Source organism: Zea mays, chromosome 10 (genome assembly GCF_902167145.1).
Source record: "Zea mays cultivar B73 chromosome 10, Zm-B73-REFERENCE-NAM-5.0, whole genome shotgun sequence".
Taxonomy (NCBI): domain Eukaryota; kingdom Viridiplantae; phylum Streptophyta; class Magnoliopsida; order Poales; family Poaceae; genus Zea; species Zea mays.
In genome coordinates this window covers 113,608,885-113,680,973 of record NC_050105.1, presented here as the reverse complement: position 1 = coordinate 113,680,973, position 72,089 = coordinate 113,608,885, and the positions used below count along the sequence as shown (strand labels likewise).

The window sequence follows — 72,089 nt, the reverse complement described above, 5'->3', positions numbered from 1 at the left end:
ATCTTCACAAACTTCTAAAGGGAGAACACATTTTAGGTCTAACAAATGTTCATTTTGAGAAAGACAGGATTTGTAGTGCATGCCAAGCAGGAAAGCAAGTTGGCGTCCATCATCCACACAAGAATATCATGATGACCGACAGGCCACTTGAGCTACTCCACATGGATGTATTCGGCCCGATCGCTTACATAAGCATTGGCGGGATTAAGTATTGTCTTGTAATTGTGGATGATTATTCTTGCTTCACTTGGGTGTTCTTTTTGCAGGAAAAATCACAGACCCAAGGATTCTTCAGACGGGCTCAAAATGAGTTCGGATTAAGGATCAAAAAGATAAGAAGCGATAATGGGACGGAGTTCAAGAATTCTCAAATTGAAGGTTTTCTTGAGGACGAGGGCATCAAGCATGAGTTCTCTTCTCTCTACACACCTCAACAAAATGGTGTAGTGGAGAGGAAGAATAGAACTCTACTGGACATGGCAAGGACTATGCTTGATGAGTACAAGACACTGGACCGGTTTTGGGCCGAGGCGATTAACACCGCCTGCTACTGAAAGGGAAATAGGGTCAAACCTTTTCCTAAATGATTTTGGTGGTTGAATTGCCCAACACAAACTATTGGACTAACTAGTTTGTTCTAGAATATATGTTCCACAGGTGCTAAAGGTTCACAACAAACCAATACAAATATAAAAAAGGTTCAAATCAAAGGAGCAAAGAAAACCGAAGGCTGCCCTGGTCTGGCGCACCGGACTATCCGGTCCAACTGCTAAGCTTCAGGTTTCTGAAAATGGCTCTCCGCTATAATTCACCGGACTGTCCGGTGTAGCACCGGACTGTCCGGTGTGCCAAGCGGAGCAACGACTACAGCGCCAACGGTCGACAGCAAAAGTGAACAGTGAACAGTGCGGACTGCGCGCGCAGAGTCAGAGCAGGTGCCAGAAGGCGCACCTGACAGTGAACAGTGACTGTCCGATGCACCACCAGACTGTCCGATGGCCCCACTTGTCAAAGCTCCAACGGTCGAACCCTAACGGTTGGGTGACGTGGCTGGCGCACCGGACTGTGCGGTGCGCCTTTCGATAGCAGCCCCTCCCAACGACAACTTTGGTGGTTGGGGCTATAAATACCCCAACCACCACACTTCATTGTATCCAAGTTTTCAGCCAAAACATTCAATACAAGAGCTAGTGCATTCAATACAAGACACAAATAGAGTGAATCAAAATCTCTCCAAGTCCTAATTCCACTCAAAGCAATAGTGACTAGAAGAGAGAGTTTTGTCGTGTTCTTTTGAGCTCTTGCGCTTGGATCGCTTTTTTTCTTCCCCATTTCTTGTTCTCAATTCATTTGTAATCAAAGCAAAAGTCACCAAATTGTGGTGGTCCTTGTAGTGGACTAAGTGTCCCGTTTGATTGAAGAGAAAAGCTCACTCGGTCTAGGTGACCGTTTGAGAGAGGGAAAGGGTTGAAAGAGACCCGTTCTTTGTGACCACCTCAACGGGGAGTAGGTTTACAAGAACCGAACCTCGGTAAAACAAATCACCGTGTCATCCGCCTTATTTGCTTATGATTTGTTTTTCGCCCTCTCTCTCGGACTCGATTATATTTCTAACGCTAACCCCGGCTTGTAGTTGTGCTTAAACTTTATAAATTTCAGATTTGCCTATTCACCCCCCTCTAGGCGACTTTCAATTGGTATCGGAGCCCGGTACTTCATTAGAGCCTAACCGCTCGAAGTGATGTCGGAAGATCACGCCAAGAAGGAGATGGTGACCGACGAGAAGCCCGCCACAAGCCACGGGAAGGCTCCATCGGGAGAGTCCGGCAACAAGTTGAAGGGATCCCCTTCACACAACAAGTCGCATCTAGGGATGGCAATGGGTCGGGTTCGGATCGGGTAGAGTAAATACCCGCCCGCGACCATACCCGCAGGGATTATCCATATCCGCCCATGACTCTACCCGCGGGTAAAATTTTGTACCCGTGCCCGTACCCATCGGGTATCGGGCGGATATCGGGTATCCGTCGGGTATAGCAGCTTGGTGCATTCTCCCTAAATGAAGTCTAGTGCAGTTCTGAGCGTCGCACATCGCCATGATCACCGAAGGCACATAATGTTATTGCACAGTGCATTCGTGTAGATGTAGCCCCGGACATGTGTTGCTAATGTTTTTTGTTAATAAACTTCCAACTCGTCAAAATCGGAGAGTAGCTAGCATAGTCGTCTGGTGTATTAGCACTGTCTTAGCTCAAGTACTTGTACTAGATAGCACTGGTACTACGTACTGGCACTTTATCAAACGTACTGGCACTAGTACTAGAACCAGATCGGAAGCATCAGCAGACGGGAAGGAATGGTAGTAGGATGAGCTGTCGAGGGTGGACGACTAGCTAGCGTACTAGTAGGTTGAAAATCTAAAATCACTATTTTCGGATATCCGTCGGGTACCCGTGGGTAAGAAATCAAATCCGTACCCGACCCGTAATAAAATCGGGTCGGGTACGGGTAAGACCCACGGGTCAAATTTCGTGCCCGAACCCGTACTCGACGGGTCGGATATCCGACGGATATCCGAACCCGCGGGTAAAATTGCCATCCCTAGTCGCATCGGAGCGGCGAGAAGAAAAAGAAAATGAAGAAGGTGGTCTACTACGAGACCGATTCTTCATCACCTTCTACATCCGGCTCCGACGCGCCGTCCGTCACTTCTAAGCGCCATGAGCGCAAGAAGTTTAGTAAGATCCCCTTACGCTTTCCTCGCATTTCCAAACGCACTCCTTTACTTTCCGTCCCACTAGGCAAACCACCGGTTTTTGATGGTGAAGATTATTGTATGTGGAGTGATAAAATGAGGCACCATCTAACCTCACTCCACGCTAGCATTTGGGACATTGTTGAATTTGGTGCGCAGGAACCATCCGTGGGGGATGAAGGCTATGACTCAGACGAGATAGCCCAAATTCGGCACTTCAACTCCCAAGCCACTACTATACTCCTCGTCTCTCTAAGTCGAGAGGAGTATAATAAGGTGCAAGGGTTGAAGAGTGCCAAAGAGATTTGGGACATGCTCAAGACCGCGCACGAAGGAGACGAGGTGACCAAGATCACCAAGAGAGAAACGATCGAGGGGGAGCTCAGTCGATTCATGCTTCACCAAGGGGAGGAGCCACAAGCCATGTACAACCGGCTCAAGACCTTGGTGAACCAAGTGCGCAACCTCGGGAGCACCAAATAGGATGACCATGAAATGGTCAAGGTTATTCTTAGATCACTCGTTTTTCTTAACCCTACTCAAGTTCAATTAATTTGTGGTGATCCTAGATATAAACTAATGTCTCCAGAGAAAGTGATAGGAAAGTTTGTGAGCTTTGAATTAATGATCAAAGGCTCCAAACAAATCATTGAGCGAGGCTCCACCTCCACACCCGAGGTGCAACCCGTTGCATTCAAAGCGACGGAAGAGAAGAAAGAAGAGTCTACATCAAGTAGGCTCTCCGTCGACGCCTCCAAGCTCCACAATGAGGAGATGGCTTTAATCATCAAAAGCTTTTGCCAAATCCTCAAGCAAAGAAAGAGGAAAGACTACAAGCCCCGTTCCAAGAAGGTTTGCTACAAGTGTGGTAAGCCCGATCACTTTATAGCAAAATGTCCTATTTCTAGTGACAGTGACAGGGGCGATGACAAGAGAGGGAAGAAGAAGGAGAAGAAGAAGTATTACAAGAAGAAGGGCGGCGATGCCCATGTTTATCGGGAGTGGGACTCCGATGAGAGCTCCATCGACTCCTCCTCCTCCGAGGATGCCGCAAACATCACCGTCAACAAGGGTATTCTCTTCCCCAACGTCGGCCACAAATGCCTCATGGCAAAGGATGGCAAAAAGAAGAAGCTAAAATCTAGAGCTTCCACTAAATATGCAACATCTAGTGATGAGGCTAGCTCTAGTGATGATGAGGATGATTTGCTCACCCTTTTTGCCAACTTAAACATGCAACAAAAAGAAAAAAATAAATGAATTGATTAGTGCTATTCATGAGAAGGATGAACTCTTGGATAGCCAAGAGGATTTCCTTATTAAAGAAAATAAGAAGCATGTTAAAGTTAAAAATGCTTATGCTCAGGAGATAGAAAAAATGTGAAAAATTAACTAGTGAGCTAAGCACTTGCCATGACACTATTTCCAACCTTAGATTTGAGAATGATAAATTGATTGCTAAGGTTGAGAAATTAAATGTTAGTGATGATTCTCTTGTCAATCTTAAAAATGATAATGCTAGTTTAATTACTAAAATTGACAAGTTGAATGAATCACTCTCTAGCCTTAAAATTGAGAATGAAAAATTAATTGCTAAGGTTAAAGAGTTAAATGTTTGCAATGTTTCTATTTCCAATCTTAAGAATGAAAATGCTATTTTACATGCTAAGATTGATGAATTAAATGCATGCAAACCCTCTACATCTAGTGTTGATCATGTTACTATTTGTACTAGATGTAGAGACATTAATGTTGATGCTATTCATGATCACCTAGCTTTAATTAAACAACAAAATGATCACATAGCTCAACTTAGTGCTAAAATTAATGAGCATGACTTAGAGAATGAGAAATTTAAATTTGCTAGAAGCATGCTCTATAATGGGAGACGCCCTGGGATTAAGGATGGCATTGGCTTCCAATAGGGAGACAATGTCAAGCTTAAAACCCCTAAAAGATTGTCTAATTTTGTTAAGGGTAAGGCTCCCATGGCTCAGGATAACGAGGGTTATATTTTATGTCCTGCTGGTTATCCCGAGCACAAGATTAGGAGGATTCATTCTAGGAAGTCTCACTCTAGCTCTCATCATGCTTTTATGTATAAGAATGAAGCATCTAGCTCTAGGCAATCAACCCATGTTAAATTGCCTAAAAAGAAATCTCCTATTGCATCAAATGAACCTAATATTTCATTTAAGACTTTTGATGCTTCCTATGTTTTAACTAACAAATCAGGCAAAGTAGTTGCCAAATATGTTGGGGCCAAACACAAGGGCTCAAAGACTTGTGTTTGGGTACCCAAGGTGCTTGTTTCTAATGTGAAAGGACCCAAGACCGTTTGGGTACCTAAGAACAAGGCCTAAACTTGTTTTGTAGGTTAATGCATCCGGGGGCTCAAGTTGGATCATTGATAGCGGGTGCACAAACCACATGACAGGGGAGAAAAGGATGTTCTCCTCCTATGAGAAAAACCATGATCCCAAAGAGCTATCACATTTGGGGATGGAAATCAAGGTTTGGTCAAAGGACTTGGTAAAATTGCTATATCACCTAACCATTCTATTTCCAATGTTTTTCTTGTAGATTCTTTAGATTACAACTTGCTTTCAGTTTCTCAATTATGTAAAATGGGCTACAATTGTCTTTTTACGGATATAGGTGTTACTGTCTTTATAAGAAGTGATGATTCAGTAGCATTTAAGGGAGTGTTAGAGGGTCAGCTATACTTAGTTGATTTTAATAGAGCTGAAGTCAACACTTGCTTAATTGCTAAGACTAACATGGGTTGGCTCTGGCATCGCCGACTAGCCCACGTTGGGATGAAGAATCTTCATAAGCTTCTAAAGGGAGATCACATTTTGGGACTAACAAATGTTCATTTTGAGAAAGACAGGATTTGTAGCGCATGTCAAGCAGGAAAGCAAGTTGGTGTTCATCATCCACACAAGAACATCATGACGACCGACAGGCCGCTTGAGCTACTCCACATGGATCTATTCGGCCCGATCGCTTACATAAGCATCGGCGGGAGTAAGTATTGTCTTGTTATTGTGGATGATAATTCTCGCTTCACTTAGGTGTTCTTTTTGTAGGATAAATCCCAAACCCAAGAGACGTTAAAGGGATTCTTGAGACGAGCTCAAAATGAGTTCGGATTGAGAATCAAGAAGATAAGAAGCGACAACGGGACGGAGTTCAAGAACTCTCAAATAGAAGGCTTTCTTGAGGACGAGGGCATCAAGCATGAGTTCTCTTCTCCCTACACGCCACAACAAAATGGTGTAGTGGAGAGGAAGAATAGAACTCTACTTGACATGGCGAGAACCATGCTTGATGAGTACAAGACTTCAGACCGGTTTTGGGCGGAAGCAATCGACACCGCTTGCTACGCCATCAACCGTCTCTACCTTCACCGAATCCTCAAGAAGACATCATATGAACTCCTCACCGGTAAAAAGCCCAATGTTTCATATTTTAGAGTCTTTGGTAGCAAATGCTTTATTCTTGTTAAAAGAGGTAGAAAATCTAAATTTGCTCCTAAGGCTGTAGAAGGCTTTTTACTTGGTTATGACTCAAACACAAGGGCATATAGGGTCTTTAACAAGTCCACTGGACTAGTTGAAGTCTCTTGTGACATTGTGTTTGATGAGACTAATGGCTCTCAAGTAGAGCAAGTTGATCTTGATGAGCTAGATGATGAAAAGGCTCCGTGCGTCGCATTAAGGAACATGTCCATTGGGAATGTGTGTCCTAAGGAACCCGAAGAGCCTCCACAAGCACAAGATCAACCATCATCTTCAAATCAAGCATCTCCACCAACCCAAGATGAGGATCAAGCTCAAGATGATGAAAATGAAGATCAAGAGGAGCCACCTCAAGAGGAGGACAATGATCAAGGGGGGAGATGCCAATAATCAAGACAAGGAAGATGATGAGGGTCCAAGACCGCCACACCCAAGAGTCCACCAAGCAATACAACGAGATCACCCCGTGAACACTATCATCGGTGATATTCAAAAGGGGGTAACTACTCGATCTCATGTTGCTCATTTTTATGAACATTACTCCTTTGTGTCTTCTATTGAGCCATACAGGGTGGAAGACACATTAAGGGATTCGGACTGGGTGTTGGCAATGCAAGAGGAACTCAACAATTTCACAAGGAATGAGGTATGGCATCTTGTTCCACGTCCTAACCAAAATGTTGTAGGAACCAAGTGGGTCTTCCGTAACAAGCAAGATGAGCATGGTGTGGTGACAAGGAACAAAGCCCGACTTGTGGCCAAGGGATATTCACAAGTCGAAGGTTTGGATTTTGGTGAAACCTATGCACCCGTAGCTAGGCTTGAGTCAATTCATATATTACTTGCCTATGCTACTTACCATGGCTTCAAGCTTTATCAAATGGACGTGAAGAGTGCCTTCCTTAATGGACCAATCAAGGAGGAGGTCTATGTTGAGCAACCTCCCGGCTTTGAAGATAGTGAGTACCCTAACCATGTCTATAAACTCTCTAAGGCGCTTTATGGGCTCAAGCAAGCCCCAAGAGCATGGTATGAATGCCTAAGAGATTTTCTTATCGCTAATGGCTTAAAAGTTGGTAAAGCCGATCCTACTCTCTTTACTAAAACAATTGCAAATGATTTGTTTGTATGCCAAATTTATGTTGATGATATCATATTTGGGTCTACTAACAAATCTTCTTGTGAAGAGTTTAGTAGGATCATGATTCAAAAATTCGAGATGTCAATGATGGGGGAGATGAAGTATTTTCTAGGATTTGAAGTCAAGCAACTCCAAGAGGGCACCTTCATTAGCCAAACGAAGTACACTCAAGACATACTCACCAAGTTTGGAATGAAGGATGCCAAGCCCATCAAGACACCCATGGGAATCAATGGGCATCTCGACCTCAATACGGGAGGTAAATCCGTAGATCAAAAGGTATACTGGTCAATGATAGGATCTTTACTCTATTTATATGCATCTCGACCGGGTATTATGCTTTCCGTATGCATGTGTGCAAGATTCCAAGCCGATCCTAAGGAAGTTCACCTTAGGGCCGTGTCGGTGTTTTGGACCCGCGGGGACCTTCAACCGACTAGTGAATTTTATGTTGCGTGTCTCTGCCCGAATGGGTTGATGCAAGATGAAACACAAGAGGGAGGATGAGGCTTATATTATCTTGCACTGGGGTGCTTGTAGTAGGGGTTACAAGCTTCGCGAGAGAGGGAACAGTTCCCAGGTCTCTCGAGAGGTCTAATGCTGTGGAGAGAGGGTTTTGCCTTGAAGTGAGCCGTCTGAGTTAGCCTTTTTAGCGTGTCGTGGGAAGGCCCTGGGCATCTCCTTTTATAGATACAAGGAGGTGATCCAGCTGTACATATGGGGGTGTAGCTATGTGCTAACGTGGCCGGCGGAGAAGTGCTTGAGCCCTGTAGAAGCGTAGCTGGCGGTGCGGCCCTAGGTCCTGCTGACGTTTCTTTGCCTTCGTAGAGAGATGAGGGCGGTCAACGTCATGGGTGCATGCCGGGAATCATCATTACCTGCTATTGGAGTAATTTGATGTGACACCGGTCTTGTTCCTTCGTAGCCTGAGGTGGCTAGCTAGGGGAAGGATAGTGTTGTTTTCCCAGTTCACGTAGTTGGCTCGAGGTCGTCTCGGGCGAGGCAGTGATCTCTCCCAAAGCCGAGGCCTAGGTCGGGCGAGGCAAAGATCTCCTCCCGAGGCCGAGGCCTAGGTTGGGCGAGGCGAAGACCTCCTCCCGAGGCCGAGGCTGAGGCCGGGGCCTGGGTCGGGCGTGGCGACGATTCCTTCCGAGCCCAAGGCCGAGGTCGGGCGAGGCGGAACTTCCTGCTGCGCTTGAGGCCGATCTCGGGAGAGGCGGTGACTTACTGTTGTCAGTCTTACCCCGGTGGTTGGCACAGTGGTCTAAACGGGGTGAATAGTGTCGTCATCCTGTCAGAACGATCAGTAAGAAGGGTGAAGTGACTGTGGTCATTTCGACCTTGCCAACTGAGGCGCGCGTGTCAGGATAAGGTGTCAGGTGATCCCCGCATTAAATGCGCACGTGATACGGTCGGTGGTAAGGCGATTTGGCCGAGGTCGCTGTACGACAAAGTTCGCCTGAGCTTTGCCTCGGGCGATCCGGGGGTGCGCTCACTGCCTGAGGGGACCCTTGGGCGAGCCGTGAGTCCGTTCGGGGCTACTGTTCTTGCCTGAGGCTGGGCTCGGGTGAGACGGGATCGCGTCCCTTGGTAGATGAGGCCTTAACTTTGAACCGTGCTTACCAGTCTTTATGGTTTATTTTTAGAAGATGTTCTCCAGCCACGCTTAGGAGTACTGGGGGTACCCCTAATTATGGTACCTGACAGTAGCCCCTGAGCCTCAAAGCGAGTTTAGGCACTCGCTTGGAGGTTCTACCGGATTTTTGCAAGGGGACTGGCCTTTTCAGTTATATTTTGTTCCGATGGGTGCGCGCGAGCGCACCCGTCAGGTGTAGCCCCCGAGGCCTCGGAGGAGTGGTTTGACTCCTCTGAGGTCTTTAACGCTCTTCTTGTTACTCCTCGGTCGGCCTTGTTGTTCTTTCATGCGGCCTGGCCACAGTCCGGGTGCATAGTCAGGCTCCAAGTTTTTAAGTTAGTTTGTCGACACGGTCAACAATTTGGCCGTAGCCTGGTGTGAGAGCAGCCCCCGAGCCTCTGCACGGAGCGAGAGGATGATCAAGGACCGCCTCGGCTTTTTATTGTACGCCCCTTCGTCGCCTTTCCGCAAGGAGGAAGGGGGGGACGCGCCATGTTACCATTGGTGGGCGCCGAGCACGGTGTTTCCAGTGAGTTGCTAACGGGTAATCCGAGCGGACGCCCGAGCCCCATTCGATAAGGGTCGGCTAGTGGCCCAGAGGCGCACTCCAAAAGTACCTGCAGGTGATTCGCTGGACCCGGACCCATTTGATAGGGTCCAAGGGCTCAGTGCCTCCCTTCGGTGGGATTCCATTACAAACCATTCCCGCTGGTCTCGGAAATGTCTTAGGGTACCTCAGGAGTGTAGCCCGAGCCTTGGCCATGTAACAGACGTACCCAGGGTCATCTCTGACTCTGCATGTTCTAGGGCGGCTGTCGGATCCCTCCGAGGGGCCAGCCTTCGAACCCCTGATCAGTAAAGGGCTCGGGGCCCGTTTCCTTTGCTGAGAAGGGCTCCTTCGGAATGTCTCCTTTCCCGATCCCTGCAGAGAGAGAGAGAGAGCGGGGGGAAAGGAAGAAATGAGATATTTTGAAACAGTGTGGCGCACCTTTTTTGAGACGGTCATCATGACGGAGGCAAAACGACGTCCGCCTGCCAGAGGAGACGTGTGTCCTGCCAGAGAGTTAATGTGACGGGATGGGTGACTCGCGGGGTATCTGTTGCGCGTGCGCGAGTCGTTCGAGGAACGGAAAACCGTTTTGCCTTCGAATTTAAAATTCACGAGGGGTTCGGGCGAAGTTTTGGGTGGCTTTCGCCCGGGCCTTTATATTCCTGGAAGTGGGGCCGGCAGTGGTTCTTTGCCCTGCCACTTGCGCTTGCCTTCCGCTTTTGCTTTCGCAACCTGAGAGAGTAGACAGAGAGAAGAGAAAACTGCGCACCTCGTCCCCTCCGCTTCCACCGGTTTCGCTTGGCGATGGCTGACAAGGCGACCGTCTTTCCGCCGCGCGACCCGTGGCCGTTCTCCACCGTCACTGTGGAGGATCTGCAGGCCCTCGTCGCCGAGGGTTTGCTCCGTCCTCTCTCCGGCGGGCCGTAGCCTGAGTGGTTGGCCCTTGGGAGCGTGGCCGACTCGACTCCGCCGCCGGGGTACGTGGTCAGCTTCACCCCTTTTCATGAGCGAGGGTTTGGGATGCTGGCGAGCAGGTTCATGCGGGCGCTCCCGCATTACTACGGGGTGGAACTTCACAACTTCAACCCCAACTCCATCGCGCAGGCGGCCATTTTCGTGGCGGTTTGCGAGGGGTTTTTGGGGATTGATCCCCACTGGGACCTATGGACCCATCTCTTCTCCGCGGAATTCTTCGCCGCGTCGACGGACGTGAAGAAGGTCCGTATGGTGGTGCGAGCGGGTGGCTGCACCCTCTAGCTGAGGTCGGGGCGCGCACAGTAGTACATCCCTGCCTCCCTTGCGTCTTTGAACAAGGGGTGGCAGAATCGGTGGTTTTATCTCCAGAATGATGATGGGGTGCTGCCGCCCTTTTCTCAACGAGTGGTGACCGCCGCCGGCGATAACTGGCGCTGGGGGGCCACACGCGAGAACCAGGAGAAGCTCCAGCCCATTCTCCATGCCCTGCAGAAGCTCCAAGCCAAAGGCCTTACCGTCGTGGGGGTCGTCGCCGCTATCCACCACCGGAGGGTGCTCCCATTTGCAGCGCGGTGGCTGCGGCTTTCTGAAATGAAGCCGGGGGTTGATTTGGAGGGTTCACGGATGTCCTCGACCCCTTTCTCCACCGACGACCTCCTCAGACGGATAGCGGGCACGGTAGGGAGGCTGGACGCTGGCATCCTTAACCAGCCCCCGATGCGTCCCGACCACGGATATGTGTCCCTGGTAAGTGTCCGACCCTTCTTCTATTTTGTGTCGTGTTCTTTACGTTTTTAGTCCTTACCCTTGAGATTTTTGTTTGTCCCCAGGGGTTGAGGACTTTTAAAATCTCCCGGCCACCGGTCTCGGAGGACGCGGCGGGCCGAATCGCGCGTAGGCTCGCCGTGGAGAAGGATAAGGAGAAGAAAGACGTGGAAAAGGCCCGAGCTCGCGAGAGGATGCGAGCTCGGAAAGCCTTGGAGAAGCGTCGTCGGAGGCAAGCAAGGGATGGGCTCCCGTTGGAGCCGTCGCCGGACACGCCCGACGACTACGACGATGATGATGATGATGATGACGACGACGAGGACAACGACATGGCGGCCTGGCTTGGCCTCAGTCCGGATCCGAGGCTGGGCCAGAGGTCGTCAAGCCAACCTCCAGGTGGGCCGGTGCCACCAGTGTTTGGGGTCGGGACGCCGGGGTCCCGATCCAAGGAGCGGAGGCGGACCGAGGGGGTACTTGACCCCTTGGCCGAGATAATTGGGGTGACTTCAGGGGGTCAGGTCGAACCGCACGCCCCCCAAGAGCAAGTGCCCGTGCCAGCTGTACGGGAAGTTGGTCCCTCGGCTGTCGTGATGTCGCCCGGGTAGTCCGCCCCCTCGGCGCCTCGAGTGTCCGAGGCGGAAGCGGCGTCGAAGCTGGCTGCGGGTCAACCCTCGGCAGCGTCTGTGGAGGCCGAGGCCCGAGAGGTCTCCCCGCAGGCACGATTGGCCTTGCCCCGGAGCGGGTAAGTATTTGAGGGTACCCCTGTTTCAGTCATTTCTATGTGTCTTGATTTTGCCCTTTCTTTCTTTCAGCAAGCGGAGGCAAGGCTCGGCTGGTCTGGCCCCCACGAAGGCCCTTAAGACGGGGTCGGCCTCTTCAGCCGGAGTTGCGGCACGCCATGCTGGTTGGTTGGCTTCCGCGCAAGGCGCCCTCCGATGGGAAGGCCAGGAGGCGCGGGCTGTCATGGGGCAAGCCTCCCAGGTCGACCCCCCTGTTGGAGCGGCCATCATGCCGAGGAGGCCATTGACGCGGCCGTGGCCTCAAGCCCGTCTGCCTTGTTGCCGGCGCCGACTTCGATTCCTGCCGGGGCCGTCGCTGATTCGCCCGTGGAGCCGCCCGTCGCCGCCGGTGTTGAGATGGCTGAGGTGCCCCCGCCCCCGGCTCCTTCGGCCCTGGTCATCCCCGGTTCCCCCATTTTCGACCATGAGGAGGGGGCGGCCGTTGTTGCCGAGGTCGGTGAGTGGAGGCTTGTCACCTTGGCCGAGGAGAGGCCCGATGCATCGACTGCAGAGGGACCCGATGCCTTGGTCGCGGGGCACGCAGAACCATAGCCCATCGTGGGGAGTAGCGGCCTTATCCCCACGCAGCTCAATCCCAATGAGTGGGGAGGGCAGCCGCTCGTGTTCTGGGGTCGCGATACCTCGGAGCCTCTCCTTGCCCTTAATGATGAGTTGGAGGAAACGTTGCGGGATAATTTCCATGAATATAGCGAGGCGGCGATGAGGTCTCTTCGAATGACCACAGAAATCCTTTCTAAAGACGTTCCCAGGGTCTTCCAGGTAAGGATTTAGACGTACACCTCGTGTGATCAGGGCATTCTTTGTGATATTCTATTTTCCTTTTCAGGAGCTCGCGGACATGAGCACCGCTAAGTCGCTGTTCCTCCGTCGCAAGAGCAGCGTTTGGAAATCGCTGTGGTCCCAGTGGGCTGCGCTTACCGAGGCCAATGAGCGCCTCGCCCAATAGAGCGCCGAGGCGGTGGACCTTTGGCTGCTCTATGAGGAGCTGAAATCGGAGGCAGCGGCGGCGCGGACAGAGGCGGCGTCGGCACGGACGGAGGCTTCGTCGGCTCGGGAGCAGGTGGCTTCCCAAGCCGAGGAGATGCAGCAGCGGCAGCTGGAGCTTGGCCAGGTCACCAGCGAGCGGGACCAATTCTGGAGCCAAGCTGTCGAGGCCGTGAGCCGGGCTGAGGCCCTTAGGGAACAGCTGGCTAAGGTTACGGAGCGGCTAGCCGAGGCGACCGCTCGGGCCGGGACCCTTTTGGAGGGCCTGGCCGTGGCCGTCGGGTCTGCCTGGTCCGCCCAAGCCATGGCTTCACAGCAGCGTGCCCGGGCCAAAGGTATGTTTTGCCTGCTTTGTGATTTTGCTTTAGCTTAACTCTTCACCTCGTGTCTGAAGAATATTGTCCAGCTGTCTTCAGGGTTCGAGACGGCTCTTAACGAGTCCGTCAAGAACTGCAAGGCGCTTGCTCAAGCGGCCGAGCAGAAGGAGGCTAACCGCACGGCCATGTCGAGGCCATCTCGGCCTTCTGCCGGACCTTTGGCCTTGACGACGTCCCCTCGGGCAGCTCCCTCTAGAGCCGCCTGCGGGTCTTGGGCGGCCACGTGCGCAGCAGACTCCGCTGGGCACTGCACCACGGTATTAGGCGGGCCTTCGCCGTCCTTGCTTCCCACTACGATGTGGATTTGGAGCGGGTCAGCGAGGGCTACTGCTTACCCGATGAAGAGGAGGCCGCCCTAGCCGAGGCCCAAAGGCTTGATGCGGCTGCCGAGGGTCCAGGCGTGGCGCTGGCTTCCTTTTTGAGGTGGAGATCCTTCCGCCTGTGTCGCCGTCCGAGGCCGGGCCACATTCTGTCGAGGGTGGAAATGACGCCGAGGGTGCTGCTCCTCCCCCTGCCGACACCTGAGCCTCTGGGGAACAATTATTTTAAGTATGTGTATGTTTCCTGCGGCCGCTGAGGCCTAAACATTTTGGGTGTCAGAGTATAAAGCTGCGTTTCTTTCCTCTTGTTTCGAGCGTTAGGACTTGTTCGGTAGCATAATCACTTATCCGAGCGCGAGTTACTTTTCGCGGAAGGTGATGAGTGAGGTATCCGTATCCCGGAGGCGTAGGAGTCCCTTGGCTCGGTCAGCCTTGCCGTTCAAGGACTCTCTCGCTCGTTTTTAGGATTCCGTTATCGATATAGTCGAAAGACACGAAAGTCGTTTTGATAGAAAACTTTTCCGAGGAAAATTTTGATGCAGAGGGGGTTCCCCCCTTCTAGCCCCCGAGGGAGGGTCGGTTTTTGCTGAGGCAAGGCCGATCCTCCCTTGACGGTTAGATTTTTTATTTATACATGTAAAGGGACTGAGGTACATGTACGACTTACGTAGCTGTTCGATGTTCCAAGCGTTGCTGTAGACCTCACCTTGATTGTTGGCCAGTTTGTATGTCCCGGGCTTCAATATTTTGGTGATGATGAATGGCCCTTCCTAGGGAGGAGTAAGCTTGTGGCGCCCTCGGGCGTCTTGTCGTAGCCGAAGCACCAAGTCTCCCACTTGGAAGCCTCGGGACCGAATCCTTCGGGCGTGATAGCGTCGCAGAGACTGCTGATACCGTGCTAAGTGTAGTAAGGCTACGTCCCGAGCCTCTTCTAGCTGGTCCAATGAATCCTCTCGGCTGGTCTGGTTGTTTTGGTCGTCGTATGCCTTTGTCCTCGGGGAACCGTATTCTAAGTCCGTGGGTAGGATGGCCTCGACCCCATAGACTAGAAAAAACGGCGAGAAACCCGTGGCTCGGCTCGGTGTTGTCCTCAGACTCCAAACCACCGAGGGTAGCTCTTTTATCCATCGCTTGTCAAACTTGTTGAGGTCGTTGTAGATCCTCGGTTTTAGTCCCTGCAAAATCATGCCATTGACGCGCTCCGTCTGCCCATTTGTCATTGGGTGAGCTACGGCGGCCCAGTCCACACGGATGTGGTGGCCTTCGCAGAAGTCTAGGAACTTTTTCCCAGTGAATTGTGTGCCATTGTCGGTGATGATGGAGTTTGGGATCCCAAAGCGGTGGATGGTATTTGTAAAGAACGCCACCGCTTGCTCGGACCCGATGCTGGTAAAGGGTCGAACTTCGATCCACTTGGAGAATTTGTCGATGGCGACCAGCAGGTGCGTGAAGCCCCCAGGTGCTTTCTGTAAGGGACCGATGAGGTCCAGACCCCACACAGCAAACGGCCAAGTGATAGGTATTGTCTATAGGTCCTGAGCATGTAGGTGTGTCCGTCTTGCGTAGAATTGACACCCTCGGCAGGAGCGTACAATCCTAGTAGCGTCGGCCACCGCGGTCGGCCAGTAGAAACCTTGTCGGAAAGTGTTTCCTACAAGGGTTCGAGGTGCTGCATGGTGACCGCATGCCCCCGAGTGTATTTCCTGTAACAACACCTGTCCTTGGGCGATGGATATGCATCGTTGGAGAACGCCTGAGGGGTTGCGGTGGTACAACTCTTTTTTATCACCCAGTAAAACGAACGACTTGGCGCGCCGAGCCAGTCGCCGAGCTTCGGCCTTGTCGAGGGGCAGCTCTCCTCGGAGGAGATATTCCAGGTACGGGGTCTGCCAGTTTAGGTTTGGTGTGACCCCATTTCGCTCTATCTCGACACGCTGGGCCTCACCCTCGGCGGTCAAGGGTACCTCGGGCTAGGCCGAGGTCCCTTCAGGTTCGGGTGCGGCGTTGAGATTGACGGATGGTTGATATATGTCCCTGGAGAAGACATTCGGGGGAACCGTCGTCCGTCCCGAGGCTATTTTAGCTAGCTCATCTGCAGTCTCGTTGTATCGTCGAGCAACATGGTTGAGTTCCAACCCATAGAACTTATCTTCCAAGCGCCGAACTTCGTCACAGTAGGCCTCCATTTTTTGATCGTGGCAGTGAGAGTTCTTCATGACTTGGTCAATAACGAGCTGCGAGTCGCCACGAGCGTCGAGGCGCCGAACCCCTAGCTCGATGGCGATGTGCAACCCATTCACCAAGGCCTCGTATTCGGCCATGTTGTTTGACGCTGGAAAATGGAGGCGTATTACATAGCGCACATGTTTTCCGAGGGGTGAGATGAAGAGCAAGCCAACACCTGCTCCGGTTTTCATAAGCGACCCATCGAAGTACATGGTCCAAAGTTCGGCCTGGATTGGAGCTGTTGGCAATTGGGTGTCGGTCCATTCAGCTAGGAAGTCTGCCAAGACTTGGGATTTTATGGCCTTCCAAGGGGCAAATGAAAGTGTTCCCCCATGAGTTCCACTGCCCATTTTGCTATCTTACCCGAGGCATCTTGGCACTGGATGATCTCTCCCAGGGGGAAGGATGACACCACAATCACTGGATGAGACTCGAAGTAGTGTCGCAGCTTTCGCCATGTTAGAATCACTATGTACAGTAGCTTCTGGATTTGCGGGTAGTGGATTTTGGTCTTGGATAGCACCTCGCTGACGAAGTAGACTGGCCTCTGGATGAGCTGCGCATGCCCTTCTTCTCGTCTCTCGGCTACGATCGCAGCGCTGACCACCTGAGTGGTTGCGGGTACGTAAATCAAGATGGCTTCTCCCGCAGCGGGGGGCACCAAGATGGGCGCATTAGTAAGGAGTGCTTTAAGGTTTCCGAGGGCTTCTTCGGCCTCGGGAGTCCAAGTGAAGCGTTCGGTCTTCCTTAAGAGGTGGTACAAGGGTAATCCTTTTTCGCCAAGGCGCGAGATGAAGCGGCTCAGAGCCGCAAGGCATCCCATGACCCTTTGTACTCCTTTTAAATCTTTGATGGGTCCCATGTTGATGATGGCTGCGATTTTCTCCGGGTTGGCCTCGATGCCTCGTTCGAAGACGATGAATCCTAGGAGCATGCCTCGGGGGACTCCAAAGACACACTTCTCGGGATTGAGTTTTACGCCCTTTTTTCCTAGGCACCTAAATGTTACTTCAAGGTCGGAGAGGAGGTCGGAGGCTTTCCTTGTTTTGACAACGATGTCATCGACATAAGCTTCGATAGTTCTGCCAATGTGCTCCCCGAACACATGGTTCATGCACCTTTGGTATGTTGCACCTGCATTCCTCAAGCCAAATGGCATAGTAGTATAACAATACATGCCGAAAGGTGTGATAAAAGAAGTCGCGAGCTGGTCGGATTCTTTCATCTTGATTTGGTGATAGCCTGAATAGACATCAAGGAAAGATATGATTTCACACCCAGCAGTGGAGTCCACAATTTGATCGATGCGAGGCAGAGGGTAGGAAACTTTTGGACATGCTTTATTCAACCCAGTGTAATCTACACACATCCTCCATTTCCCCCCTTTTTTCTTTACAAGTACAGGGTTAGCTAACCATTCTGGATGGAATACCTCTTTGATGAACCCTGTTGCCATTAGCTTGTGGACCTCCTCGCCTATGGCCCTGCACTTTTCTTCATCAAAACGACGCAGGTGCTGTTTCACGGGTCGGGCACCGGCTCGGATGTCCAGTGAGTGCTCAGCGACATCCCTCGGTATGCCTGGCATGTCCGAGGGACTCCACGCAAAAATCTCGGTGTTTGCGCAGAGAAAGTCGACGAGCACTGCTTCCTATTTGGGGTCGAGCTCGGAGCCGATCCTGACTTTCTTGCCGGCGTCGTTGCTGGGGTCGAGAGAGACTAAGAGACAGACTTAACTGCCTCGGCTGGCTCGAAGTTGCCGGCATGCCGCTTCAGGTCGGGCGCCTCTTTGGAGAGGCAATCCAGGTCGGCGATGAGGGCTTCGGACTCGGCGATGGCTTCGACGTACTCCACGCAATCCACGTTGCACTCGTAAGCGTGGCGGTATGTGGATCCGACGGTGATGATTCCCTTGGGGCCTGACATCTTGAGTTTGAGGTACATGTAGTTGGGGACGACCATGAACTTGGCGTAGCACGGTCTTCCCAACACCGCGTGATAGGTTCCTCGGAACCCGACTACCTCGAAAGTGAGGGTTTCCTTTCGGAAGTTGGAGGGAGTTCCGAAGCAGACGGGCAAATCAAGTTGCCCAAGGGGCAGGACACGCTTGCCGGGGACAATCCCGTGAAAAGGTGCTGCACCGGCCCGGATCGTGGACCGATCGACCCCCAAGAGCCCTAGGGTCTCGGCGTAGATGATGTTGAGGCTGCTGCCTCCGTCCATGAGGACCTTGGAGAGCCTAGCGTTGTCGATGACAGGGTCGACGACGAGCGGGTACCTTCCTGGGCTTGGTACGTAGTCAGGGTGGTTGTCTTGGTCGAAGGTAATGGGCTTGTCGGACCAGTCTAGGTAGACTGGCATTGCTACCTTCGCCGAGCAGACCTCCCGGCGCTCTTGCTTGTGGTGTCGAGCCGAGGCATTCGCCACTTGCCCACCGTAGATCATGAAGCAGTTGTGGACCTCTGGGAACTCTTCTTCCTTGTCGCCCTCCTTATTGTTGTTGCCTTGGTCCTTGCCATCTTCCGCCGAGGGCCCAGCCTTATTGAAGTATCGCCGGAGCATGTCGCACTCTTCGAGGGTGTGCTTGACAGGGCCCCTGTGATAGGGGCACGACTCCTTGAGCATCTTGTCGAACACGTTGGCCCCTCCGGGAGGTCTCCGAGGATTCCTGCGCTCGACAACAGCGATGAGATCTGCGTCAACGACGTTGCGTTTTGCTTGCGCCTTCTTCTTGGTCTTCTTCTTCGTGCCACGCTGGACGGACGCCTCGGGGACATCTTCCTTCTGCCTTCCCTGAGGCTGCTTGTCTTTCCGGAAGATGGCTTCGACCGCCTCCTGACCAGAGGCGAACTTGGTGGCTATGTCCATCAATTCGCTTGCCTTGGTGGGAGTCTTGCGTCCCAGTTTGCTTACCAGGTCCCGGCAAGTGGTGCCAGCGAGGAATGCTCCGATGACGTCCGAGTCGGTGATGTTAGGCAACTCGGTGCACTGCTTTGAAAACCGTCGGATGTACTCTCGTAGGGATTCCCCTGGCTGCTGGCGGCAGCTTTGGAGATCCCACGAGTTCCCAGGGCGCACATACGTACCTTGGAAATTTCCAGCGAAGGCATTGACTAGGTCGTCCCAGTCGAAGATCTACGCAGGAGGCAGATGCTCCAGCCAGGCTCGGGCAGCGTCAGAGAGGATGAGGGGGAGGTTGCGGATGATGAGGTTGTCGTCGTCCGTCCCTCCCAACTGGCACGTCATCCGGTAATCTGCGAGCCATAACTCCGGCCTCGTCTCCCATGAGTACTTGGTGATGGTAGTCGGGGCTCGAAACCGGGCCGGGAACGGCGCCCGTCGTATGGCCCGGCTGAAGACTCGTAGGCTTGGTGGTTCGGGTGAGGGGCTCCGATCCTCCTCACTGTCGTAGCGTCCTCCACGTCTAGGGTGGTAGCCTCGGCGCACCCTTTCCTCGAGGCGGGCTCGACGGTCGCGGCGGTGTTGCTTGTTGCCGAGGCGGTCCAGGGCCGCAGGGGTCCTGTCTCCTGTGTGCTCAGTATGGACCGAGGCTTCCCGTGTGTGTCAGGAGGACGCGGCGTGATGCTCCGAGGGGCATCCTCGCCTTCAGGAGGCAGAGCTCTCGGCTTGCCGGACTGTGGCATTTTCCAGGAGGTCCTTGAGTTTGCCCTGGACACGTCGCCCCTCGGTGGTGGATGGCTCCAGCATTGTTCGGAGTAATATCGCCGCTGCAGCTAGGTTCTGGTTGGCCCCGTCGAAGGTCGGGGGCAGCCCTGCCCTGGCGTCGTCAATAATACAGCGCTGGACGTCCCGGGCTCGATGACGCGCTCCTCCGGCGAGTGCTCGGCCTACCCACTCTCGCTCGAGGTTTTGTCGGAGCTGCATAAGTCGCCCCGTTTCTTCGTCGAGCTTGGTCTGCATCTCGCGGAGTTGCTCAAGCTGTGTGCCCTGACCCCCCGTAGGGGCCCGGGCCTCAGCTAGCTCCCGCAGGATCTCAACGCGAGACGCAGGCGCAGGGGCGTCATCGTTTCTTGGCATGTTGAGGTGGTTGTCTTCGTCGTGATCCCCCTGATCGATGTGGAAGCACTCGCGAGTTGGGTCGTAACCCTCGTCGTCAAGGCTGTGGCCATCGTCAGAGTCGCCGAAAGTGGTCACATGCGGACACGAAGTCTCGCATGGCACTAGGATCACGGAGTTTGGAGAAATCCCAACTGAAGTCAGGGTCATCCTCTTCCTCAGAATTCGCGGGTCCAGAGGTAGAGGCGACTGTCAGTAGGTCCCAAGTTGACCACATATGGTACCCCGGAAGGTCAGAATATGCCCTTGCGAAAGCGCTTGTCGAAGTGGGGTCGCTTGGTGGATCGAAGCTGAATCTAAAGGGAACAGGATGGAAAACTGATGGTACCTCCTGGTTGGTGGATGGTGGTGAAGTTGCATCGGAGATGGAATGTGTCGCTATCTCAAGCGCGAGACTAATGCCCGACAAGTCCCTCGCAAGGGTGCTGGCGTCATCAGTTCGCCTGGGGTTGGCACGTTGCTGGGAAGCGACACCCGTCGTTGTCCCAGGTGCGAGGATAACACCCGACATGTCCCCCGTAGGGGTGCCAGCGCCATCGACTCACTCTGGTCCGACAGCCGACGAGGTGCTGCCTCCTGCCTGGCCATGGTTGCTCCGTTCTCCCCCTCCTCCGGCGAGGAGGGTGGCGGGGCAAACCCGGGTGTTCCTGTTCCGCCCCGGGGAGATGTCGTCGTCGGGTTCGCCTCCGTCGGGCGAGCCGACGACCGTCGTTGCCGTCATGCTGCGGGGGGAGGAGTATCATGTTGTAGCTGCCGTCAGGGGACATGAACTCGAGACTCCCAAAGCGGAGCACCGTCCCGGGCTGAAGAGGTTGCTGAAGATTGTCCATCTGGAACTTAACGGGAAAGTATTGTCAACACACAGCTGAGCCCTTACCTGGCGCGCCAACTGTTGGTGTTTTGGACCCGCGGAGACCCTCAACCGACTAGTGAATTTTATGTTGCGTGTCCCTGCCCGGATGGGTTGATGCAAGATGAAACATTAGAGGGAGGATGAGGCTTATATTATCTTGCATCGGGGTGCTTGTAGTAGGGGTTACAAGCTTCGCGAGAGAGGGAATGGTTCCCAGGTCTCTCGAGAGGTCTAATGCTGTGGAGAGAGGGTTTTGCCTTGAAGTGAGCCGTCTGAGTTAGCATTTTTAGCATGCCGTGGGAAGGCCCTGGGCATCTCCTTTTATAGATACAAGGAGGTGATCCAGTTGTACATATGGGGGTGTAGCTATGTGCTAACGTGGCCAGCGGAGAAGTGCTTGAGCCCTATAGAAGCGTAGCTGGCGGTGCGGCCCCAGGTCCTGCTGACGTTTCTTTGCCTTCGTAGAGAGCTGAGGGCGGTCAACGTCATGGGTGCATGCCGGGAATCATCATTACCTGCTATTGGAGTAATTTGATGTGACACTGGTCTTGTTCCTTCGTAGCCTGAGGTGGCTAGCTAGGGGATAGTGTTGTTTTCCCGGTTCGCGTAGCTGGGTGCATGCCGGGAAGGATAGTGTTGTTTTCCCGGTTCGCGTAGTTGGCTCGAGGTCATCTCAGGCGAGGCGGTGATCTCTCCCAAAGTCGAGGCCTAGGTCGGGCGAGGCGAAGATCTCCTCCCGAGGCCGAGGCCTAGGTCGGGCGAGGCAAAGACCTCCTCCCGAGGCCGAGGCTGAGGCCGGGGCCTGGATCGGGCGTGGCGACGATTCCTTCCGAGCCTGAGGCTAGGGTCAGGCGAGGCGGAACTTCCTGCTGCGCTTGAGGCCGATCTCGGGAGAGGCGGTGACTTACTGTTGTCAGTCTTACCCCGGTGGTTGGCACAGTGGTCTAAACGGGGTGAATAGTGTCGTCATCCTGTCAGAACGATCAATAAGAAGGGTGAAGTGACTGCGGTCATTTTGACCTTGCCAACTGAGGCGCGCGTGTCAGGATAAGGTGTCAGGTGATCCCCGCATTAAATGCGCACGTGATACGGTCGGTGGTAAGGCGATTTGGTCGAGGTCGCTGTACGACAAAGTTCGCCCGAGCTTTGCCTCGGGCGAGCCGAGGGTGCGCTCACTGCCTGAGGGGACCCTCGGGCGAGCCGTGAGTCCGTTCGGGACTACTGTTCTTGCCTGAGGCTAGGCTCGGGTGAGACGGGATCGCGTCCCCTGGTAGATGAGGCCTTAACTTTGAACCGTGCTTACTAGTCTTTATGGTTTATTTTTAGAAGATGTTCTCCAGCCACGCTTAGGAGTACTGGGGGTACCCCTAATTATGGTACCCGACAGGCCGTAAAACGAATCTTGAGATATTTAGTTCATACTCCTAAGTTTGGCCTTTGCTACCCCAAGGGATCCACTTTTGATTTAATAGGTTATTCAGATGTTGATTGGGCAGGGTGTAAAATTGATAGAAAGAGCACATCAGGGACTTGTCAGTTCTTGGGAAGATCCCTGGTGTCTTGGACTTCAAAGAAACAAAACTCAGTAGCTCTTTCAACCACCGAAGCAAGTACATTGCCACAGGCCATTGTTGCGCGCAATTGCTTTGGATGAGGCAAACCCTTAGAGATTATGGTTACAAATTAACCAAAGTTCCTCTCCTATGTGATAATGAGAGTGCAATCCGCATGGCGGATAATCCCGTTGAGCACAGCCGCACTAAGCACATAGCCATTCGGTATCACTTTTTGAGGGATCACCAACAAAGGGGGATATCGAGATTGCTTATGTTAGCACCAAAGAACAATTAGCTGATATCTTTACCAAACCACTAGATGAGAAAACCTTTACCAAACTTAGGCATGAGCTAAACATTCTTGATTCTAGGAATTTTGATTGATATTTTGCACACATAGCTCTTTTATGTACCTTTGATCATCTTTCTTTCATTTGCTATGACTAATGTGTTTTCAAGTGTATTTCATGCTAAGTCATAGATTGAAAGGGAAATGGAGTCTTCGGCAAAGAAAAGGCTTCCACTCCACTCCATCGTAATATTTACCCTTCGCCAACACTCCGCACCGTTCTCCAATTTGGTATAATCTTCACTCATATATTGTTTGCCAAAGGGGGAGAGAAAGTAAAAGGGCTTATATTTCACTCACAAGTATCTGTTTTTGGCAATTCATGCCAAAGGGGAAGAAAGTATTAGCCCAAAGCAAAAGGACCGCACCACCACCAATTTCAAAAAATGTAGTATTTCAATTTGTATTAAAGAAGTTTTTCAATTGGTATCTTATTTTTGATACAATTTCAAATTGGTATGACCTCTTTCAAAATTAATATCTAAAACCCTCTTGAACAATAAAAGGAGAATTTCATTGAGGGGGAGTTTTGTTTAGTCAAAGGAAAAGCATTTGAAACAAGGGGAGAAAATTTCAAATCTTGAAAATGCTTCTCAAAATCTTATTCATATACCTTTGACTATTTGCAAAAGACTTTGAAAAATAATTTCCAAAACATTTGCAAAAACAAAACAAGTGGTGCAAGCGTGGTCCAAAATGTTAAAATAAATAAAGCAATCCATGCATATCCTATGAATGTATAAATTTGTTTTAATTCCAAGCAACCTTTGCACTTACATTATGCAAACTAATTCAATTTTGCACTTATATATTTGCTTTGGTTTGTGTTGGCATCAATCACCAAAAAGGGGGAGATTGAAAGGGAAATAGGGTCAAACCTTTTCCTAAATGATTTTGGTGGTTGAATTGCCCAACACAAATTATTAGACTAACTAGTTTGTTCTAGAATATATGTTCCACAGGTGCCAAAGGTTCACAACAAACCAATACAAATATAAAAGAAAGGGTTCAAATCAAAGGAGCAAAGAAAACCGAAGGCTGCCCTGGTCTGGCGCACCAGACTGTCCGGTGCACCAGGGAGAATCCCCTCCAACTGCTAAGCTTCGGGTTTCTGAAAATGGCTCTCCGCTATAATTCACCGGACTGTCCGGTGTAGCACCGGACTATCCAGTGTGCCAAGCGGAGCAACAGCTACAACACCAACGGTCGACTACAAAAGTGAACAGTGAACAGTGCGGACTGCGCGCGTAGAGTCAAACCAGGTGCCAGAAGGCGCACCTGACAATGAACAGTGACTGTCTGATGCACCACCAGACTGTCCGGTGGCCCCACTTGTCAGAGCTCCAACGGTCGAACCCCAACGGTTGGGTGACGTGGCTGGCGCACCGGACTGTCCGGTGTGCCCTTCGACAACAGCCCCTCCCAACGGCAACTTTGGTGGCTGGGGCTATAAATACCCCCCAACCACCACACTTCATTGTATTTAAGTTTTCAGCCAAAACATTCAATACAAGAGCTAGTGCATTCAATACAAGACACAAATAGAGTGAATCAAAATCTCTCCAAGTCCCAATTCCACTCAAAGCAATAGTGACTAGAAGAGAGAGTTTTGCCGTGTTCTTTTGAGCTCTTGCGCTTGGATCGCTTTTTTTCTTCCCCATTTCTTGTTCTCAACTCACTTGTAATTAAAGCAAGAGACACCAAATTGTGGTGGTCCTTGTAGTGGACTAAGTGTCCCATTTGATTGAAGAGAAAAGCTCACTTGGTCTAGGTGACCGTTTGAGAGAGGGAAAGGGTTGAAAGAGACCCAGTCTTTGTGACCACCTCAACGGGGACTAGGTTTGCAAGAACCGAACCTCGGTAAAACAAATCACGGTGTCATCCGCCTTATTTGCTTGTGATTTGTTTTTCGCCCTCTCTCTCAGACTCGATTATATTTCTAACGCTAACCCCTGCTTGTAGTTGTGCTTAAACTTTATAAATTTCAGATTTGCCTATTCACCCCCCCTCTAGGCGACTTTTAGCTACTCCATCAACCGGTTATATCTTCACCGAATCCTCAATAAAACATCATATGAACTCCTCACCGGTAAAAAGCCCAATGTTTCATATTTTAGAGTCTTTGGAAGCAAATGTTTTATTCTTATCAAAAGAGGTAGAAAATCTAAATTTGCTCCTAAGGTTGTAGAAGGCTTTTTACTAGGATATGACTCAAACACAAGGGCATATAGAGTCTTCAACAAATCCACTGGATTAGTTGAGGTTTCTTGTGACATTGTGTTTGATGAGACTAATGGCTCCCAAATGGAGCAAGTTGATCTTGATGAATTAGATGATGAAGAGGCTCTGTGTGTCGCGCTAAGGAACATGTCCATTGGGGATGTGTGTCCTAAGGAATCTGAAGAGCCCACACAAGCACGAGATCAACCATCATCTTCCATGCAAGCATCTTCGCCCACCCAAGATGAGGATCAAGGTCAAAATGATGAAGATGAACATCAAGAGGATGAGCCACCTCAAGAGGAGGACAATGATCAAGCGGGAGATGATAATGATAAAGACAAGGGAGATGAGCAAGAAATTCAGGGTCAAAGACCACCACACCCAAGAGTCCACCAAGCAATTCAACGAGATCACCCCGTCAACACCATCCTTGGTGACATCCATAAGGGGGTAACCACTAGATCTCGAGTTGCACATTTTTGTGAGCATTACTCTTTTGTTTCCTCTATTGAGCCATACAGGATAGAGGATGCATACGAGATCTGGATTGGGTGCTGGCAATGCAAGAGGAGCTCAACAACTTCACGAGGAATGAGGTATGGCATTTAGGTCCACGTTCTAACCAAAATGTTGTAGGTAACAAATGGGTATTCCGCAACAAGCAAGATCAGCATGGTGTGGTGACAAGGAACAAAGACCGACTTGTGGCCAAAGGTTATTCACAAGTAGAAGGTTTGGACTTTGATGAAACTTATGCACCCATAGCTAGGCTTGAGTCAATTCGCATATTACTTGCCTATGCTACTTACCATGGCTTTAAGCTCTATCAAATGGATGTGAAAAGTGCCTTCCTCAATGGACCAATCAAGGAAGAGGTCTATGTTGAGCAACCTCCCGACTTTGAAGATAGTGAGTACTCTAACTATGTCTACAAACTCTCAAATGCGCTTTATAGGCTCAAGCAAGCCCCAAGAGCATGGTATGAATGCCTGCGAGATTTTCTTATCACTAATGGCTTCAAAGTCGGAAAAACCGATCCTACACTCTTTACTAAAACAATTGCAAAAGATTTGTTTGTATGCCAAATTTATGTTGATGATATTATATTTGGGTCTACTAACAAATCAACTTGTGAAGAGTTTAGTAGGATCATGATTCAAAAATTCGAGATGTCAATGATAGGGGAGTTGAAGTATTTCCTAGGATTTCAAATCAAGCAACTCCAAGATGACACCTTCATCAGTCAAACAAAGTACATTCAAGACATTCTTAAGAAGATTGGGATGAAGGATGGCAAACCCATCAAGACACCCATGGGAACCAATGGGCATCTCGACCTCGACATGGGAGGTAAATTCGTAGATCAAAAGGTATATTGGTCGATGATAGGATCTTTACTCTACTTATGTGCATCTCGACCGGATATTATGCTTTTCGTATGCATGTGTGCAAGGTTCGAAGCCGATCCTAAGGAAGTTCACCTTAGGGCCGTGAAGAGAATCATGAGGTATTTAGTTTACACTCCTAAGTTTGGGCTTTGGTACCCCAAGGGATCCACTTTTGACTTAATAGGATATTCCGATGTCGATGGGGCAGGGTGTAAAATAGATAGGAAGAGCACATCAGGGACTTGTTAGTTTCTGGGGACATCCCTGGTGTCATGGGCGTCAAAGAAACAAAACTCAGTAGCTCTTTCCACTGCCAAAGCTGAGTATATTGTCGCAGGCCATTGTTGTGCGCAATTACTTTGGATGAGGCAAACCCTCAGGGACTATGGATACAAATTGAGCAAAGTCCCTCTCCTATGTGACAATGAGAGTGCAATCCACATGGCGGATAATCCCGTTGAACACAGCCGCACTAAGCACAAAGACATTCGATATCACTTTCTGAGGGATCACCAATAAAGGGGGGATATCGAGATAGCTTATGTAAATACCAAGAACCAATTAGCTGATATCTTTACCAAGCCATTAGATGAGAAAAAATTTAGCAAACTTAGGAATGAGCTAAATATTCTTGATTCTCGGAACTTTGATTGAAACATTGCACACATAGCTCATTTGTATACCTTTGATCATATCTCTTTCATTTGGTACAAATGCATATTTCTTAAGTACCAAGGCTATGACTAATGTGTTTTCAAGTGTATTTCCATACTAAGTCGTAGATTGAAAGGGAAAATGGAGTATGTGAAAGTCGCTTAGAGGGGGGGGGGTGGATAGGCGGAAACTGAAATTTGCAACTTTAAACACACTACAAGTCGGGGTTAGCATTAGAATGAATATTAAGTCTGGGAGAGAGGGGAAAACAAATCAACCAAGAAATAAAGCGGATGAACACGGTGATTTGTTTTACCGAGGTTCGGTTCTAAAGAACCTAGTCCCCGTTGAGGTGGTCACCAAGACTGGGTCTCTTTCAACCCTTTCCCTCTCTCAAACGGTCACTTAGACCGAGTGAGGCTTCTTCCTTAATCTCACGGGTCACTTAGACCCCGCAAGGATCACCACACAATTGGTGTCTCTTGCCTCGCTTACAAAGCACTTGAGAGTAAGAAGTGATAAAGATAAGAAAGCCAAGCCAAGCAAACAAGAGCAACAAGAAACACAAGTGATCCTCTCACAAGTCCTAATGCACTAGAATTGAATTGAAGACTTTGATCGGATCGGTGGCTTTGATTTGTGTCTTGGAGTGTTGCAATTTGCTCTTGTATTGAATGGAGAGTGATGAATGCTTGGATGGTTGGAATGGAGGTGGTTGGGGGTATTTATAGCCCTCAACCACCAAAACAACCGTTGGGGGTGGCTGCTCCACGTCACCCAACCGTTAGGGTTCAGGCGCAGACGACCGTTGGAGCTATGTCTTCTGGTGGCACCGGACAGTCTGGTGCCGCACCAGGCAGACACTGTTCACTGCCCGGTGCACCTCTGACGGCTGCTCTGACTTCTGCGCGCACTGTGCGAGCACTGTAGCGTTGCAGGCGTCCGTTGCAGTCGACCGTTGCGCTGTATAGTCGTTGCTCCGCTTGGCGCACTGGACAGTTTGGTGGCACACCGGACAGTCCAGTGAATTATAACGAAGCGACGCTGGAGAAACCCGAAGGTGAAGAGTTCAGAGTTGTATGGTCCTGGTGCACCAGACACTGTCTGGTGGCACACCGGACAGTCCTGTGCGCTAGACCAGGGCACACTTGGGTTTCTTTGCTCCTTTCTTTTTTGAACCCTTTCTTTAATCTCTTTATTGGTTTGTGTTGAACCTTTTTGCACCTGTAGAATATATAATCTAGAGCAAACTAGTTAGTCCAATTATTTGTGTTGGGCATTTAACCACCAAAATTATTTATAGGAAAAGGTTAAATCCTATTTCCCTTTCAGTATGTGACGACGACAAGGCTTCCACTCCACTCTAACGGTATCATTTATCCTTCGTCGCTACTCCGCTCACTCCAAATTGGTATAATCCTTCACTCTTATTTACTTGTACCAATGAGAGAGAAAATAAAGGGCTCCAACGTTCTCTATTTTTGGCGATTAATGCTAAAGGGAGATAAAATATTAAGCCCAAAGCAAAAGGACTGCACCATCACCATTTCAAAATTTGGTATTTTTCAAATCGGTATTCCTCAATTGGTATCTATATTTCAAATTGATATATATCTCAAAACCCTCTTGAAAGCTAAGAGGAGAATTTCATTCAGGGGGAGTTTTGTTTAGTCAAAGGAAAAACATTTGAAACAGGGGGAGAAATTTCAAATCCTGAAAATGCTTTTTGCAATCTTATTTATATGCCTTTGACTATTTGCAAAAAGACTTGAAAAGATTTTCCAAAAGTTTTGCAAAAACAAAACAAGTAGTGCAATCGTGGTCCAAAATGTTAATAAAAGAAAGCAATCCATTCATATCTAGTAAGATTATCAAATTGGTTTAATTCCAAGTAACCTATGCACTTACCTTATGCAAACTAGTTCATTTCCGCACTTTATATATTTTCTTTGGTTTGAGTTGGCATCAATCACCAAAAAAGGGGAGATTGAAAGGGAAATAGGGTTAACCTTTTCCCACAATTAATTTTGGTGGTTGAATATCCAACACAAATATATGGACTAACTAGTTTGCTCTAGAATATATGTTCTATAGGTACAAAAAGGTTCAACACAAACCAATAAAAATATTCAAGTTAGGGATCAAATTCAAAGGAGCAAAAAGAAACCAAGTGTGCTCTGGTCTCGCGCACCGGACTGTCCGGTGTGCCACCGGACAATGTCCGGTGCACCAGGCCCGTACGGGGTTGAACCAGCCACTATTGGGTTTCAGCAGGCGCGCTCCGCTATATTTCACCGGACTGTTCTGTGCGCCACAGGACTGTCCGGTGTGCCAGTGGAGCAATGACTAATTCGCGTAACGGTCGACTGCAAAAGCCGCTGACAGATGAACAGTGAAGAACAGTGCGCGCAGAGTCAGAGGCGCATCAGGTAGTGAACAGGACCTGTCCGGTGCCACAAGAAGACAACGGCGTCAACGGTCAACTGCTCCCGAACCCTAATGATTGGGTGACGTGGCGGCGCACCGGACAGCCTACAGTGCCTGTCCGGTGGTGCACCAGACTGTCCGGTGCGCCCATCGCCATCAGCCTTCCCCAACGGCGATTTGATGGTTGAGGGCTATAAATACCCCCAACCACCACAACTCAAGGCATCCAAGTTTTCTGAAGTTCTCATTCAATACAAGAGTTAGTGCATTCACTCCTAGACATAATTCAAAAGATCAAAACCTCTCCAAGTCCCAAATTCATTCCAACCACCTAGTGACTTGAGAGAGTGTGTTCGTGTTCATTTGCGCTCTTGTTGCTTGGATCGCTTTCTCCCTTCCTCATTCTTGTTCCAAAGTGACTTGTAATCAAAGCAAGAGACACCTAAGTGTGTGATGGTCCTTGCGGGGTCTAAGTGACCCGTTTGATTAAGGAGAAAGCTCATTCGGTCTAAGTGACTATTTGAGAGAGGGGAAGGGTTGAAAGAGACCCGGTCTTTGTGACCACCTCAATGAGGACTAGGTTCTTTAGAACCGAACCTCGGTAAAACAAATCACCGTGTTAATTTGCTTATTTCCATTTGATTTGTTTTCCCCTCTCTCCCGGACTTGATTTAAGTTCTAACGCTAACCTCGGCTTGTAGTGTGTGTTTAAAGTTGTGAATTTCAAATTACGCCTATTCACCCCCCTCTAGGCGACTTTCACCGTCACCAAGAAGATCGAGGCCAGGAACCCCATCTCCACTGGGAGGTGCACGCTGAAGACAATGTAAGTCCTCGATACGGTGCGTTGCACCGACCAAGACGCAGGAGCCACCTTGTCGCTCACTGCCAGGTCCCCCAAAGTGTCAACAAAATATGAGATACCCTCAAAGTTGCTCACGAGGGTATCAAGTCTATAAGGAGGCGAGAATATGGCTTCTTAAAGGTGAACTTGTAGGATCTATGATGTTGGATGATGAATCACCTCAAGAGATTACATAAGATTGAAGAAGATCATTAACAAGATTAGAAGCTATGGAAGCAAGATGTGGATCAAACATGAAATAGTGAAGAGGATGCTACAGACTTTCTCAGTAAAAAAACATGACACTACCTACCTTGATAAGAGAAAGTCCTTACTACAAGAGGATGACACTGAAAGAAGTACTTGGCAAGATTATCAACCATAAGATGATGGAAGAAGAAACCAAGTATGTCAAGTGTTTGTCCAAAGGTGTCGCTACTTTAAAGAATCAAGATGTTGCACTCAAGGGACCAAGAAGAAAAAAAGGCAAGCTAGTTGTTGAAGAATCATCAAGTGAAGATTGCTTAAGTATTGATATGACACTCTTCATTTGAAGCTTAAAGAGACGAAGAACCATAACTATAAGAGCAACAAAAGAAATGATAATTCAAAGTCAAGATCAAGGAAAAACCACTATAACTGTGGCAAGAATGGGCATTTTATTTCAAGTTGCCCTTATGAGAAGACGAAAGACAAAGAAGAAAAGAACGAAGAGAAGAAGAGCTATGTCAAGAATAAAAGTTATTCAAGAAGAGGCATAGCGGTGAAGCTCATATTGGGAAGGAATATGACTCAAATGATGAGAGTTCAGACTCTTCTAAAGAGAAAAGCATTGCAACATTGTCCTTCAACAAGTCATCACTCTTACCCAAGCTCAAGCATACTTGCCTCATGACAAGAGAGGGTTAAAAAGGTAAAAATCCATACCAAGCCACTCTCCTAAATATACATCTTGTAGTGATGATGACGAGTATGCATCTAGTAGTAGCTCTAGTGATGATGATGATGAAACAACTAACAAATCAGCCATGGTATTGAAATGAGATGCAATTCCATTTCTATTGTTTGGATGTCACTGTATTGGAGTTTGGAACTGGGTGATCTAATTCAACGCAATACAGAGGGGTGACACTCTTAATTGGGAGAGAGAGAGTTTCTAGTTATAGTTCAATACCATGGAATTGGCTCTCTGATTCTAAAACTCAATTCCATGTGCAACCAAACAACATAATTCATAAAAGCTTATTCCAATTCCCAATTCTGTGCACCAACATCGACATCCAAACAAGGTATAAAACTTATTTGATTTCGTGCAATGTAGAAGCATATTTGGTAGTGGCTGTAATGGATAGTTTAGGGCTAGTTTGACAACTTTATTTTTTTCATGAGAATCCCATTTTCTCAAGGGAAAATAAACTAATTTCTATGAGAAAATGAAAATCTCTTAGAAAGATGAGGTTACCAAACTAGCCCTTACAAACTCAAAACATCTCTAGAATTAGGGGAGATTGAAAAAAGTGAACTCATTCTACACTAATTTCGGAGGAAATTTGAGTAGCGTACAGCCGACTAAAACCCAAATCTTACGTACCAAAGAGTAATTCGGACTTCGTGAATAGCTGCGGGGGTTAAAATGACTTTCGCAAAATTTCGCTTAGCCAGCCAGCAAACCAGGCCGCTGAAATATAAAGGTGTTCCGCTGCACAAACTAGGGACGTATATGGGCTAAGTGGGCTGTACACGCGGGCAAACGAGATAGAGAAAAAGCCCGTGTTGGGATGGGGTGACGTACGACCCACTCCACCAAAGCACAAGCTCTCGTCGCTTCCTTTCCTTATCTTCTGACTTCTCCATTCCCAATTCCCACTACCGCGGCAGGCAGCTACCCCCTCCCTCTCGTCTCCTCCGCCACCTCTTCTCGCGTCTAGGGTGCGCCCGCCTCGCTGGCGTAGGGTCGGGACGGTTCTGCCGGTGCGAGCTCCACGACCCCTCTGCGGGAGACGAAACAAAGGCGTGGTAATCTCCCCGTTCCCAATTCCCCGTCTCAATATGTGAAGGGTGTCTGTCGGCGCGTCGTGGTTGGGGATTAGGAGTTGCTGGATGGAATTGGTCCCGCCGGCTCATCTCTTGGCTGCCCTGCATGGCGCATCTGCGGGTGCTTTCCTAGTGGGTAGCGCGGATGGCTCTGGCGGGGTCGCTTTTGTTGTGCGTCGCCTAGGCTAAATGTTGCCCACTTGAGAGTTGAGATTCTGCTGATACGATTTAGAGGGCGTCTTGTTGTCTCAACCAGCAACCATATCTCTTGGCTCTGTTTCGTTGAACGGTGGCTGGCGCCTGGCTGGGTGGGTGGGGTTGGGTGTTAATTCGATGTGGGATTCTAAAGCGTGTGCGCCTGGGTCGGCACAGAAAGGATGCATAATCGATTCGAGGAAATATAATATATTCGAGACCTGCAATCGTTTCAGTATGGTAGTTGCTATTGTATTTGATAGTTCCGTGAATCCTTGCCACCTTCAGATTTAGTTGCAAACTCTTTTCTTCCATCTGAATTGCCACCTTCAGATTTAGTTGCAAACTCTTTTCTTCCATTTGACTTGCCACCTTCAGATTTAGTTGCAAGCTCTTTTCTTCCATTTTAATTAGTTTGGTTTGCCGCATCTGCATAGCATTTTGTGATATTTACAGTTTTACTTAGTTCCTTCTGCAAATTTTCAGGGCTTGGTAGATACAGGTCTGGGATTGCCTTTTCCTAGTTCAACATGGAGGGCGCTCTTGTTCAGTCTGCTATTGTTCCAGCCGTTTACAGAAGCAGCTCAGGTCGGTTCCGTGTGCGTGCAAGGGCCAGAACAAATGCTACAATGGTGCGGAATACGCCAACAAGGACTCTTACTCTTGGTGGCTTCCAAGGGCTGCGTCAGACAAACTTTTTGGATACGAGGTCTGTAATTAAGCGTGACTTTGGATCAATCGTGGCAAGCCAGATTGCAAGGCCACGCGGGTCAGCCTCAAGAGGGGTGGTCCGTGCCATGTTTGAGCGCTTCACTGAGAAAGCAATCAAGGTGATTATGCTTGCACAGGAAGAGGCAAGGCGCCTGGGACACAACTTCGTTGGGACAGAACAGATTTTGCTGGGGCTTATTGGTGAGGGCACAGGAATTGCAGCGAAGGTTATGAAGTCTATGGGAATCAATCTTAAGGATGCCCGAGTGGAAGTCGAAAAGATAATTGGACGTGGCAGTGGGTTTGTGGCTGTTGAAATCCCATTCACACCTCGAGCAAAACGTGTATTGGAATTGTCCCTTGAAGAAGCTCGTCAGCTTGGTATTATCTTCACCTATCTACACAGTTAGCTCATTTTGTGTTATTAGGTTTGGTTGGTTAATGTCCACCTATAATTTTATCGGACTACTTTCTTTGGACTTTGTTCACACACCTTGAAAATTTTAATCAAAGCTAGTATTTATGGTTCCTGGTAAGACATTGTATTCTTCCTCCCCTTTTTTTACTGGGAATGCAAAATGCTAGTTTATGTTTGTTTACTGATTTCTCGTTAAGAAATATAAGTGAAAAGGGCAGCTGTTGTATGTGATTTGAGTAGAAAGAAAGCACTAACATAATAGTTCATTATAACACACACTGATGTTCTTTCATATAGCATGGCACTATAAGTTGTGAAGAAGCGTGGAATGTTAACTATTGTACTTTTTTGAAGATGTTGCTGATTTAAATTTGTTTTACTTCAGTTGAAACCAAGTGATATCAAATGGGCTTGTCTCGTCCTTAAACAACGGTTGCTACTTGTCTATTGTTCATTTTTTACTCTATGAGACTAGGGTGTTTATCGTAAGAAACACACATGCATTTTGTGGGGACTTTGTTGACACCTCTAAGTTTTTAATCTGGACAGTGTAAATTAAACTCTTGTTTTTCTGTTCATGGTATGTTACCCTATTTTGACTTTCTTATACTAGACATGCAAAACACTTGGTGCATATTAGTTGACACTTCTTAAGGATACATTGTAGATTGATCACTGACATGTGCAGATATGCTTGAACCCCTGACTAGTTATTGATCTAGAATTATGCCAAATTATTATGGGAACCATTAAATCATGTGGGGTTTGAGTAGAAATCAGGCATTATCACAGTGTCATTCTAATTATTGATACATACCGTAATGATCTTTTGGTATAATGTATTTAGATAAGGTGCACAAGCTGCCAAGCATGAAACGGTAACTGTTATATTATTCTCGAAGATTATGGTGAAATTTTAGCTCTTCTTGAGCTCAAGTGATACTTTATGATATCACTGTCAGATTATTAAAAAAACTCGGCCGTGGAGAGAAAGACTGCCGTCCTGGTATTATATTACGCGACTGAAAAATGGTACCGGTCGAGAAAATCCCCGAACCCTGGCCCCCATCACTAGCGGGCCATCACTGCCCACTCCCCAACGGCCCAGCCGAAGGGTGGCGCGCAGGACTTAACCCGGGAGCGGGCGGGGCACAACGAGGGGATTTTTTTAACCAAGCCAGAAATTCGCCCCCGAGGGGGATCGAACCCTAACCTAGAGGTGCTACTCGGAAGTTTTAATCATTACGCTAGAGGCCCTTTCACATCACTGTCAGATTATTGTGTCATACTTGCCTGAAATGATTAAAACAAGCATTGTGGGTTGGCTAGCTATTTACCATTTTTGAGCTTGAACTTCGCCACCGAGAGAGATTATGTTTGTTGTAAAACAATATGTGCATAATTGTCTTACTTATGTTCTTCTATGTTGGTTTATCAGGGCATAATTATATAGGATCTGAACACTTACTCCTTGGGCTACTTCGTGAGGGTGAAGGTGTTGCTGCTCGTGTGCTTGAAAGCCTTGGTGCTGATCCAAACAACATCCGTACCCAGGCAATTCTCTTCTATTGATGCTTTTGTTATCCAATTTCTTAACCAGAATTGCCAGGGACTGATGTTTGACATGATGTTCAGGTCATAAGAATGGTTGGGGAAAGCACAGAAGCTGTTGGGGCTGGAGTTGGTGGAGGAAGCAGTGGCCAGAAGATGCCCACACTTGAAGAATACGGTACTAATTTGACGAAATTAGCGGAAGAGGTATTTCCTCTTTCCCCAGTTTACTCGTTTTTTGCGTAAGGAATTAGTGAACACAAATAATGATCAGTGTCTTCTGCAGGGCAAATTGGACCCAGTTGTTGGTAGACAGGATCAGATTGAGCGCGTTACCCAGATTTTAGGCAGGAGGACAAAGAACAACCCCTGCTTAATTGGAGAGCCTGGTGTTGGAAAGACTGCTATTGCTGAGGGGCTTGCTCAACGTATTTCCAATGGTGATGTTCCCGAAACAATTGAAGGAAAGAAGGTTGGTTTGGACCATCTGTGGTGTTTCAAATGTTTTTCGTCTATTCTTATAAAAAGATTACCTCTGCTTGGTACTACAGATGTGACATGCCCAAATTGTTTTGTGAATTTACTTTGCTGGGTTGACTGCCATTAGTGGGATTTCTTGGATCTATATTGATTTCTGATATCAGATGTTGGTGAAAAGAGAATAGAATTTTTTTGCAACTTATAATCAGGTGTTCCTGTTCACCTTTTTATTGTTTTGAGGACTCATCAGTATATATCTTTTTCTCTTGTTAGGTTATTACTCTTGACATGGGCCTCCTTGTTGCTGGAACCAAATACCGTGGAGAGTTTGAAGAGAGATTAAAGAAACTTATGGAGGAAATTAAGCAAAATGAAGATATTATTCTCTTTATTGATGAAGTGCACACACTGATTGGAGCAGGTGCAGCAGAAGGTGCGATTGATGCTGCTAATATTTTGAAGCCAGCTCTTGCAAGAGGTGAACTGCAGGTATAGTTCCTGACTCGGGCTTCTAGCATTATGGTTCTTATTAGCTCATATCTGTGGTTTATTATGGATAAGGATAAGGTCCCAAAGCTCTCATCTAGACTGACTCCAGAGTTTTGTAATTTTCTCAAATTAACCACATTCCTGATGATTTTATCTGTGTAGTGCATTGGTGCCACAACACTGGATGAGTATAGGAAGCATATAGAGAAAGATCCTGCCTTGGAAAGAAGGTTTCAACCAGTTAAGGTTCCTGAGCCTACTGTTGATGAAACAATACAGATCTTAAGAGGGCTCCGTGAGAGATATGAACTCCATCACAAACTGCGATACACAGATGATGCTTTAATTGCTGCTGCACAGCTGTCTTATCAGTATATCAGGTTTGCAAATCACAAAATTTTTAAGAAGTGTGTTATATATCCACTTGAATTCTGTTTCTAAGAAGTCACATGGACTTGGCAATGGTGGTGCTATATATTTTGACTTGATAATTTGTTACCAAAATGAGTTTTGGGTTTTGAACAACTTATATTTGCCACCATCAAGGATTCATATAAATTTTTGGGGCCAGCCAAACATTATGATTATAGCTGAACAAAAACAGAGGGATGGAAGGATCTGCAGGGTAGTTTAGTTTTTGTGTGGAAATAATGTATCTTTCCAGTGAACGACATTTATTTTTTATATCAAGCAGGTCAATCATTTGATTGTGATTTAAATGGAAGTTAATAAGTTATATTGTTTTTTTATTTCTTTCAGTGATCGTTTCCTGCCTGACAAGGCCATTGACTTGATTGATGAAGCTGGATCCCGTGTTAGGCTGAGGCATGCCCAGGTATTTAACACTGAATTTTCAGAATGCAATCAATGTTCGCTGCATTGTTCTTGCTGATTGTGAGCTTTGGTGTTGCAGCTCCCTGATGAAGCCAAAGAGCTGGACAAAGAGCTGCGACAGATAACCAAGCAGAAAAACGAGGCTGTACGCGGCCAGGATTTTGAGAAGGTATACTATTGTTTGACTATGGATTTTGTGCCCATGGGTTCCAGCATCCCCATTAGCAAACTTTTTTTTTTCGAAAAACGCAGGAGAGCTGCGCATCCTTATATTAAAAAGAAGGGAAATTAAGGTCCAAGAGGACCAGTACAAAAACCCACCCTATGGTGGCCAGCAACAAGCATAAATAAAACTGTCCATAGGACTAAGATACAAAAAGACGACCAATGGAAAAATTAAGTCGAGCCTGCTGCAATGTTACAAAAATTCATAAAAAACTATGTTGTACACATACACAAAGATAAGTACACTTGGAAATTTAATTTCAAATTAGCTCAAGTTGTCAATAAACAAAATGGACAAACAGTCAATCTGGCATTGTTTGTCCTGTGTTAACAGTACACCTTGTATTTTTTTTCAATCTTGATTTTGCAGAAGAATTTGAATTTGATTTTTTTACAGGTTCACTTAAATTTAACAGCACACATGATTTTTTTTTACAAAAATTCTGAAACATCGTGTGATGTCGGGTTATAAGTTTTTTTTTGCTAAAAGTGACATTGGATCCCATGATCACAAACCAATTGCCCTTAATTGCTTGCTTAAACAAATCTTACTATTTTTTCACTTTGCAATGAAAAATGCTGAGTTCTATAGAAAGGTTTATAAGGCAAACATGCAGTTTGACTGAACTGTGAACCAATTCTAGCATCTGCAAATATTCATGCTATCTTACCATTACTGTTTCTGTGAGTTGAAGTTATCATTTTGACTATGCATAGGCCACGGGGGAAAATAGCTCTGAATGCTGCACAAAGGCTATAGTGCAACTGTAATCTTAGTGAATCATTGTCTTATCTTATCATGATTATTTCTTGATAGGCTGGTGAATTAAGGGACCGAGAAATGGAACTGAAGGCTCAAATTACGGCCATTATTGACAAGAGCAAGGAAATGATTAAAGCAGAGACTGAATCTGGTGATGTCGGTCCTCTTGTTACTGAGGCAGATATTCAACATATTGTCTCCTCTTGGACTGGAATTCCTGTGGAGAAAGTGTCGTCTGATGAGTCTGACCGTCTCCTAAAGATGGAAGAGACACTGCATACACGTATCATTGGCCAGGACGAGGCTGTCAAAGCTATTAGCCGTGCTATCCGCCGTGCTCGTGTTGGCCTGAAGAATCCAAATAGGCCAATTGCCAGCTTCATATTCTCTGGACCAACTGGAGTTGGCAAATCAGAGCTAGCAAAGGCTCTGGCAGCCTACTACTTTGGCTCAGAGGAGGCTATGATTAGGCTTGACATGAGTGAGTTCATGGAGAGACATACTGTCTCCAAGCTTATTGGATCACCTCCAGGTTATGTTGGGTACACTGAGGGAGGCCAACTAACTGAAGCAGTCCGTCGCCGCCCATACACAGTTGTTCTCTTTGATGAGATTGAGAAGGCACATCCTGATGTTTTCAACATGATGCTTCAGATATTAGAAGATGGGCGATTAACTGATAGCAAGGGGCGCACAGTTGACTTCAAAAACACACTATTGATCATGACATCTAATGTGGGAAGCAGTGTCATTGAGAAAGGAGGCCGCAAGATCGGGTTTGACCTTGACTATGATGAGAAAGACACCAGCTATAACAGGATCAAGAGCCTGGTGACCGAGGAGTTGAAGCAGTATTTCCGGCCAGAGTTCTTGAACAGATTGGATGAGATGATTGTATTCCGGCAGCTGACTAAATTGGAGGTGAAGGAGATTGCTGACATTATGCTGAAAGAAGTGTTTGACAGGCTGAAGGCCAAGGAGATTAATCTCCAGGTCACGGAGAAGTTCCGAGATAGAGTTGTTGACGAAGGTTATAACCCGAGCTATGGTGCCAGACCTTTGCGGCGTGCTATCATGAGGCTTCTGGAGGATAGTCTGGCAGAGAAGATGCTGGCTGGTGAGGTGAAAGAAGGTGACTCTGCCATCGTTGATGTGGATTCAGATGGCAAGGTGATAGTCCTGAATGGTGGTAGCGGTGTTGCTGAGCCACTGGAACCTGCTCTCAGTACCTAACCGAGGTCAAAATCATCATTGGTCCGAAATATGGCCTTCTTTACAAGTCAGCTGGGTTTCTCGTGATGGTAAAAACTAGACTGACATTACTTGGCCGCCCATTAGTTGCTTTATCTTTCGTTTATTTTCTTTTTTGTTGGAAGTGAGGCAGTAGGGTTGCTATGGAAATGAATAGATGGAGAAGCATTTAGCAGACATATAATATATGCTAGACTTTTGAGTTGCCTTGTTTTGGGAAGAAACTTGGAATTTTCAGTTTGATGCACTTGTATTATTATTAGGCCTTGGTAGCAACAAGATACGGATGTCGTCTCTACGTTTGCTGTTGTACTTCAGTGTAACTTGCCTCCCGAATGTATGAGTATTATTTATCAAGTCCCAAATAACAGTGACGGATTGCTACATTCTGTTTTTTTTGTTTGTGGATCTGAAAATTGGAATTCTTAGCTTATCTCCAGCAGCTTATCCATCCACATACACATATTCAAGCTTTACTTTGCGAACAGTGCTGTCTACCATGCAGAACAGTGTAAAACAGTGCTTTAGGTAAAATTTGGATAGACTGCCGCAGACGGTCTTAGGGCATGTTGTTTTGACAACAATGTTCCTCAACTATGATTTTACATTACTAGTCAATTGTTATGATAATATTATAGTTTTAGTTTTGGTCAGCTCTAAGAATACCATGGTTTTAAAAAACATTATTTGAATATAATGTTATAAACTATGGTATTTAGTCAATAGCTAACCATATCACGAAAACTGAATAGCTCATGTCATGAAAACTCAATAGCTAACCATGTCTAATAATCGCCATGATATAACCATTGTTTTTTTACAGTAGTCAACCGAACACCTGTTTGGTTTGTCACCAAGTTTCATTCAAAAGCTGTTAGCTGGCGATCATACAAGTTAAATAGGTCGCAATAGTTCACTGAAAAAGCGCGTGACAGGGGTCGCTTTGTGCGCACGGCGAAAAGTTTGGTCATTCGCCAAAAAATGATGTGGTATTGCCATAATTCCTTGTAATCCTCTCCGACCTCCTTAGATGGAAATAACCAAATAAGGCTTTAGACTAGTTGCTTTGCATACATTTTGAGTTTGGATTTGCATTTGGATGTTCGTTATCATGTGATCTAATTAAATTGAAAAATCTACTGATGACTAACTTGAAGTTTGGTATCCATTATGAAAGGATCACGATGCCCAAGAGGGGGATGAATTGGACTTTTCTAAAAATCAATACTAATTAAAACCTAAGCAAGAGCTAAGCAAGAGCCCAACTTCACCCCAACAACTAGCACTAAGAATATAATACTAGAAATGCAACAATGCTAAGACAATACTTCAAATACTTGCTAAACAAATACACAATGTAAAGTGCTTGAATTAAGTGCGGAATGTAAAGCAAGGTTTAGAAGACTCCTCCAATTTTTCCCGAGGTATCGAAGAGTCGACACTCTCCACTAGTCCTCGTTGGAGCACCCGCGCAAGGGTATCGCTCCACCTTGGTCCTCGCAAGAACCAAGTGCTCACTACGAGATGATCCTTTGGCACTCCGGCGCGGTGGATCCCTCGAGACCGCTTACAAACTTGAGTCGGGTCACCAACAAGATCTTCACGGTGATCACCGAGCTCCCAATGCCACCAAGCCGTCTAGGTGATGCCGATCACCAAGAGTAACAAGCCGTAGACTTTCGCTTGACCAAGAGAAGCCTAATGCAAGTGGTGTGTGCTCTAGGTGGCTCTCACTAGCGCTAATGAGGAACAAAACGCGGATTAAGATTATCTAATCTCCTCACTAGGCTTTTGGTGCTTGCAATGCTCTAGCAATGTGCTGGAATAAATGTGGAGTGCAAGACATTGAATATGGTGGGTGGAAGGGGTATAAATAGCCCTCACCCACCAACTAGCCGTTACAGGCAACTTTCTGCGCACTGGCGCACCGGACAGTCCGGTGCGCCACCGGTGCGCCAACGGTCGTTTCCAACGGCTAGTTCTGACAGCTAGCCGTTGGACTCATGGCACACCGGACAGTGAACAGTCACTGTCCGGTGCACACCGGACAGTCCGGTGCGCCACTAAAATTCAACTCCGAAACAGGCGCTCTCGGGTTTCTGCGGAGGGAATGCCTCTCCACTGGACCAGCCTGGCCCCACCTGACAGAGGGTGCACCGGACAGTCCGGTGCACACCGGACAGTCCGGTGCCCCAGGGCCAGAAACCCTAACTCTTGATTTTCAACTGATTTTCAAATCGGTTTTCGTTCTAACTTGTGTGTGAGTTCTAGAGTGACACCTAGCATTGTATGTGAGTGTGATTGTGCACCAACACTACACTAGAACTCTCTTGGTCAAACTACTGATCGACAACCCCTCTTTATAGTACGGCTAAAAGAGAATAAAAGACCTAACTAAATCGCGAGTGTTCACATCTCCTTGACACTCGTACTCCGTAGACCTTTGCCTTTTGTTTCGTCGTTTTAGCCGTCGCTTCGAGTTCTTATCTCCGGGATTGTTTTCACCGTTGTAGTACTTATACCTGTCATGCGACCTAACTTACCATTTGTCTCTGCAAAACACACGTTAGTCACATATAATATTACGTTGTCATTAATCACTAAAACCAACCAGGGGCCTAGATGCTTTCACATTAGACCTTATGCGTTTGCTTTCTAGTTAGTTGAGTGAGTTTAGAAAAACCTACAAAACCTCTAAGCTCTTACGTAAGCCATTGTAATATTGTACTAAGTGGGGTGAAAGTCTTGCGAGACCGTGTCAACCGTGTTTGTGACATGGCCGCCACCATGTACCGGAGGGAATGAGACCCACAAAGTTTCGGTCGAAAGCTCGATAGTGGAGACACGAGGAGCGTCTGAGATGAGCTAGAAGCGGAGCACCACTTGCGCGTGGAGAAGGCCGTGTCTCTGTACAGAGTTACTCGACCGTGGTGCTTGGTCCTCGCGTGGGCAACCCTTTGCGTAGGGGCACTAATAAGGATTAGTTGGGACCTTGCGTGGTCTCGGATACCTCGATAAAAATACCGTTGTCATCCATGAGAATTTTTTCTCTCTACTAGCTCTTTAATCTTCCATATTTACTCTCTGCTCTACTTAAGTTGCAATATGTACTATTCTTAGTGTAGATTATATAAGAATGAACTTAGGTTGCATAACTTATTTTACGGTAGAGATGCCAAAACATAGACAAAATCTAGTTCACACAATCTAGTAAGTTATTTGTCTAGGTTTTGTTCTACGGATTTATTTGTGGCCTAATTTAGAGATAGTTTTTAGAAGTCATAATTCACCCCCTCTTAGAAGTTATCATTTCCTACACTCATAACATGAAAGCTGTAGGTCTCCTTTTCTCTTTCTTTTAGATATATGGATCACCTATTTTGTGTAAACCGAGTGGGAGATATTGACCCCGAAATATAGTTTGGTCCGAAATTTTAGGATCACAAACAAATTTACTTTCAATACCAAGATTTCCTTGATACTTACGTTTTTTGTAAATATCGTAAAAATGAAAGCTATAGATAATTTTCTAAGCTTTACAAAATGTACAAGAACACTAAATTACGAGTTTGTATGCGAGATTTATGATCAAAATACCGAACTAGGCAGAAACTAATCCGATAATGACAAGATGATGAGATGAAAAATGATGGGATCTGTTTTAGAGATTGAATTTGTGGGATCGCAGTAGATGAAAAAGATTAAACTGAACCAAAACAAATCTAAACCAACAACAAGACTCTGACCTAGGACACAAACTCAATACGACGGAATCTGAAACCAAATTGTGCAAGGGCTAAGGCGAAGTCTGCAGGCCAGGATACAATAATGGTTTTTTTAAAGATATGACATAATGTTATGACTCTTTTCTGTTTGGTTTTTTGTGGATTATAGGACGGCCAAAACAAATCTAAAGGTAAGATTATACCTCACAGGCAACCTGAAGCTTTGATACCACTTGTTAGAGGGCAAGGTCCGATCTTTCGTGAGGTAGGATAACTTGATTGGGTGGAGATGTCAACGTTGATGATCCAAGGCTGTGAGTGAAGGGATCCTCACAATCCCTATACCACTGCTCCATTAGTTATCACCCGTGACACACAAATGACTTCTACAAGCGCAATCAAGAACACAAACAAGAACATGAAGAACACAATAAAAACTATATTGATCATGAAGTGGGGTCTCACAAACCGATGAACAGCGACACTGTTCGATGACAGATATGATATAAGCAAAACCCAAACCCTAATGTGGTGTCAGCTGCTGAAAAATTGAGGTTAGATGCGTATGTGATCCCTGGTCGCACCCCTAATGGGCTCCAACACGATACATGGCCCAACAGCCCAACAGACGGTGTCGCTGCACCAAAACAGAATCTAAACGCTGACTTGTTTTGATGATTCCTGTTGACTCTAGACGAATTTTAAGGTGGTTCCAGTTGGGTTGGAAAGTTTATATCCTTAGCTTTCGATCCATATAAAGCCCAACCTAATCGGAGATCGGATGCATCCTAGGAGTCCATTTTAGTGTAGACTAGTCCTAGACTCCGAGGTGGAGACGAAGTTGAGTCAAACTTGGCTTTCTCTTGTTGTTGAGAGCACCTAGAGGGGGTGAATAGGTGATCCTATAAAATTAACTCTAAACAATACAAACTTGGTTTATAATATATGTTAGTGAAAACTAAAACCAAGTTAGGATGAGAAGAGAGAAGGGAGAACTCTTCACTTGATTGCACTTTTAAGATGAGTATTAAACTTAGGAGCAATAATGCAAGTGAGTAGAGAACTCAAGAAGACAATAATTGCAATAAGTAAAATGGACAAGAGACACAACAATTTTTACCATGATTCGACCAATGCCTACTCCACGTTGTGGTGACCTCATTTGCTCAAGGGTTGCACTCAACCCCTCTCAAGTGATCCAAAGATCAAACTTGAGTGCCACAGTTGTCTTCCTTATATCAATATCCCATTGTGAGTAATCTCCACAAATTAGAGTCTCTCACGCTGAAGCGTCCCGATCCTTTGGGACTCAAATGTGATACAGTTACTAGTCTCAGGAGGCTAGTAAACACATTTATACATCAGATGATTACAGATATGCTTAAACGAGACAAACCTATAAAGGTGGCGATCAACTTTAAGAGTTGGTCCACAACTCGGGACATATCATCAGAGTGAGGCTGAAGCAGCCCGATATACGCAGCGAAGCAAATCAGCGGTCCAACAGCCACAGGCAAGGTTGGGAACAGTCGTAACTCTTACCCGATCTCCTTTTCTGAAAAACAACAAATAAGCAAGGGTGAGTACAAACGTACTCAGCAGCCCACCTTCACCCGCGGAATGAGGAAATCAGATATAATGCATGGAATATGTGGAGCTCAGGATATTTTACAGAAACAACAATATTTTATGCAGGGTTGTTTTGAAAAAGATTTTGTATTTTGCAAAGCGCATCCTCTCCCAAAGGAGCAGAAAGTTTTTCAATATTAGAACAAAATCCCCTGGACTAAACCATCCAGGTATCTCAGCAGTTTCCCATTGGTTTTCATTTTCAAAAACAGCTACTGGACTTCCCGTCCACCATAGCTCACGGCTCAACCGCCGGACCTTTTAAAAACCACTTTTCTCAAACGCACCTTTTTTGGAAACAAAATACTAATTGCCATACCACACCAGACTCGTCCATTCCTATGGACACAGACTATTCGAATAGGTTTGAACTCTGCGCAGAGGGGTACACTTTACCCACTAGTCCGGTTTCTGCGATCTCACCGTCGTGAGACCCGAATGTCGAATCTCTTTCTTTCCTCGCACATCCTTACCTTAATGGTTATACCGGAAGGAGTCAGGCCACCGCCATGTCCAAACCGGACAAAACATTCCCCCTCCTTATCCTCCCGGTGCTCCCCAGCCTTCATAACCCTGGGGTTTGGACCGTACGAGTTCAGATTGAGTGACTGCACATACAGTCTCGAGTGGTTGTACTTATCATGAGTACAGGTAGTGAAGGATGACAAACTGGTCCTTATATGAGGGTACAATCCTTCTGCTCACACCTAAACCAGCTGAGCCATCACCTTAGGCCCTCCCCTAAACCAGGGAGTCCCTGATCATCCCTACTCAAAGGTGATAAGGGTGAAAACCCTTCATCATACACATTTTGAAAAACATTTTCTTTTGAAAACTCACACCTTTTCTCAAATCATTTGTAACAAATATATCAAGGATTGATTGCGGCAAGCGGCTGTGTGGCCATAATAACTTGTCTCAAAATCATATCATGCATAAAACAACAGGCCTCTGGTTGTGGTTGAAAAATCATAGGTAATTTATGCATCAAAGGGATCCAGTGAGCTTGCCATGCTTATCCGGCGAAGGGGAAGGGAAGCTTGTGGAACTGACTTATGGCTCCACCGCCTGGCGTAGACTTGCAGATCTGGCCTCCACTAGATGGCACGAACGCTCCGAGAACTATGCAACATGAACAAGCAAATATACAAACCAACAAGTATATCGACAGATATTTAGTATAGTGGTCAGAATAGCGATATATGGATGGGTAGAGTCCTGAGTAGAGTCTGTGTCATGTGGTGTTGAGATACTACTGGTGGTGGAGTGGAGGTGCTTACCAGGAGGGTGGGATAGAGGCGAAGCGACACTATGCGTGTAGCCGGCAGAGCGGAGTAACTGAGTGGGTGGGATGTTTGCCTTGGCTGAGGGTGTTGAGTGTGTGTGGAGAGGGAGAGGGTAGCTGGGTGTATTTATAGCTGGGTGTATGTGGTGTAGCACAGTGAAGTTCACTATTGGTGAGAATAGTGACGAATGAATCGACTAACTTAGTATGAACAAGAGAGTTATAGGCAGAATATGGGACAAGAGTATTTTGGGAGTTTTCTGGAACATGAACCATGCTTAAGGGATGACATGGTTGGATAGGGCATAGTTCGATAAGAATTTAGAAACAAGAATTATTGGAATCGGAGTTTAGGAGCCTGGTTCGAAGGAATCTCAAAGTTAAGCGTGCTCAACTTGGAGGAACCTGGGATGGGTGACCAGATGGGAAGTTCCCTACTGGAAGGAAAATCATAGTCACCGGAGTTCGTATGACTGGAATATGGGTCTGGCTGGTCTTAGGTGACTGGACAACATGACAGATGCGTAGTTGAAATTTGGGGTGATCAGATGATCGATGAATAGTAACGACGAAAACGTTACTATAGGTATCATCGATGAATAGTAACGATGATGAATAGTATCGGTGAATAGTAACGATGAGTAGTAACGACGATGAATAACGTCAATGAATAGTAACAATGACAAATAGTAACTGTGAATAGTAACGATGGCCAATAATGGTGAATAGTCGTATGGACGAACGATGAACGATGAATAGTGACGATGAACGAATGATGAATGATGAATAGGAACTATGAACGAACGGTCGAACGATCGAATGATCGGACGAACGAACGATTGGAATTTCGGCAGCATAATAGCAGGACAAAGATTATCTGGAAGAACGATCAATAGGGACTATGAACGAACGATGAATGATGAATAGGGACTATGAACGAATGATGAACGATGAATAGGAACTATGAACGAACGGACGAACGATCGAATGATCAAACGAACGAACGATCGGAATTTCGACTGCATAACGGCAGGGAAAAGATTATCTGGACGAACGAACGATCGAACGATCGGACGAACGGACAAACGAACCATGAACGATCGAACAAACGATCGAACGATCGGACGCACGAACGAACAAACTAAGAACAGGGGGACGAACGATCGAAGAACGACCGAACGATCCTTGTGCTAGTGTGTGCTTGTGTGGGAGGTGGAGTGGGCGTGTGTGGGGGGGGGGAGTGGAGAGAGTTGCCATGAAATGGCTTGGAGTGGGATGAGAGTAGGCCCTTGCCCCTCTATTTATAGCCATGGTGGGGGGATTAGGGGGAGGGATGAGAGGATTAGTGGGAGGATGAGAGGATTAGTGGGAGATTAACATGGATTTGTCTTATATGAATGTAATTAGCTTGTAGAGCTCAACGTATGACACCGGAGGCATACATATACGTGTGAGCATGAGGAAAGTTATGAAGAAAATATTTGTGGGGACTTGAAAAATGATTCTGAAGGTATTTCTCAGAAGGAAAATACTTGGAGATATATCGGTGGAATATCTGGGCAATATTTCTGGAAAGAACTTGAAGGGGATCACTAGGGAAATATCTTGGCAGTATTTCTGGAAAGAATTTGAGGGAGATCACAGGGGAAATATTTGAAGGATATTTTGAGGAGGATTTTGGAGAGAATATAGACCACTATAATTTATTTGCTGATATCAACTCGCAAACAAACATTTTGAAATGAAACTTGAAATTCATTTTGAATTTAGAGCGAGTTTGAGAAAATTTTAAGATTTGAATTTCTGGGATGCTACAAATCTACCCCAGTTAAAATGAATCTCGTCCTCGAGATTCAGCTTGGAAGGGTTATGGGTATAGCTTTACTTCAGTTACATGTCTTCACTTTGCAGACTCTTCGAGGAGATAGAGCTTCAACAAAATCTGGCCTTAAGGAGCATCCTGTTGCCAATTGCAAACACTGATTCTGGCTACTCAAAGTTCATCTTCAGGCTTCTAGCTTTCGCTTGGCAGCTGGCTTATTGAGGAAGCATCGATGCCAACACGCAAACCTTTCTCTTGCAAACTCCCACATGGATTCCTTCCTTGATTGGTCTTCTAGTGCTTCATCAACAAAACTTGGGTGACCACTTCTCATCCAGAAACTTATAAGCTTCGATGATCTGGTCCTTCCACAAGGTTGCTACAGGCCTTCTTCTTTTTCTCCATAACAGGAACCTTGCTGGAACACTACAACACTACCCCACTTAAAATGAATGAGGGTAGAACTCTTGAATCTTGGGGTTTTGAACTCCTTGAAGTACCTCATAACAAGGGTGTTATGGGGCCTTCTTCTGTTGTTGTTACTTGAACGGGCTGCGAAGAGATGACTGACACATGGTTGATTTTGGGAGAACCTTTTTCTTATCTTCTCTTCACTATCTTCTTTTCACTGACCCTTTCTTTCTCTTTGCTCTTCCCACTGGAGGATTCTATCAAAGGGTATTACCATCATACATTGGTGGAAACCAAAGACTATGAACCATGTACAACATTCTTCAACCCAAGAATCACCAAGCATTGTGATCTCAGGGGCGAGGGAGTGGGAAAATGGGGTTGCTTGCGATTCGACAGAGGGGATTTTATCAGGTGTGTGCTTTGCTTTTAGCGAGATGGGGATTGAGGGAGCTAGTGGGGGGTTTTATAGGCGAGCAGTATGCGAGGTGGTGCTCGGGTGTGAAGTGGCGGTGATGGAGCAGCACAAGGCAGCAGGTGCGATGGAGGGGGGGATGGTGTTGTTGGCAGTAATGGCGGTGGGTGCGCTGCAAAGGGGAAGTGGGGCGGTGGTGGTGCGCTGCAAAGGGGGGCATGGGGCGGTGGTTGGAGGCGGGGCACACGTGCAGGGGGCACGTGTGAGTGGTGGGGTCGATGACCCTGATGTTTGTGGTCTCTAGTTCCAAGAATCTTTGCCTCTCTGTATGGTAATAACTTCTTCTGTCCTCTTTTCTTGTTTACTTTGACTCATGGGCAGTGCTTTGATTCTCACGGTCGATCCTTTTGACTGAGCGACTGGACTGGTTGCTTCTGTAGCTTATTCCAGGCTTCAAGGGTAAGCTTCCCGGTATCTCCTTGGGCAAGGGGCTTTTCTCTTGAGATGGGTTAAGATGAGAATGGAAGAATAATGTGAGGATTGTGATCTATGTTTTTAGAGAAAACCTTTCTTAAAAAGAAAGAAAACACACAAGCTCAGCAATAATAAGCACAAACAAATCAAATGTTTTGAATAAGGGAAGAATAGAGTTTTTCCAAAGCACAGACTACTCAGATTTGGGGGCTAAGCATAACTACTATTGCTCGACTCCTGAAATGAGAACTATGCTAACCAGGACTTATGAGCACTAACGTTAAAGCATCACATATGCACTCAAAAGGGGAGAAAACATCAAGCGAAATTCATTTTGAAATGCCCTAGGGGGCCACACAATTAGAGTTTTGCAAAACACGGGTCTACATGATTACCTCTCATACATGCAGGGCTCTAGCCAAAGTGAAGAAAAACTTCACTACCCAATGCATGCAGAGGACTGAGCATAACTAACTTCAGACCATGCAGCTTCTCTTCTGGCAAGGCTGGCGCACAACTTCAATCTGAGACATCTCCTGGATGGGTCAAGAGGGAGCTGATGTTGATGACCTCTTCTGGCGGCGACTGAGATGGCAAGACGGGGTCGAACTCTTCTTCAAGCTGGACTTGCTCTTGTAGCTCCTCAGAGGGCAGCGGTGCTGGCGGGGTGCTTGCAGCTTCTTCTTTGATCTCAAGGGATGGTGCTGGAATTTTCTTCATGGTGAAGGGATCAAACAACTCTGGCGGGGGATCTTGGGAGGATTCGGGGTGCTCTTGCTTATTCATAGCCTGAGGGAAGACTAGAATTCCTTCCAAGACTATGGCTCCTTCTGGGAGTTCCCAAGCCTTCTTCTCTCCTCTGATAGAGACCGGGTGACCTTCAAGAATCTGGGGATCTTCAGCTCTCACAGATTGAACTGGGTTGGATGAAGCGGGATCTTGGATCCGCAGGGCTCTACGTTGGTTATGGGTGATCAAGTAGGCCTCCATCAACTTCTGAACGTGCTCATCCTTGGCTTGCTTTAGGGCTTCAATAGCAATGACTTCACGACTTTCCAAGGCAGTTGCACGGGCTTGAGTTGTGGTGAGATCCACATGGAGCTGGCGGTTGCGCTTCTCTGCATCTTCTGCTCGGGCAATCATCTGACGGTGGTGCCGAGCCAAGAAATCATACTACGGATCCTGGGTGAGCAGGTATGCAGTGAGGTACACGACTGTTGGGTCGTCCTCAAGCAGCTGCTGCACTACCAATGCACGCATCCTGGCCATGCAAACTTGACGGTCTCTCTGAAAGGGCAGAAAGAATCTGAGCGGGGTGTCAGCCACTTCTTCATAAATCTGACACAGGGCCCTCAATGCCTTGCGAGCGACGACTTGACAGGTGTCTTTGAATCTGTGCTCAGCATCAGTGACACTCCATTCCACATGGTGCGGACTGGATCCAATGTATACAGTCACGACACACTTCTCTGTGCCCTGCTCGACAAATTCACGACCATCATACTCTGGCTGGCTCCTGATTCCGAGGCGGATTATGCATGCTCTCAGCAACTTGGGGAAACCATCTTCATTCTGGCAAAAGCTGGTTTGGCAGCGAACCTCCATCTGACTTCTGAGAGAAGGAATGGGGGAAATCATTTTTGAAATGAAGGGATGAGAGCAAGAATTTTTTAAGAAAATAGTTTTGACTCAAAAACTTTTGGATCAGGCTAAGGGTTACGTCCTGCGGCCAACCTAACAGCTTTGATACCACCTGAAGCGTCCCGATCCTTTGGGACTCAAATGTGATACAATTACTAGTCCCAGGAGGCTAGTAAACACATTTATACATCATATGATTACAGATCTGCTTAAACAAGACAAACCTATAAAGGTGGTGATCAACTTTAAGAGTTGGTCCACAACTCGGGACATATCATCAGAGTGGGGCTGAAGCAGCCCGATATACGCAGCGAAGCAAATCAGCGGTCCAACAGCCACAGGCAAGGTTGGGAACAATCGTAACTCTTACCCGATCTCCTTTTCTGAAAAACAACAAATAAGCAAGGGTGAGTACAAACATACTCAGCAGCCCACTTCACCTGTGGAATGGGGAAATCAGATATAATGCATGGAATATGTGGAGCTCAGGATATTTTGCAGAAACAACAATATTTTATGCAGGGTTGTTTTGAAAAACATTTTGTATTTTGCAAAGCGCATCCTCTCCCAAAGGAGCAGGAAGTTTTTCAATATTAGAACAAAATCCCCTGGACTAAACCATCCAGGTATCTCAGCAGTTTCCCACTGGTTTTCATTTTCAAAAACAGCTACTGGACTTCCCGTCCACCATAGCTCACGGCTCAACCGCCGGACCTTTTAAAAACCACTTTTCTCAAACACACCTTTTTTTGGAAACAAAACACTAATTGCCATACCACACCAGACTCATCCATTCCTGTGGACACGGACTATTCGAATAGGTTTGAACTCTGCGCAGAGGGGTACACTTTACCCACTAGTCCGGTTTCTGCGATCTCACCGTCGTGAGACCCGAATGCCGAATCTCTTTCTTTCCTCACACGTCCTTACCTTAATGGTTATACTGGAAGGAGTCAGGCCACCTGAAAGGGAAATAGGCTTACACCTTTTCCTAAATGATTTTGGTGGTTGAATTGCCCAACACAAATAATTGGACTAACTAGCTTGCTCTAGATCATACATTCTACAGGTGCCAAAGGTTCAACACAAACCAATCAAAAAACAAGTTAGGCTTCAAAAGAAGGGAGCAAAAAGGAAACCGAAGTGTGCCCTGGTCTGGCGCACCGGACTGCCCGGTGTGCCACCGGACAGTGTTCGGTGCACCAGGGTGAATCAGCTTAAACTCCTCAGCTTCGGGTTCTCCAGGCGCAGCTCCGCTATAATTCACCGGACTGTCCGGTGTGCCACCAGACTGTCCGGTGCACCAGCGGAGCAACGGCTATCTGCGCGCAACGGTCGACTCTGCAAAGTGAACAGTGAAATTCAGATGTCAGAGCAGCAGGTCAGAGGGGCACCGGACTGTCCGGTGTGACACCGGACTGTCCGGTGCCACATGAGGACAAAGCCTCCAACGGTCGACCAGCTCCAATCCCTAACGGGAGGATGATGTGGTGGCGCACCGGACACTGTCCGATGGCGCACCGGACTGTCCGGTGTGCCCATCGCCAGCAGACTTCTCCAACGGCTACAATTTGGTTGGTGGTTATAAATACCACTCCAACCGGCCACTTCTAGAGAGGGAGCCCAAGCAACATTCCAAGTCATCCAGTTGACATACTCAAGCCCTCCCAATCACATATATTCATTGATCCATCCTATGCGCAAGATTTAGGCCACTACAACCAACACAAGTGCCACAAAAAGAGAGCTAGCAAAAGAAACCCTCTCGTGTGAGTCTAGCAAGAGTGCCTTGTGAGAATTATTGAGAGTTAGTGAGCACTACATCTTGTGATCATTTGTGCGTGGAGTTTTGACTCCCATTGAACTTCCTCCAAAGTTTTGGAGGTTTGTAAAAGTTAGCAAGAGACACCAAAGAGTGTGGTGGTCCTTGCGGGGTCTTAAGTGATCCTTGAGAAGAAGAAGAGCTCGCCGGTCTTTGGTGATCGGTGGAGAGAGGGAATGGGTTGAAAAAGACCCGTCCTTAGTGGACTCCTCAACGGGGACTAAGCCTTCGAGGGCCGAACCTCGGTAAAACAAATCACCCGTGTCTCGTGTGCTTATTGCTTGTGATTTGTTTGTTCTTTCCCTTTCTAAGTTTTTCTTGCACTATTCTTTGCTAATACTATTTGGTGTTTCTTTAAGTTAAATTCTCACTTAGTGAAGCAACACTTTGCAAGAAAGAACTTGTGTTATTTCTCTTCTTATCTAAGCCTTCTTGATTTATTCTTATAGACTTATTAATAGTATTGATTCATCAATTCCGCATTATTTGAAAGCAATACTCCTTACAAGCAAAGGACTTAGTTTTTATACTCCGACAATTGTGTATCTTGTTCTAACCACTAATCAAGGGATCTAGTTGGGGTGTAAAGTTTTAATTTTCAGGTTTCGCCTATCCACCCCCTCTAGGTGACTTTCAATTGGTATCAAAGCTAGGCACTTCATATTGAGTCTAACAACTCGAAGTGATGGCTCAAAGAAGATTCCAAAAGAACAAGAAGACCAAGGAGAACAAGGAGGTAACTCTTGAGATATTACTTCCCGATTGTTCTAATTATGATTCATGGTCTACTAGGGTGATAAATGCTTTTAGGACCATAGATCCTCAATTAGAACAAATTTTAGACAAGAGTATCATTCCTTCTAACTATGCTAGGGAAAATGCCTCCGAAGAAGATTTAAGATGTATACGCTTAAACTATCTAGCTTATGACATCTTAACTAAATCCCTTAGCAAAGAAGATTATCATGCCTTCATAATAAAATATGACAAACCTATTTGTGATGTGCATGATATTTGGACTAGAATTAAAAGCAAATTTGATGAGTCCAAACATGTTAGTTCATTTTGTGCTTCTACTTCCTTTAGTCTTTGTGATACTAACCCTTGCAAGGAAGAAGAAGAAAATGACCGATGGAGACCAAACGATGAATCCACCTCTCCAAAAGGTTTGTCTTCCCATTTCGATTCCCACATATGTTGTGTGGCTAATGAAAATGATAGCGGAAGCACAAACAAGGATGAAGAGGAAGAAAGAAGCTTCATGCAACTCTACGCTCGCCTAAGCCAAAAAGATAAGGCGGTCATGCTTAAACTTCTAGAAAGAGCAAGAGAGCAAAGCGAAGCTCGTCAAATGCTAGAAAATGTTCTCTCCATGAAAATGCTACGCTTTGACGAGTTGACTAAAGAACATGAGGAGCTAAAGTGCTCTCATGTTGATTTGGTCCAAAGGTATGAATCTATTTCAATTGAGCAAGATAACGCTTTACATTGTATCGCTCAATTAGTAAATAGGAATGCCTTGCTTAAGGACCAAGTAGAAAAGCTAAAAATTGAAAATCTAGCTTTTCAAGAAAAATATGATATGCTTCTATGTTCTCATGAAAATCTTATGGATGATCATATCATGTTAAACACTGCTCATGAGGTTGTATTAGAAAACTTAAAATCTCAACAACCTCACTCATGCACATGTATTCAAATTGAAACTACATTACCATGTGCTAATGCTTGTTGTCCGTCGACAAGCAAATCTTCCTTTGAGCTAGAATTTGCGGGAACAAACGATGATACATATCAAAAGCTCAAAGAAGAAAATGAGAGGTTAAAAATTAGCTTGACACAACTAAAAGGGAAGTGCATTGCTCAACCTTCTCAAGATAACCATGATCACATGGTGAAGAAGCTTAAGACGGGAACAATCGTGGCATGCACTAAATCCCTTGAAGAAAATGTCAAGGACTTGAGGATTGTCAAGAGGAAGGAACAAAAGAAGAAAATCAATACCTCTTCCAAAAGCATCAACCACACCTCCATAAAAGGTAACATCCAAGGTAATAATAAAGTCACACTTCACACTAAGAGAAGTAAGAAGTGTAGTGAATGCTTTGAAAAGGGGCACTCTATTAGGTCTTGTCCCTATATTAAAAATGACTTGATTATTAACAAGGATGATAAACTTTGTTTTAAATGCTCCAAGAAGGGACACTTGTTTAGGTCTTATCCCCATTCAAAACAAAAAGGTATAGTGTTAGAAAAGAAAATATTCACTAACCATGTAGCAAGAAAGAAACAAGGGAAGAAGAAATCTTCAAGACTTGAGGATCGCCTATGCTACATATGCCGGAAAAAGGGACATCAATGCAAGGATTGTCCCGTTGGTAACAATCCCACCTCTAGCTTGTCAATTAATTCTCATGTAACTAGGCAACCCAAAATTACAACTTGTGCTAGAAAGGTAATAAGTTTACCAAGTGCTAACACAAAGGACTCTTGGATTTCTAGATCTTTGATGACTAACCATGATGGACCCATCAAGCGATGGGTACCAAAATATGCGTGACAAGCTTTGCAGGAGAAAGAGATGATATGAAGCTTTGGGGTGCTTGAGAGAGTCAAGTCAATTCTTGTTAACTCAAGCTATCAATCTTCAAAGATCTATATCCATGATTGACCCAAGGTTATTTGTCAAATTACTATATCTTAAACTCATATCATCTCGAGGGAAGATATTGATGTTGTAGGAAATGAAGAATTATCCTGTGCCGAAAAGTCAAGACCTACAACATGGAGGAAAGACAAAGGATGGTAACATTTATGCTTTCAAGTGCAAGTATCTTAAAATATCATTTCTTATGTATCTTGTGTAGTCACATAGAAAAATGAAGCACTTCAAACATCTTTAATTACGTCACCATTCTTCGAAGAAATTCCTCTCATATGGTAGATTGTACATTTATCATTTCTATACCATATCAATCTACATGCTTTTATCTAAGTAACCCATGTAGTCTCACTAGTAGAGAATAAGTTTCTCTTTGAAAGTGCGCAATATAACATAAAAAGAAAAAAAATCAATCCAATGACTTATGTTGTTGTGCTTCTTGCTTATATTGGATATGATTCTTCTACATTCATCGCTCTCCATGTTATGAATTAGATTTATTCCATAATCTTAAAGAATTATCTATGCTTGTTTTTGTAAGCAAAATTAAGCATACACCATGGGATAACCTAGTTCATATTATAAAGTTTCCATGCTTTAGTGGTCTATTTTCATTCCTTATCAAAATAATTTCACAAAGGGAAACTAGTGCTTGTACATATCTCTTGAGCTTACTTATAAAAATCTACAAGAAAGTAAGTGCAAGCCGCAAGCCTCAAGGGGGTTACTCTTCACCCAAAGGAAGAAAGGTAAAAGCAAAGGTATGTGAACTCATCTTCTTAATCAAATATAGTTCCCATCAATGGTTGTTTACTCTAATTTATCATATTCTACCTATGAGAAGAATATATTCTTTATTGGACCAAAGTTTGCTAGGTGTGCATTCAATCTCGTTCTCATAAGATGCACTTGGATCTATTTCATACCTTTGCCATATATGTTCTCATATTGACTTGCTTCTAAGTAATGATTAATGAATTCAATATGAAGAAGTAAATTTCCTATGATTGATCAAAATGTTTAAAAAGTGCATATTCCTTTTTCTTGATGATGTGCACTAATGTTAAGAAGTTTACTTCATGTCTATGTGACTTATGGATGACGAATTGTCTTTATTTTCTATCTAAAGAAATCATCGTTCATCATATACTCCCTTGTTCTATTAACATCTTTCTTGAGTATTTTCAATAAGTTTGGAAGGAAAAAGAAACAACTCCAAAGGGAGGACACTCACATGAAAAAGAAAGACATCAAGAGCAACAACACCTACTTGGATAATGAGATATTCAAAACAATCAATGGTGTGGTTGTAAGCACCCTAAACCTTTTTCATTGTGAGAATACTAGGCATAAATTGTTTATTGCAAATTTTATAAGCCTTGATCAAAATGAATGATGCTTCTCCCTATTTGTCTTTAAAAGTAAATGCATCTATCCAATTCATTCAATTTCTTGATGCATATCTTTAGGGGGAGCCTATTTCTATATCTTGATTATATTGAGACTAACACTTTATCTTAGTAATCTCATATAGTCTCTTGCATGACAATAAGTTTCTCATGATGTATGCTACTACATAGCAATCCAACTTGGTAAAATAATGTCGCTCTTATTAAGGATTGTTGCTTTCATTGTTAAAGTAGCATATTTACTGGATTATCCTATTCTAATGCATATGTTGTTCTTTTGATCACATATGTTATTTGATCATTGAATAACTTCAATTAACCTTACAATTATTAGTGTCGCATATACTATCAATCGATATCTCTCTTGATGTGCACTAAGTTAAAAGGAAAATTCATGATTCAATTATGCACCTTGTGATCCATTTGATATATATTAACAATGTCTTGGAAAAGGATCACTAGTTGTAAAACTCTCGCTTGTGCAAAATATTTCCATACTCTGTCTTGAATATAGGTCTTAAGTGACTAAGACAAAGAGCAAAGCACAATGAAGAGAGCATCTCTATGTGAAGGTACAAAAGGGTAAATCTACTCCATCTCATTCATACATGTACCTGAATCTTCCTACATTCCTTATATATCTTGTTTAAAAGGAAGAGAAAGCATGTCCATGCATTATCCCTGCTTCATACCTAGTTTAACTTATCAAACATTTATTCATGCATCTTTGTTAAAACTGGGTGAAGTAATTTTATTGTCAAAGAGCTTAAAGCTTAAACTTGTAACCAGGATAAGCTGCCTTTGTTCCAAAGGTGGATGGTCCTTAAGCCTCTTTGAAATCCTTAAAGGTAAATGCTTGAGATGTTTATAACATGCTTTCATAAGTGCATAAACTGTCATGAACATCACACTTATACTATGACACAATGCACTTCACATTCTCTATGATATAGACGTGATCTCATTAACCTAATTATGTGCACTTGGCATTTAAAGACCAAAAATTTGTATTCCTCTCAAAGCACATATTTAGGGGGAGCAATCTATATTACATAGAATTGTTTAAGCTTAATTGACATATCCTTTTAATCATGTCTCTTTCCTTTGGTACATTTGCATATTTCCTATCTCTATTGTGCCAAGGCTAAGACTAATTTGTGTTCATGAGCATCTCATGTATTAAGTCTTAGATTGAAAGGGAAATGGAGTATTCGGCAAAGACATCGCTTCCACTCAACTCCACTGGTTTTATCCACTCTTTGCCGGTATTCCGCCGTCTCTCCAAATTTGGTATAGTCCTCACTCATATCTTGTTTACCAAAGGGAAGAGAAAGTAAAAAGGGCTTATATTTCACTCACAAGTATCCGTTTTTGGCGATTCCTGCCAAAGGGGGAGAAAATATTAGCCCAAAGCAAAAGGACCGCACCACCACCAATTTCAAAAATATAGTCTTTTGCTTGTGTTAAGAGAACATTTTCTTAATTGGTATCTTATTGTTGATATAATTTCAAATTGGTATCTTATTGTTGATATAATTCCAAATTGGTATACTCTCTTCAAAATTAATATCTAAAACCCTCTTGAACACTAAGAGGAGGATTTCATTGAGGGGGAGTTTTTGTTTAGTCAAAGAAAAAACATTTGAAACAGGGGGAGAAAATTTCAAATCTTGAAAATGCTTCTCAAAATCTTATTCATATACCTTTGACTACTTACAAAAGATTTTGAAAAAGAATTTCCAAAACATTGCAAAACAAAACAAGGGGTGCAAGCGTGGTTCGAAATATTATAAATAAAAAGAAAGCATCCATGCATATCTTATGAAATGTATATTGGTTTAATTCCAAAGTAACCTTTGCACTTACATTATGCAAACTAGTTCAATTATGCACTTATATATTTGCTTTGGTTTATGTTGGCATCAATCACCAAAAAGGGGGAGATTGAAAGGGAAATAGGCTTACACCTTGTTGGGGGCCTTCGGCTTCCGAAGGTCGTCAAAAGTATGATTTAACAATGTTTCTGGAGTACAATGTGTGAACAGGTATCTTCTGACCTGAGTTAAAACCACAACGTGAAGAAGCACAGAAGGGGTATGGAGGATGGCATGGAGCCGAAGCTGTTTGTAGAAGAGCTTCGGCATGATAGCGGAAAGAGGAAACCGACTTAAAGAGGAAAAGACTATCTAGACCCCGATAGATTACTATAGAGTTATTATCAAAAGCAAGACCTGGATGTAATTTTACATGGGCTGCGACCCGTGTCTATAAATAGGTGAACAGTACTCCCGTACTGTTCACGCTGACTTGGCATTCGCTTTTGCGTCACGCTTATACTTTTGCTTTCCTTCAAGCCGAAGGTACATTTGTAATTTGTTATCTTTTCTATAATAATAATTCATAGAAATGAGTTAATGATAATATTTAAATATTTATGTTATTTCTCATACTTTATGTGAATCCTTTCTCATTGTTTGTTATACTTGTCCTTCATAACCTTCGTCCGGAACTCATTATATCCTAAGGGAAATAACGCTTCGAAGGACGAATGACTTTAACGTTTAACAATTTCTGTGTTGCCTTGTTCTTAATTCATAGTATTTGAGAACAAGTCCCCAACATTGGCGCCCACCTCCGGTGAACTCACTTCCACTTTTCGAGTTTCGAACACCTTCGGCAAGCATCGACCTTCGTCATGCCACCAAAGAAAGCTTCAGCGACAGGGGCTGCGGCTCTGCAGCCGCTGGACCCAAACCAGGAGACCCTTTCTCTTCGAGAGGCCCGAAGCCAGAAGAGGAAGGCCACTAGTCCAATGCCCCAGGAGGACGACTTGGACCAAGAGATCAGGACTATGGAGATGCTCCATCAACAAGTACAAAGGAAGAAGGAAAAGATGGCTCAGCTAGCTGATCTGCAAAGGCAGATAGATGAAGCTTCTGAAGAAGTTCGTCATCTAGCTCAAGATGAGCAGAACCAAAGGCCTCAACACAGAGAGCTTCATCAAGAGGGCTTCTTCAACGAGGATGACTAGTATGAGGATTTCCATCATGGAAATTTTGCCTTTGACGATGCTTCTCCTCTGTCAGCAGAACTGCAGGCTACACCTTGGCCCCCGTCTTACAAGCCACCCCAGCTTCCATGTACGACAGACATTCAGACCCGAAGCAGTTTTTGATGAGCTATGAAGCAACCATATCTACGTATGGTGGCAATACTGCAGTCATGGCGAAGTCTTTCGTCATGGCTGTCAAGAATATTGCACAAACCTGGTACTCCTCTCTTCGGCCAGGAACAATCACGTCATGGCAGAAGCTGAAGGACATGCTGATTACCAGTTTCCAAGGGTTTCAAACGAAGCCGGTCACCGCTCAAGCTTTATTCCAGTGCACCCAGGATCACGAAGAATACCTTCAGGCGTATGTCCGAAGGTTCTTGCGTCTGAGGGCACAGGCACCAACGGTGCCCAATGAAATTGTTATTGAGGCCATGATCAAGGGGCTTCGGCCAGGACCTACGGCCCAATACTTCGCCAGGAAACCCCCTCAGACCCTGGAAAAGCTGCTCCAAAAGATGGATGAATACATCCGCACCGATAATGATTTTCGTCAAAGAAGAGAGGAAGCTTACAGGTTCTCCGAAATGAACAGGGGCTTCGGAGGGAGAATCCACCCAAGACATGTGAGATCAATCCATTCCACTCAAAATGATGACAGAGGAAGCCAGCAACAGCGGCCACAATACTCCTCTCAGGCTTCGGGGCAACAATAGAGCTATCTTCGGCCGCCAGCTCCAAGGGGCAGAGGCGCCAGGGGCTTCGGAGGAAGATTTGGGGACCCGCCGAGGAAAATTTATTGGTTATTCTGCGGTGAGGACAAGGGCCATACTACGAGGATGTGCCATGTCACCATCCAGAAACAGAAAGAGATAGCAGAAGCTGCAGCCCAACAGAGCCAGCCGAAGCAAGTTATGCATACTGCTTCATATCATTCACCGTACATTCCAGAGTATGTGGGTAACCATCCTGCAGCTTCTGTTGCTTCGGCAAGCCAACCTCAGGTGTCTTGGCAATAGCCTCCACCTCCACCACCAATGCAACGAGGCCAGCAGCCAGAAGAGAGCCAGCATACTCATCAGCAATGAGACTTCAGAGAGGAGTCCGAAGCTCGCACAGTCAATAGTACTGTGCCAGAGTCGAAGCACATCTACTAGAAGATATCCTACCTTGGCAACAGTTCTTGCATTCATTTTCATTTTTTGTTTAAATAAGGAACAATCATTAAAGCTCAAGTTTTTCTTCTCATTTACAATTTTTTGTAACAGCTTCGTTTTTTACCATAATGAAAATATATCTTCTCCATAGATTTACGGAGTCAGAAAAATTGCCGAAGCTCGGTCTTAAGAGCCCGTGATTACAGAAAGTATCTCCGAAGATACAAAAAAGTCGTTCCTAAGGGAGCACAGCGTAACTTTTCTGCTCAAAAGTCGTTCCAAAGGGAATGCAGAGCTTACAGCGAAAAATAAACGCTGATACCGCCGAAATAGAAGGCGAAGAAGCTCCTAAGGGAGGCTTACAGCGAAAAATAAACGCTGATACCGCCGAAATAGAAGGCGAAGAAGCTCCTAAGGGAGGCTTACAGCGAAAAATAAGCGCTGATCTTCGGCAAATATCATTTTGCATAACATCACATCATCACATCATTTGCATAACATAACATCATACATCATATTGCATCAATGACGCAAGAAGGGGGTCCAATGTTGTTCTTCGGAGATTGTTTTGAGGAAGCAGTACCAAGGCACAAAAATAATCATTGAAGAAGCATACCTATGTCAAACTCTAAAAAGATCTATTGCTTACTGATTTTACGAAGATTGGATGTTTTTATGAAATATGGATATTCTTCACGAAGCATGAAAAGAAGGGAAGGTGTTTTTCCGCCGAAGGCTCAAAAATGGTATGTACATAAAGTTTCATGCATCGTAAAGAATTGAGTTACAAGCAGCTTATATATTACATTCAAGGTTATGAAAATATTACACACTTTGTTCAGCAAATATTACATTCTAAATGTCTTTACAATAGCAGCTAATCTTCTCTTAAGACCACTTCCACAGCTTCGTTTAATAGTTGATCAACAACCTTATCCATAATAGCTTCGACCATTTTTCTAATTTCGTCGTCCCCCTTTGCGTTGGGGTCCGTCAATGGCTCGGCGGGCTCTGGGGGAGAAGATAGTGCGGCTGTGTTACAAAGTGTAAATAAGTCCGAAATCATATAATTACAACATAAAGTCAAAAACTAGTAGTCAATACCTATTCGCCTCTCGAGATCTGCACTTTTATTAGCGGTCTCTGCTACTTTTCTATCGTCGTGAATACCTTTTTCACTTTTCCTTATAATTTCTTGAGCCATCTCCCAGCCACCATTTTCCCAGATGTCGGTGAAAAATTTTCCACCAACCAAGCTTGCTTCGGCCGAGAGATCTTTTATATCTTCAGTAGATAAGGCAGCCTCGGTTTGCGCCAAGGATTTCACATGATCGCAGCCTCTTCTCTCCAAAATAGTGGCAATCCCTCTAGCACCCGAGAAGGCGCATATGTCTCCGCGACCATTCAAAACTTCCTCAAAAGCTTCGGCTTCGTGGCTGGTCCACTCAATTGGGCCCTCGGGGTCGCCTTTTACGAAATTTTCCTCGCTTGAATACGCGCCAACGCTGGCGAAGCTAGTTTTTATTTTCTTAACACACTCTATAGACTTTTCATAACACCTTTTCTTGGATGCACGAAGTTCTTCAACGTTTTTCTCTAAATAATTTGCCCATTGTTCACTAATTTCTTGTTTAGCTTCTGCAACTGTGCATTTTTCTTTAGCTTCGACTAGCTGTTTCCGAAGATCCTCAATTTCGCGCTTTTGGGCCTCAGCTTGAGCTTTGGAAGCAGCCTCGTCTTCTTTTATTTTATTCACCAACGAATGTAATATTTTATCTTTTTCGAGACCTTCGTTCCTTAGTTCAATTACTTCGGAACGAAGGTTGTTCAATGCTATGGTATACCCTTCATCTTCGGTATCTTTTTGTGCCCTGAGGGCATTGCTAAGTATAAGGCCCTGCAAAAAATGCGCTAATAAGTTTAAGAAAATGAAAAAATTTGGCTTCAAAAAATAATACAAAAATCTCATTTTCTCACCTTTAAACTATTATATGCTAAGCTGTCGGCCAGCTCGTCTTTTGACAACACCGAAAGCCCGTCTTCTAATGTCGGGAATCCGAAGCTCTTGCTCATCTCCCGACAGACAGCAATCTCCTTGCTGTCAGGGAGACAATACAAGAAGTCTTCTTCTCTGTTGCCGTTGAATATTAGCGCCCCTTTTGGATATTTCAATTTTTGCGCATAGAACTGAGCTTCTCGTTTTTCTTTTTCAGTCAGATTTTTACCCGAAGCATGACGTAAGACATAGTCAGGAGCTTCGGAAGATGCTTCGGGAATAGGGATGGTGTTTTTCCCAGATAAAATTTCTCCTACAGATTCTTTTTCCGTTTCTTTTCTCTTGGCAGGCTCTGAAAGCCCAGTTTTGGTTTCCACTTGACTTTTGGCAGCTTCGGCCTCAATTTGTGTCTTTGGAGCTTCAACAGCTATCTTCATACTAGAGCTTGAAGATTTTATTGTTTCTAGCACATCTAATACGTTAACCATTCTCTTTCTCTTGGGAGTTGTTGTAAGGTCCTTATGTGCCTTCAGCATTGGCTTTGGCACCTCAACTCTTGCTGAAGGACTTAAAACTTCCGATGACTTTGCCTCTTCAGCCCTTGGTTCTTCCATTTTTTCCATCTCCGGCATTGCAGCGGGCTCTTCAATATTCTGCAGATGAGTAGGCTCTTTAGCTTCAGTGGCCGAAGAGGTCTCACCGACAAACTCAGGCACTATGGCCGGCTCAATATAGCGTGGCCGGTGCGTAAGAACTTTCATCTTTTTTCTCTTCGGCGCTGGCTCACTAGGAGCGGCCGAAGCAACTTCCTTCATAGAAGCTGTACCTTTTCTTTTTTGACCCCGTATTGGGTAACGGTAGTCAGGATAGACGAACCCAATAGCATCAAAAACACGGTTGAGCCTTTTCTTCTTCCGGCCTCCGAAGGCCGCAGATAGTGCAGTATCTTCCGCCTTCGAATATGGCCCAAGCAGTTCATCGCTTGTAGCTTCAATACATTTCAACCAATCATCGTCTGGTTCAATAAATTTACCCTCGTATCTGAAGGTGTATTTCAACCTAACTAGACCACCTTCGTTAGGTTTGCTGATGGTCTCCTTTGGCATTTCCCACTTTTCTACAAGTGGCCACACTCTGTAGGCTATGTGTTCCTGGATCAAATCTCTTGTCCCGATGAAAGAACAAACTACGCCGAAGGCCTCTGGCATTCTTCGGCTACTTCATCCATATCCACCTTCGGTTTCTGAAGGCCAAAACGCTGCCAGATAGGGCGCATGATGATATCTTTAATATCTTCTCGTGCCTTCAAATCATTTTTCACATAGAACCATTCCCTCATCCAGTCTCCAGACCATCTCTTTCGAAATGTTGGCACAGGGCAACTTGACTCAGATCGAGCACCGAAGTTATAGCAGCCAAAATTGTTATGATATTGTTCTTTACCCCAGGGTTTCGTCTCATATAATAACTCATGCATATTGCAGAAACTTTTTGCATTTGGCTCCAAACCTTGGCTCTTCACGGCCCATATGAAAATTCCCATCCTTATGATTGCTTCGGGAGTAATTTGATGTAAGCAGATTTCAAATATCTTCAAAACTTCAACCACGAAACTGCTTAGAGGGAACCAAAGCCCAGCCTTGAAGAAGCTTCGGAAGATCACGACTTCATTTTCCTCGGGAGTAGGACAAGTCTTCTCTCCTTCGTCAGCCCTCACAATAGACAAATCCCGAAAATATCTACCCCTCATATTGATAAGATGGCTTTGCTTAATGGTTGATTTTCCAAAAACTTCGTGGCTTGGCCGCCAGGGTCGATCTTCCGAGTCTTCCCCCCACTTTCTGCATCATAACTGTCACTATCACCAGTATCTTCAGACAAACCTTCCAAAATTTCCCTTGTAATCTTTTCTGTATTTGTCTTTGATATTGATTCAAGAAAGCCAAGATTCTTCTCCTCAAGAAGGCTCAGCTTTGTTTCAGCAACAACTTTCTTATCTTCAGACATCTTCGGAGGTGCTGAAAAACCACTCTTGAATACGAAGCTTAAAAAAACTCAAAGCCAAGAAAGTGTTGGTGCGTAAGGGCTAAAAATTGGGCAAGCAAAAGCAGATGGCAAGGGAGTGTGTCAAATGAATCCGCGATATGCTCCTATTTATATGCCGAGTACGTTGAAAACTTAAGGGTCCCGCTTGTCAGTGGCTGTTGCTATTCTAGCAAAGGGAAGGTGTTTTTTCGGACCTTCGGCTCGGGGCCTTCGTCCATATCGCAATCTGAATTTATCATTCTAACAAATTAATATTGCGAGGGGCTACTGTTGGGGGCCTTCGGCTTCCGAAGGTCCTCAAAAGTATGATTTAACAATGTTTCTGGAGTACAATGTGTGAACAGGTATCTTCGGACCTGAGTTAAAACCACAACGTGAAGAAGCACAGAAGGGGTATGGAGGATGGCACGGAGCCGAAGCTGTTTGTAGAAGAGCTTCGGCATGATAGCGGAAAGAGGAAACCGACTTAAAGAGGAAAAGACTATCTAGACCCCGATAGATTACTATAGAGTTATTATCAAAAGCAAAGGACCTAGATGTAATTTTACATGGGCTGCGACCCGTGTCTATAAATAGGTGAACAGTACTCCCGTACTGTTCACGCTGACTTGGCATTCGCTTTTGCGTCACGCTTATACTTTTGCTTTCCTTCAAGCCGAAGGTACATTTATAATTTGTTATCTTTTCTATAATAATAATTCATAGAAATGAGTTAATGATAATATTTAAATATTTATGTTATTTCTCATACTTTATGCGAATCCTTTCTCGTTGTTTGTTATACTTATGAAGGTTTGTCCTTCATAACCTTCGTCCGGAACTCATTATATCCTAAGGGAAATAATGCTTCGAAGGATGAAGGACTTTAACGTTTAACAATTTCTGTGTTGCCTTGTTCTTAATTCATAGTATTTGAGAACAAGTCCCCAACACACCTTTTCCTAAATGATTTTGGTGGTTGAATTGCCCAACACAAATAATTGGACTAACTAGCTTGCTCTAGATCATACATTCTACAGGTGCCAAAGGTTCAACACAAACCAATCAAAAGAACAAGTTAGGCTTCAAAAGAAGGGAGCAAAAAGGAAACCGAAGTGTGTTGTAACACCCCGTCCAATCCCTGGACCGGCGGTACTTACTCCTGGCAGCTCTCTAGGATCATATATTGTCCCCACAGACCAACACGAGTCTTTTGTGCGCACTTTGTCCTCACTCATGCGCACCCGAGAAAACTTCCCGGTCGGTCACCCATCCCAAATTGCTCCAAGCCAAGCACGCTTAACTTGGAGGCTCTTTTGAGATAGGCTTCCGAAAAAGAAGATGCACCTTGTTGGTATGATTACACTATTAATTCTATTAAGCCTTGGGCCAGGACATCCCATCCCAGGGGCCAGGATATCACATGTGTCCTGGTCTGGCGCACCGGACTGTCCGGTGCACCAGGGTGAATCAGCTCAAACTCCTCAGCTTCGGGTTCTCCAGGCGCAGCTCCGCTATAATTCATCAGACTGTCCGGTGTGCCACCGGACTATCCGGTGCACCAGCGGAGCAACGGCTATCTGCGCGCAACGGTCGACTCTGCAAAGTGAACAGTGAAATTCAGGTGTCAGAGCAGCAGGTCAGAGGGGCACCGGACTGTCCGGTGTGACACCGGACTGTCCGGTGCCACATGAGGACAAAGCCTCCAACGGTCGACCAGCTCCAAGCCCTAACGGGAGGATGATGTGGTGGCGCACCGGACTGTCCGGTGCGCCCATCGCCAGCAGACTTCTCCAACGGCTACAATTTGGTTGGTGGCTATAAATACCACTCCAACCGACCACTTCTAGAGAGGGAGCCCAAGCAACATTCCAAGTCATCCAGTTGACATACTCAAGCCCTCCCAATCACATATATTCATTGATCCATCCTATGCGCAAGATTTAGGCCACTACAACCAACACAAGTGCCACAAAAAGAGAGCTAGCAAAAGAAACCCTCTCGTGTGAGTCTAGCAAGAGTGCCTTGTGAGAATTATTGAGAGTTAGTGAGCACTACATCTTGTGATCATTTGTGCGTGGAGTTTTGACTCCCATTGAACTTCCTCCAAAGTTTTGGAGGTTTGTAAAAGTTAGCAAGAGACACCAAAGAGTGTGGTGGTCCTTGCGGGGTCTTAAGTGATCCTTGAGAAGAAGAAGAGCTCGCCGGTCTTTGGTGATCAGTGGAGAGAGGGAAAGGGTTGAAAAAGACCCGTCCTTAGTGGACTCCTCAACGGGGACTAAGCCTTCGAGGGCCGAACCTCGGTAAAACAAATCACCTGTGTCTCGTGTGCTTATTGCTTGTGATTTGTTTGTTCTTTCCCTTTCTAAGTTTTTCTTGCACTATTCTTTGCTAATACTATTTGGTGTTGCTTTAAGTTAAATTCTCACTTAGTGAAGCAACACTTTGCAAGAAAGAACTTGTGTTATTTCTCTTCTTATCTAAGCCTTCTTGATTTATTCTTATATACTTATTAGTAGTATTGATTCATCAATTCCGCATTATTTGAAAGCAATACTCCTTACAAGCAAAGGACTTAGTTTTTATACTCCGACAATTGTGTATCTTGTTCTAACCACTAATCAAGGGATCTAGTTGGGGTGTAAAGTTTTAATTTTCAGGTTTCACCTATCCACCCCCCTCAAGGCGACTTTCACCACCGCCATGTCCAAACCGGACAAAACATTCCCCCTCCTATCCTCCCGGTGCTCCCCAGCCTTCATAACCCTGGGTTTGGATCGTACGAGTTCAGATTGAGTGACTACCCATACAGTCTCGAGTGGTTGTACTTATCATGTGTACAGGTAGTGAAGGATGACAAACCGATCTTTATATGAGGGGACAATCCTTCTGCTCACACCTAAACCAGCTGAGCCATCACCTTAGGCCCTCCCCTAAACCAGAGAGTCCCTGATCATCCCTACTCAAAGGTGATAAGGATAAAAACTCTTCATCATACACATTTTGAAAATCATTTTCTTTTGAAAACTCACACCTTTTCTCAAATCATTTGTAACAAATATATCAAGGATTGATTGCGGCAAGCGGCTAGGTGGCCATAATAACTTGTCTCAAAATCATATCATGCATAAAATAACAGACTGAGGGTTGTGGTTGAAAAATCATAGGTAATTTATGCATCAAAGGGATCCAGTGAGCTTGCCGTGCTTATCCGGCGAAGGGGGAAGGGAAGCTCGCGGAACTGGCTTCTGGCTCCACCGCCTGGCGTAGACTTGCAGATCTGGCCTCCACTAGACGACACGAATGCTCCGATAACTATGCAACATGAACAAGCAAATATACAAACCAACAAGTATATCAACAGATATTTAGTATAGTGGTCAGAATAGCAATATATGGATGGGTAGAGTCCTGAGTAGAGTCTGTGTCATGTGGTGTTGAGATACTACTGGTGGTGGAGTGGAGGTGCTTACCAGGAGGGTGGGCTGGTGTGATACCCGGTTTGCAAAGAAGAGAAGTTGGGGGTTGTTCTTTTTGTTTTTTTCCTCATCCGGTTGTTGTTTTGGGGATTTGGGATTTTGTGGAAAACATTCACAACTAGGGCAGTAGAATTTATTTGATTTGATGCTTGCGTTGCGGTCGGGAGCTGTCGCGTGGGTTAGTTGGGCCGCAATTGGAGTTTCGGCCCATTAACCCTCCCAAACCCTAGCCGCCTCCCTCCTAACCCCCTCCCCCCATGTGCAGCCCCCCCACTTCTCTCCCCCCTTGGCCGCCGCCCCCTGCCCATCTCCTCCTCTCTCCATTCTTGCAGCCACCAAACCCTAGCCGCCCCCCCCCCCCTCAATCCCCTCCTCCCAAGGTGCCAATCCTTGCCGCTCGGATCATCGTCGTCGTGGTGCGAGTCTTCAATCATTTTGGTGGAGGGAAGAAGGGAGGAAGGAAAGGGGGAGAATCCAAGGTGATTTTTGTGTTCATCCCTTGTTCATTTGCGCTGCAATTTAATTGATTAGAGGTTGCGTTTGCGATTGGGTAGAGGGGGCTGTCCAGAATTTTAGGTGGTGAGTGAACAGCAGTAGTCTAGCAGTTTCTGTGTTTTTTTCGTGAGGACTTAAGGGAAATCAGTTTGGGGATCATGTAGAACTTTACCTTACCTTTCCAACGAGTACTTATGCGCTCGATTCGGAGTTATAATTCAGGAGATATCGTTGTTTGAATCCGGTTATGTTGCTGTCCAAAAAAACAGATTTTTCAGGTGGGTGAACAGCAGTGGTATTAGCAGTTTCTGGGAATTTTTCGTGGGTAATTAGTGTTAACCAGTATGGTAATCATGTAGGGATTTGTCTTATCTTTCCAATGAGTACTTATGCGCTTGATTTGGAATTATATTTTAAAAGATATCGCTGTTTGAATCTGGGTATGTCGCTGTCCAAAAGACAAAGAAAAACAGATTACAGGGTTCATCTTGTGGACTGTTTTGGGCTAATTAGATATTGGAATTTAATTATAAATTGTATACAAAACTTGTGGGGAATTTTATGTAGATGCCTCTGGAGTTTTTGTTTGTTACAACTGCTGTCATAATTTTAAAGTTATGAAATTATTAAGCAGCGCCGCTGCAGTTTGGTGGGTGTAGGGAGAGATGTAACCCACGGCGGGGTTTGAGTTGTGCGTAGGTGCGGCGTCACTTATGGGCCTGATTATGTGAAATTGGTGTACTAAGTTGGGTGTCAAAAACAGGTGGTGGACTTCCGGATCGTACTTAGGGATTTGCCCGAACTTCCGGTAAAGGCAAGTAAATACAGTGGTGGTTGCTACCGTTTGGTTTGCATCCTATTCCCTGTCATTGAGTATGCATAAGTTTTAATTATGTTAATCATTAAATTCTATGATGAAGTTTATTTGTTTGGAAGTATTAATTCTCAATTGTCTAATATTGTGGATGATCATAATTTGGTAATGATATATGTGGTTGATTCCCATCTGGATGAAGTTGAAGTGTCTTTTTGAATCATGTTATATGAAGTGTTGTAGGCATGACATGCACATCGCATCATCCATCTTGCATTTTGAAGTTATGTCGTGATCTTATGGTCCGACCGTACCGGTACATTTTTAGCATCGTACGTTGCCCGAGGAGGGGTACGATGCGGCTTCATATCCTTAGAGGTATGAAGGCAGAAGTCATCCTTGCATTTGTAGACATTTGCACTCATGAGGAAATATATGAAGTGTGACATTACTATGTTACTATTGTGGTTTCTACCTGCAAGGTGTGGTAACTAGGTGCGTTGTACGTTGTATACGTGCTGCACCTTCGTAATAAGAAGGTTGTGGAATCAAGTGGTGGTAAAACAATGTTCTTATGTGGTTAAACTATTTGATATTATTTTACTTGCTGAGATGTGTCATCTCACTCTTGCATTACTCAATGCAGGTACTTGTTACATGTTGGGAATGAGGGGAGTAGCAGCACGTCCACTTTCACTCTCACAATAACGCTGCCCAGGCGCAGCCATGATTTAATTAGAAACTTATTGTCAAAGGAAGTATGTTTATTTTTTTTATATGGTCGTGCGCACTGGTTAATTCAGTTCAGGTCGTATGTTTATCTTTCCTTGCTGGCCGAGTAATTAGTATGTTTTAGTCATGATATATGTTTATACTCTGTTGCTCCCTCTTTTATGCAATCTTGCAAAGGGATGCTGCCGAAATTTTATATATGGACGTCGGAAGTGTAGCACAGTAGCATTCCGGGTTGTTTGTGGAACCATGGAGTGTTACAGTTGGTATCAGAGGATAGGCTTTAGATTCTACGCAATTTGAAGATAAATTTGACACACTTGCACATATAGGAAGGGTATGGGTTCATATATCTTTCATATTAGTATTTTATTGTATAGATGACTAGAATTTACTTACTCCAAACCCCTTTATGGTTTGATGAGGTATGTCGTTAACGACGTAATGCTTGATATGAAATGTTACTTCTATTTAATATTGGTTTCTTGATGTGGTTGTTATTGAAATTATTATGCGAGTGAAGCTACTAATGTACTTGTTTTATATACATATCGTCATGATGTTTTTTGGGATGCAATGTTTACTAATCTCTGAGCTATTACCATCATATATTTCTATATGCTTGACTGTGGATGTTTTTTTCCCAAAAGGATTCTTGGGTTCTAGTACTTGTAGGACCGATTGTTTATTGAGCTTGTGTATAGAGGATCTAATCCGACTTGGTGTAGCGTGAAAACACTATACAATGAAGTTTTATGGTGTTGTTGAGTTTGATTGACTGTTGGGTTACAACCCAACTTATCAATGTAATATTTCCATGGGTGCAGTGCTTTACACCTCACCTTTTTTTTTGGCTAGTGTGGCTACTTGCCAACTTGATCTTAGAGTACAATAGGTTTGTCTCCATAGAGCAAAGGCAATGTTGTACTGTCTATGAAATCTTGAGACTAGAAGAACTCAAGTGAATTTGCAAGATGACGTGGGTAGATAAGTCCAACCATGTTTACATGATAGGTTTTCTTATTGTGTGCAACCTTATCTTTAATAATAAATAGGGTGATTTCAAGTGGATTTTATGTCTATATTATAGTTGAAGAGGCATGCATATTTTCCTTCTATGGTTTGTTTCTATAGCCAAAAAGGTTATGCATAATTTTTATTTGTTGGAGGCTAGTCATGCGGACGATATGGACAACCCGTTTTATATTGTTTTTAATTGCCGATGATACATGGTAGTTTTTTTATATGATCAGTTCTCTATGCATGCTTGTGGAATTATTATTTGGACCGCTTTATCTTAAACAAAGTCAATGTTTAACTGGAAGTTGCTTATGTTTGTTAGTCATCTATCTCTATAATGTTGTGGTTGTTGCATTAGATGGAGATTTTTATTATATGAATGATGGTTTGATAGATCATGTATGTCTACTACTTTGAATTCATCCTATGACATCACTAGGTACAAATTGTTCAAGTGCAATAATAGGAGGTATTGTTGTACGTGAGGTTAATCAAAGTAGTTGGGTTAGGTGGATTATCTTATTGAAGTCCAATTACTCCTGTTGAGCATAGTATCGTGTTATTATTTTAGTGTTGAAAGTAATATTTATGAAGCTTTTGCATGAGTCTGTGTCAAGAAGTACATTAGTTTTTTCTTGTTGTTATCCCT

At 45.5% G+C, this 72,089-nt stretch overlaps 1 protein-coding gene across 1 annotated transcript; it reads left to right on the top strand.

Annotated features, from left to right (window-relative positions):
• Positions 1–32,013: 32,013 nt before the first annotated feature.
• Positions 32,014–39,774, top strand: LOC103641592 (chaperone protein ClpC1, chloroplastic). Its single transcript, XM_008664931.4, has 10 exons — positions 32,014–32,440; positions 33,140–33,745; positions 35,221–35,336; positions 35,418–35,540; positions 35,620–35,805; positions 36,087–36,302; positions 36,465–36,682; positions 37,062–37,137; positions 37,216–37,305; positions 38,179–39,774. The coding sequence occupies exons 2-10, from the start codon at positions 33,184–33,186 to the stop codon at positions 39,355–39,357; spliced, it is 2,766 nt and encodes a 921-aa protein (XP_008663153.1). The 5' UTR covers positions 32,014–32,440; positions 33,140–33,183; the 3' UTR covers positions 39,358–39,774.
• The last annotated feature ends 32,315 nt before the right edge of the window (positions 39,775–72,089 follow it).

Excerpts from the sequence above, each read along its gene's own strand:
- LOC103641592 (XM_008664931.4), top strand. The coding sequence starts at position 33,184 with ATGGAGGGCGCTCTTGTTCAGTCTGCTATTGTTCCAGCCGTTTACAGA. Across the intron at positions 35,337-35,417 it reads CAAACAACATCCGTACCCAG|GTCATAAGAATGGTTGGGGA; the intron begins GCAATTCTCTTC and ends CATGATGTTCAG. Across the intron at positions 36,683-37,061 it reads CTGTCTTATCAGTATATCAG|TGATCGTTTCCTGCCTGACA; the intron begins GTTTGCAAATCA and ends TATTTCTTTCAG.